Source organism: Primulina tabacum, chromosome 8 (genome assembly GCF_025594145.1).
Source record: "Primulina tabacum isolate GXHZ01 chromosome 8, ASM2559414v2, whole genome shotgun sequence".
NCBI lineage: Eukaryota > Viridiplantae > Streptophyta > Magnoliopsida > Lamiales > Gesneriaceae > Primulina > Primulina tabacum.
Window position 1 is genome coordinate 6,469,053 of NC_134557.1, and position 55,546 is coordinate 6,524,598.

Sequence of the window (55,546 nt, forward strand, 5' to 3'; positions counted from 1 at the left end):
CGGGGCGGGGATGGGTTGGGGATGGAATTCGGGGATGGGGATGGTAATGGCAAACCCGCCCCCGTCCCGGCCCATTGTCATCCCTATGTGTGTACACTTTTTTTTATCATTAGCGATGGACTAAAGTGAAATTTGACAAATTATGGAGGGATTAAATTGATATTTGAATTGTTGAAATAAAAAAAATAAAAATAAAAGTGTGTTGAAATTAAAAACAAAAACAAAAAATAAAAGTGTAATATTAGTATCATATAAGGATAAAATTGGAAGAAAAAGCTGGTGTCCATTAGATGGTTATTATCATGTCCTCGTTCTTAATAAAACAAATAGAATAGATAATATAATAATATAAATATATCCACTCTAATAATAATAATAATAATAATAATAATAATAAAAAAAAATTACACGCAATAACGTGTAAAATCAGCAAACGACGGCCCCTGGAGTTTTGGCACAAATCATTAATTAAAATCATAAAGTAAACGCTTACATAGAATACGCAAGTCTTAAATAAATTCATCGATTAAAAGACAGTTGTCAGTTGTCACGTGTAAATCCGACGTGTAAAGATTATTAGGAAAATATTTAAAGTTTTACTTAAATGGAAAATTTGATTTACGAAAAAAAAATTGATTTGGAGAAAGATTTAAAATATGTATTTGAAATAAAACACATTTTGAGAATCATTCTTTCCTAGTGCAAAATAATAGTATCATAAAAGTTTTCCAATTAGACCATATATGTTATCAAGAAATTCACCCTCAGAGATCCTACATTTGTACGGAGGTAGGCGAGTTAACTTTTCAGAGCTCCATCTGCCTATCAGAAATACTTGATTTTGTATTACTCAATCGCCACGAAAGCTCACTACATTTCATAAGTTTCTCGATACCCATATATATAATAAAGAGTATTTCTCCTGAGTATCTTCGAATTTGAACTTTTACGTATATTTTGCATGTATTAGCTCATGAGAAAAAAAGAATGTTGATAATATCTGGCTCCATTTTTTTCTTTGTAAAAATTTATGTGTGACGGTTTCACGGGTCGTATTTTGTGAGACAGATATCTTATTTGGATCATTCATGAAAAATTATTACTTTTTATGCTAAGAGTATTATTTTTATTGTCAATATCGGTAGAGTTGACCCGTCTCACAGATAAAGATTCGTGAAACCGTCTCACGAGATACATGCTCTTTTTCTTTTGTACTCCCAATATTTTAAAGTAATAGTTTGTTCTGTATTTCACTCATGCATAGAAGTCGTGCGTGATGAGTTGTGTGTTTCTGTCTTTCATCAATCCTAAAACTTTAAATCACCAAAACCCATTCCATTAAGTTTGTTTGTAACTTTACCATAAAGTTCAAAAACAACAATTTGGACCAAAAAGAACGACAAATCAAGGCCTATCCTACTTATTATTAGTTCAACTCACTCAAGAACCCTTACAAGCTTGACATCCACCGGCTATGTGCAATATAACTTAATTTACTTTTAAAGTTAAGGTTGTATTTGGATAATGAAATCCATAGATTTCGATTATATTTTATTGTTAGCTATGAAACAACTCAAGAAATATTAAATCTATATCATACTTATTTACACATAAGTTATACAAAGTATAATATAAGTCAAATACCTTTATTATGGGGTGAAACTTGAAATCTATCATAATTAACATGAAACAATATAAAACATCTAGGAGTTTGATTTGAAGTTTCTGGTCTTACTTCTCTAAAACTCTAAAAATACATTTGAAATCAATGAATTTGAAATCCATCGATCCAAACATAATCTAAAAAAATTTAGTTTTCGAAAGAAATGGTTGAAAATAACGAGTAGCATGCATGTTTTACCATATAGGGGTCATTTGGATAGCGCATCCAGGAGCATGTCCATTGTCGATCTCCGACTGATCAATGCTCCGGCAAGAAACCTTAAATGGGAAACCATTCATCTTGTTCCCATTCACCAAGAAGTCAATGTGTCCCTTAAGCACTATATCGATGACCATCAAGTGTCTCAATGAATTATCCCGCAAGTCGTCCGCCACCGCCTCTTCAGCGGTCGTTTTCCTCATCCACGTCCTCGCCTTCACGTCAGCCGATGAGCTTGGTTCTTGACTTATCGCCGGGATTTTCACCGTCCCGAGGTCGACCCCTTCCGAAGACAAAGAGACGGACATTTGGCTGTAAGATAGCTTGATTTTCGAGTTATTGTTTGTAAAATTTAGACGTACTTCGAAATCCGTGGTCACGAAAGTGTCCGTGTCCGTGTTGTTGACCCCGAGATAATAGACATCGAGCCGATGGAGACGGACCTCGGGTAGGTTGGATTGTAGGAAGGCGAAATATACCCCTCCTACAAGTATAGCTAAGAGTAGAACCACAGCAAGGATTAGGGAGGTCCAGGCACAGCACGAGTTGCAGCATGCTCTGCATCGGGGGCGACGGCTGACTTGAGTTTCGGTGTCTATCAACTCAGGCTCCGAGGGTGGTTTTGGGGGCTCTTGGGATTTTGCCAGGGTGGCCTCGTTGAAGGAGACACGGCGGCTGAGGTTCCTCTGCAGCGGTTTCGGGCCATTGTTCGAAAATTGGCCTGCCGCCATGGCAAGAAAACGGGTCTCAACACGTTAAAATCTCATGAGGGCAAAGTGAGTCTGAGATCATATGATTCAATGGGATATGTTTCATGTATTCTCGAACTCCGGAGGACCGTACAATTCTGGCTGACAGTAATCTGGGGCTGCCCTTAAATTGTGTGAAATTTTCTTTCGTTCTGAACCTGTCATTCAGATAATAAGATGCCCACAGAATAGGTTTTCAGAATTCAATAAATTTTGATGGGAGAATTAGAATAAACACAGTTGAGGTAAAGGAGACGTCATAACTACTAAAATGTTAAGAAAGCTTCTGAATATATATTTCAATGGTGTCGATAAACAAACAAAGCAAACCATAATAAATACTCATGTAAATATTGAATGGCTTTTTAGAATCAGATGAATTTTTCACAACACAAACAGATGAGAAAATTCAGAATTTAGAATGAGTGAGCATTCATTTCTAAAGAATACAGTGTCTGCACATTCAAGTCCTGGAGTTATTCTCGTCGGAAGAAGGCCGGTTCTCCGAGTCAGATAGTCGAACCTCTTCAATCATTCTAACTACCTCATCCATATTAGGTCGCGTTTCGGGCACCTTTGAAACACAGGCCATGGCGAGTTGCAACATTTGCACCATCTCTTCTTCAATGTTTTGGAATCTCATTAGCTCGACATCAAAAACCTCAGCTGTCCATTCTTCCCGAACAACAGATTGTACCCATCTTGGGAGATCAACAGTGTCTTCACGGCTTGGGGATTGAATGGGTTGTTTCCCGGTAAGAATCTCTAGTAATATGACCCCAAAACTATAAACGTCAGATTTGTGAGAGTGTTTCCGCGTCTCGATTACCTCTGGAGCACGGTATCCTGCAAGACGAGATGATGTTGGGGGATAATTCATTAGAGGGGATAAGCCGAAATCTGAGACACACCCCTCCAGATCTTGATTTAGGAGGACATTTGACGACTTTATGTTTCCATGAGCAAATTTTGTGCCTCCTATTGAATGCAAATGAGCGATGCCTCTTGCTGCCCCGAGAGATATTTTGACTCTTGAATCCCAGTCTAGTGCAGTTCTTCCAGCGGTCTTGTTTCCTGCTCAGTTGTAAGTGAGAAATAAAAATCAAACGAGAAGCATGAATAGAAAAAGTTTCCATCAGCGGAAGCTTGTTTCTTTGATAGAAAAACTATCAGATGCTGGGAAAAAAAGCGACCAATATAAAATCATATCATGGATTTACAGCAGCATGATGTCTTAGTATTCAACTGACCTCGTTCAGCAAGTAAAATTTGTCCAGAATCAACAAGTTAGGCAAATTTTATCACGCAAAAAACCTTTTTTAAAGTGAGTCAATACCATGCAAAATAGTCGCCAAACTGCCATTTGTATAGTAATCATAAACCAGGAGCTTTTCGTCTTTGGAGTAATAATATGCACGTAAAGGCACAACATTTCGATGTTGTCCAACTCTGCCGCTTATTTCCATTTGTTGTTCAAAATCCTTCTTCCCCACAATGACCTCTTTTAACCTTTTCACAACCACAGTAGTCGACTCCTCCAAAACTGCCTTGTATGCCGTTCCAAAACTACCCTTTCCAAGCACTTCTGCCGAAGCCCTCAACAAATCCTCGAGATCAAAGTTGTAAGAACAACCTTCAAAGAAAACCAACTTGTTTTTCTCGGGTTCTTGCACCCCACTTCCAAACTCTTCTCTTGGCTTGTCACCCCTCCCAGCGCTAGTAGACTTAACTTTTGGCACAGCACCACCGTCATTCTTCTTTTTCTTATAGCAGCACAAAAATAAAACTAGAGCAAGAAGAAGTAGAAGTACAGCACCTCCTGCTGCAATGGCGATTATAACTCCTAAAGAAAGTTTTTTCTTGGAGCTTTGCTTTTGAGGGCCTCCGGTGGGTGGTAGAGAATGACTCGGGGTAGGGGACGGTGGAAGAACGGGAAAACAAGGATTTAAAGGTGGACCACATAAAGAGTTTCCAGTGAATGATGAATTAGGAAACGTTTGTAAAGAAGATGGAATGGTGCCGCTGAGATGGTTGTAGCTCAGGTTAAAACGTTTGAGTGGTAGTAGGCCCAGATCGGGAATAGACCCAGAAAGAGAGTTGTTCTGAAGGTTCAATGCTTTAAGTTCAGTCAAATTCTGAATGGTTGTGGGAATGCTTCCAGTAAATGAATTAAATGAAAGGTCCAACACATTTAATCGAGGGGGAAGTAACGTAGGGATTGCACCTGAAAACCTGTTATGTTGGAGGAATAGGTAGCGAAGAGAAGGGAGCGAAAGAATGTCCGAAGGTAAATTTCCACTGAGGAGATTTGATCGAAGGCTGAGAACCCTTAACGAGTCCAGCTTTCCGAGAGTGTTGTTGGGAATTGGACCGGTAAGACCAATGCCAGGAAGGCGAACACCGATCACAGTTTTACCATCTTTAGCACAATTTATTCCAATCCAAGATGTGCACAAGGGAGAAGTAAGATTCCAGTTGAGCTTCCTGCCGTGTGGTATGGCAGTGGCAAATGCCAAGAGGGCTTGTCCATCCGTTTTCAAGTCACCAAGAGCTATAGGCAGAAACTTGATGGCTATGACAAGCAAAGAAAGCAGCACACGAGCCGTGCAGAGTTTCGGGAGGAGATGATGTGGCTTTTCTGAAGGTGAGAGAGAGATGATTAATTGACATTAGATTAGCAGAAGAGATTAAAAAACAAAAACAAAAATAAAACAATCTGCCTTTGAAGTCATTAGACAAAAAAGAGTGACTCTATGTAAATACAACCTGTTCATGATTACAGAACAATAAAATCAGGTCAAAGTAAAACAAATTTGTAATGAAGGATCCACAAACCAAGTCAGCTTATACTTAAATTGAATTTGGATATGGCCAAAAAAAGGCGCTAGGAAACTGATAATCAAGCTATAGATTCTCTCAAGATAGCCAAGATCAAACAAATGATTTGTTTTTATATGCCGAACCAGTCACAATTTTGAATAATCTGACAAAAAACGAACTTATAATTTTGAGATTTGGAACTAGATGTTCGAGAAAAGGATAGTCACAGCACAACACTTCTTACATAAAAAAGGTAAACGCATTGTTTACCCTCATCATCCATTATTTCAGAAAGTCATGGAACAGATGAAAATAAAACAAAATTAAAAGCAAAAAGGCATTTTGGAATGGAAAAGGCAAAATAATGCCACTTTTTTCCAAAACCTTGTAGCTGAGTAGATTAATATAATTTAATGTTTCGAAAGTGGATTAAAAGTTTATGGTAGAGAAGAATACTAAAGCAAACTTAATCATCAAGTACGCTTTGGATGAAGAAGGAATTTCCAAACCAAATTATCCAACAAAGTTTATTCATATCAAAGAGAGAGGAGGGAGGGCATGCTCGAAATAACATCAATTCTTAGCAAGTAACTTAACTCAAAAAAAATATCTTAGCCCCCATTAGTTTTTAGCTATTTAGATTAAATACTGCACATGAAAAGGCTCAGCTCCAACCCTACATCAAAGTTCTTTTTATGTCCCTATCTACCAACCATCTCGTAGGTTCAAGACTCGTCGTCTGAGGAAACAAAACACAGAGAAGGGTTCATTTCCGCTTTTTTAGGTGAAATTCACCAGGAAATTTTCTTCCCAATTAGAACTTAAAAGAAAGGGGAAAGAATGAAAAGGAATTCTATAGAACTTTTTCATGCGAATCCAGGAGCAAAAATGCGCCTTTGGGTAGTTGAGAAGATAAAAAAAGAATCCCAAAAGTGGATTGTTTCAACCGTATAACCAAGAATCCTAAGCTTAAAACACTATGACAAATCGGCATACAAAATTTTCTATAACCAATTTCAGATTGTCCTCAGGGGCAACAAATGCAGTTCATAAACGCACACATATTTTCCGCAACTGGTTTAACTCAGCACACCCAGATCTGCAGTTAAACTTAAAATTTCCCACTTCATCTACACCAAATAGAAAAAAACAAGTAAGAAACCACACATAAAAGAGAGAAAGAGATCAAAAGAGTAAAGGGTTTGCAAATATTACCTCGAAGCAGCAGCATTCCGATAATCCCGGAAATTTCTCGGCCAATTTCTTGATTTTAACAGGGGGTTTACCAGGAATGGTGAGTTCAAGACTCGAAATCAGAGCTTTTCTTTCCCATCTTGACGCTGAAGCTTACTGAACACACGCAACAAAGAAAGAATTTTTACATGGCTCAAATCTTGAGAATGCAGCAGCATTGGTAGCCACATTCTTCTTTCTAATCACTACAAATAGGAATTCGCAGATCAAAATGAAGCTGCAGTGAAGTAAGTCTTAGTTGAGCTGGAAAAGAAAGGACAAAAGATGAAGTGCGGGAGAAGGGAAGGGAAGAGTCCCTGACTGAAGTAACTCACTACTCAACCACTTCCAGGGTGTGATTTGCAATTAATAATCTGTTGATTCCTTTGTTTGTACCTAAAAAAACGTCTCTTTTTTAATGTACAATCGATCAAATTGTAATAAATAAATATATGTTGGAGATAATTAATATTGTAATTGGAATTTAATATATCATATTCAAACATTAAATATATAAACTTTGATTCAAAAAATATTTCATTTGGAGAGATGTATTTAAATTTATGTACTTCGATTATAATTAACAATAAAATTATATATGAATTTTAAATTTACTTTTTACTTTTTTTTACATATTAGTTATACAACATTTCAAATGTCTCTATTATTGAGTGAATTTGATATATCATCCTAATTAACATGAAACATTATATAAAATATATACGAGATGAATTTGAAGTTTATGGTTCCGATTCTCTAAAACTAAAAAAAAATTCATTTTATTATTTGAAATTTATCAATTTAAATGCAACGTCAGCCAATTTTTTTTAAAAATCAATTGGTTCTTCAACTCTTATAAGTTTCTTAAGAAAATGTACTCTTATAAGTCAAAAGGTTGTGTTTGGATTGATTAAATCTATTTGATTGTTTAAATGAATTTATATTTGATGAATACCAAATCCATACCATCCTTATATCATGTAAAATACAAATATGATTACGATGGATTTGAAATTCATCCAAAATACTCGTCATTTCAAATATATCTTTTAAATCCATCACTCCAAATCAGATCCTTCCATCTAACTGTCACAGGATGTTGCATTCGGATTAAGAGATTTGGATTTAATTGGTATTCGAATGATGTATTTGAAATAATTATATATTATGTGAATTTGAAATCAAATAATAACTAATTAAGATTTGAAATTCATTGATTAGTTATTATAAATTTAAAATCTCTCGCATCAAATTCATTGACTCATTCAAATGCAACATAATACTCTAAAATTATTGTTTTCTAGTTGTTCAAAAAAAAATTTTATCGTGCTATATTCTTTCTTTATAATTATAATATTTCTTTGTAAAAATATAAATGCAAAGATTAAAAATGTTATTGTTTTGTGTATTCATGTCAATTAATATATTCACATTAATTTAAATAATTGTAGATTAAAAAATTACCCCTAACTCGATTTTCTAGCTCCGTCCTTGTTGCAAAAGTATGTCTCTTGTGAGACAGTTTCACGAATCTTTATCTGTGAGATGAGTCAACACTATCGATATTCATAATAAAAAGTAATACTTTTAGCATAATTTTTCATGTATGACTCAAATAAGAGATATATCTCACAAAATACGACCCGTGAGACCGTCTCATACAAATTTTTGCTCTGTCGCAAAATATAACCATCCACCAACATGGTCATATAAAATCACTAACATGTTGTTTAGAAAATAAAATGGGATTCATAGATATCATGCATGTTCATGGTTCTATACATGGACCACCTTCATATATATTTATTGTCTTTCTTTTTTTGAGAAAATTTGTAATTATTTTTCTATTAAAAAACCCATTGATATTACAGGAGAGTGGACATGGGCTGCATTAATCTGCAGTGAAAGAGGTGACAAAGCTGGTGCCGTTAATTTCTTTCATTTCGTTTCCCTGTTATTATAGCATGTAAAGTAAAAATAAATAAATGCAAATATTGAATAGTCAATGCTTTGACTATAAAATGTTAGTTTGTTGAGAAATTTTGTACTATTTTACTTGGATCTACATATATAAATGCAAATATTGTAATCAAATAATTAAATCTAATTTGAATATTTTTTTAAAAAAAGTAAAAATAAATTAATACTTTTATAATAACAGTATATTTTTCCAAGAGTAGCTCTCTTGTGAGACGATCTCACGAATCTTTATCTGTGAGACGGGTCAACCTACCGATATTCACAATAAAAGTAATATTTTTATCATAAAAAGTAATATTTTTTCATGAATGACCCAAATAAGAGACCCGTCTCACAAATTACGACCTGTGAGACCGTTTCACACAAATTTTTACCTTTTTCCAATTGCAATTATATCCTGACACAAATAAAACATATTGCATACCTATATGAAAATGTAATGAATTTGAACTACACTCATTTTTGCAAGATTTTTTTTTAAAAAAAATATAAAAGGTAAGAAGATAAATTTTTTAAATTATTTTTTCTTGGATTATTACCGTACGTCATATTTTTAGAGTATATTTTAATTTCCGATGGCATGAAGCTTATTTGACACCAAATTTCTAAATTCAGAAGGATATCTTGAGTTCGAGATCCAATTATAACAATGATATCTCGACGTATAAACTTAAATTTACAACTATATATTATCAGATCCAGTACTACTGGTTGTAGTTTGAAGGTCTGAACAATCTAAAAATCAGTCAAATGATTATCATTATATTCAAAGTGAGCAAGTTGGTAGCTAGGGTTTCATTAATGTGGTGTGGATGACCACGCGGAATTTTAAATGCTAACCAATAAAGTTTCTAAAAGAATCGTGATTCATCATCCCTCGATTCCATTGCGCAATCACATGTCATTTACATATTCTTGTGAAGATTATTAATACATATTTTACATTTTTATTATTTTTTTTTAAAAAAATAATCGATCTCTGATCTCTATTACGTGGAGAAAAACACATTCTATGCAAATGATTTATTTTAGGATATATATACAAATTTAATATGAATACGGATATATTTTATCTCGTTTGGTTCCACGAATAAGATATAATTATTGATTATATGTATATTCTTATTTCATCATATGTATGACTCGAATCCATTCATATTAGTTTAGCATATCTAATATCATGCATCTTCGATCGTCTCATATCCAAAGAGAACAAACAAATAATGCATGCGCGCACACACACACAATTTAATGTTTAACTAATTATATATGTATATAGTGATAGAACGATTTTTATAATTATTTGGTTTGTTGATAACGAACAATGTTTACTGCTACGAAAATTACGGGGATCGAACGCTCCCAAGAGCTCTTCAGAAACCATACAATCATTCTCAAGGGGTAAGACAACTCTTTAGAAACAACACCTTGTTTCATGATTGGTTTTCATGAAAGAGTGCAATGTTTGATGAAGAGTCACGTCTGTTCTGAATCGAATTTTCGTTTCTATATATATGACGTCATTAGATCAAGAAATGAGGGATAAAACATTTATTAAAAGAAAACGTTGAAAACGTACCTTGAGATTCATTCACAAATTATTTATATTCGAAATATTTTCACAACATATATGTATGCATAGGTACATATTTGAAAGTCACATTTTCTTATGGCATTTAAAAAAAATATCAAAATTCAGTATGTGATACCAAATTTATTTTACGCAATAAAAAGAAAGATGAAGGACTATTCAAATATTATAATACATGCATGCTCTATTATTAATTGAGACATGGAATGTTCGATTCAACTAATTCTTATATATATTTTAAAATAAAAATTTCTCAAATTAATGTTTTTCTTCTGTTTCATGTTCGTGATGTCAATTCGAACCAAAAATTTCAAAATCAAAGAGCAACTAAAAAATTAAAATAAATGAAATAAAAGGCTAAAAAGTGTACTATGATGGCAGTAGAGACCACGCTACAAAAAGAAGAAAAATGGTCACAAAATCATGGGAGTACATTTTTGTTAGCTGTCAAAGGAAAAGTTAGAATTAGTTTACCGACATTTTGTCACAATCTTGTTGGCTTCAAGCATATTGAGTTTGAATAATCTGAGGGATATTTGGTTCTATTCTTGACTCAATTTGTGGAAGAAGAAAAGGGAATTCACAAAGGCCCTACCAAAGGCCCCCTTGCTTGGTTAACTAATATTTAAGTTACATCTGTTAGATCCATTTTATGTTGTATGAGCTTATACGTCCATAATTATGTATCGTGAGTTGTCTACTAAGATTAAGTCCAAAATTTTAATCAATCAAAGTTTTGGTTAATGAGCTTTAATATAAATTATAGGTTGTGAATATCTAATATATAGAGACAAAAATGTAATTTCTGTTTGTATTATCGACTAAAAGAGAAATATCAGAAGAAAATTGTAAAAATTATCTATATAATGATTATGGTCATCATATTGCGTGTATCATCCTCCTTATTCTAAATCTTATTAGATCTAGATCCAAGATGAAACTGACAGGCTGTCCAAAAAGAAGAACTCGTATATCTAGAAAATCAATCAAACGCTCTGAAGTCACGAGTGTTATGACTTCAAGTGCTTCCACTGTCAGTTTATGCTAAGAGTATTAATTTTTATTGTGAATATCGGTAGTGTTGATTCGTTTCACAGATAAATATTCATGAGACTGTCTCACAAGATACATACTCATTTTCTGGTAGGATTAATCGTTATGTAATAACCAGCCTAATTTATTGGCATACGAGTTTATGCAATTTCTTTTTTTGGGTAGTTCGGGTGTTATAAGTAAGACCTTATAAATTGAGTTTTTGTGACGTAACAAACCTGATCATTGACAATGTATCTCCTTAAGTTTAGTATGTGTTTATTATGAATATTTGCATCGCAATAGTAAAAAAATAAAGTTTTTCACAATTATATATTTATAATTAGTTAAAATTTAAATACAGTATTAACCCATTATTGATTGACTTCCGGCAGGCCAATTCATAATTAATAGTAATAAAATCCTGGATCTACGGCAATAATTCATAGAATTAATTAATGTTTTTATAACATATATTAGTAAATGCTTGTAATTACATGGTCAGCAGAATCTTTCGAGGCCCCATTCTTTGATCTCTGACTGCTTACTACATTTCGACTATTTCCACGTTTTCCTTTTTGCATTTTATATTCCAATCCCCGTCTGGATACCTTCCTGAATCCTCATAAAATTGTGTTGTAATATGATTAAGACTTGATTTACTCTCGCTAGCGTTGTTTATGGACAAAAGAAAATGTGTTAGCATAAAGATTTACTCTGCATGCAACGAAGGGCATTGGCTGCGGATTTCCACGTCATTGAAAGAAAAACACGATTTCGTAGACCTGAAAAAACGAATAATTAAAGTATAATTTACTGTATTTACATAAATTCTATATAAGCAAATGCATTTTAATGAAATTAATCAATCAAATATATCTAAAAAAAGAATGTTCTACACTTCTACTCTGTAAAATTAGGGGCAAAAACTTTTGTGAGACGGTCTCACATATCATATTTTATGAGACAGATATCTTATTTGAGTCATCCATGCAAAAATAAAAAAAAAAAAAGTTTGGACCAACAAGTATTGATAAATATCAGCTGTTAGATGCACTCCTATGACGTTACACAAAAGAGTAGGATCTCACTTCCCGGATCATGGAATTAATGGGTTGAACTAACCCTACTAAAAAAACCCTTTTCATTTTTTGGGTATTGTCTGTGATTTTGGTGTGTTGTGAGTTGGGATCGACATTTGTTTTCTTTTTCTTTTTAGTTTTAAACTCATAAACATATCATCCATTCTCGGACAATCTTAACATATATATATTTTGACGATAATCACGGATATATATTTAATTTATGCATTATTTTGAGGCCAACAAAGAACGATCTATTTTCTATTTTTTGAATTCATATTTGATTTGAATTTTATTATTTTTTGTTAATTTATAAAAATCAAATTTTAGTCCAATTGGAGTAATTTATTTTTTTTGGCCCATAGACATTAATAAGAAAACAAATTATTTATTTTCTTCTTTTTTGTTTTCTCTGTTCTTTTTGGGACAAAACGTTTACGAATAACGCATCCAATATATGCAAAGATGTAATTTGTGAATGGGCAACATCCTAAGGCTGTGTTTGGTTGGGGATGATTAGGTGGATTTGTTTTTTTTTAATCCATCAAATCACATGTTTGGTACATTTTTTATTTAACCAAGTCAATTCCTCGTATTAATGATTAGGTTATATTAAGTGTGATAAAATAATCACTCCTCACCCCCTAGAATTATTTATCCACTCTTAATCCAACCTATTTTTCTAATTTTACCCTTCTCCTAAATCCAAACTCACCATCACTTCCCTTCACCGACCGTCGGACGACCACCCCCGCCCCCGGCCGACCGCCGACGACCATTGCTTACCGCCCAGTTTTAGGCCTAAGAATAATAAGTATCATATTTCTAAACCCAAACAACGCTGTTCCTACATTTGATCCACCCCAGTTTTTTTAAAAAAAATATCGGCCCAAATGTTCAGGCCCAATATTTAACAACTGCCAGTGATTTTACATACCAAGACTATTGTAGACATTCATCAAATCGCTTAATTTCACTTTTGATGAGCGTAGACCAAATTGATGGATGGGTTGAAATCGGAGAAAGATATGCTTAATCAAATGAATTTCATGTTTTAGGTCATCTATATTTGATGGGTGTGGATCTACAAGTTCCACGAGATCCTTTCACATGTCTAAATATCATAGCGAAATTCATCCGATGTAGCATATAATCTATCGTTGAAATCAAATATAACATGAAAAGCTCATGCCTGGATGTTTTCATTTTTCAAACAAAGTTAAAAATTTACATAAAACTATACATAAAACTCAATATTAGTCTTGTCTTACATTTTAATAGCTGATATAACATTAAAAACACAATCTATACATATTATAAAAGTGTGAATCAATGTCGAAGTTTTTCTATTGTATATTGTCAACTTTGTCCTTAGTTTGTACATACAGGAAAAATTTAGTGAGGATGTTTTTGTCAAATCAGTTATTATGATAAGGACAAAATTGTCAAACTACATTTATGTTAGATAATGATCAAGTTGCCAAAAAAACTGAAACTTTAAAATTTTATGATTTTTATTTTCTTGTATATGAATTGAACAAACTTTTTTCACAAAAAATATTAATTTGAAAAGATTGAAATAACAAAATATATTGGTTTTATTTGCTTATAGATGAAGTGAAAAAGATTTTTTTCACAAAAAACTTAATTTGTAGATTTTTTCACAAAAAAGTTAATTTATAGAAGATTAAAATAACAAAATTCTTTTGTTTTATTTTCTTGTAAATAAAGTGAAAATATTTTTTCCACAAAAACTTAATTTGTATAATGATATGATGTTAAATATATTTTATTTTACGTTCATTAAGATTAATTATTTTAAAATGAAGAATTAAATTAATGAAACCAAATAATTAAACTAATTTTGTTTTAACAAGGTTGGTGTCATGAAGAAGGTTCGATATTTAATTACATTTACAAAATGATACAAGAATTATCAGATATAAATATAGATAATCCTAATAAATATTTTATTGATATTTATTTTATCTATATTTCTTTATCAAAAAGAAAGTCAACTAATATTGTTCAAAGCCTTGGTTTATTATGAAAATTTAACGATATAAGATTGAATAATATATTTGTATTAATTTTAACTATATTTTCCTCTTTTTAAAGGCAAGAAACTATAACAATTATTTTATGAGAGATTCTTGCAATTAACGAATGATTATTTTTATAAGAGATATATATTGACAAATCAGTTATAGTTTTTGTAATATTAAAAGATATATCTTTGAATGTAAATTTTTAAAATTATGATAAATAAATTTTTATAAAATTTATTCATTAGCAATACTCACTACTTCTCCATAGACAAAGTCAAAGCTAAGTTATTTGGTTTTTATTTACTTGTAGATGAAGTAAACAAATGTTTTTCACAAAAATATTTGTTTGAATGTGATTTATTTTATTTTGTAGATTTATAATCTTTTGAATGATTTTATATATATATGCAAGAAGTTTATCTTTAATTTGGTGAGTAAGTTTTTGTAAAATCAATTATTATGATGTCAAGATTATCAATTATTATGATGTCAAGATTATCAACCCAAGAAGATTGAATATATTTTTTCCCGCAAAATATTAATTTGAGAATATTGAAATACAAAAAATCATGGGTTTTATTTGTTTATAGATGAAGCGAAAATAATTTTTTCCCAAAAAATTAGTTTGTACAATATTGAAATACCAAAATTCTTTTGTTTTATTTGGTTGTAAATATAGTGAATTTTTTCCACAAAAAGCATAATTTGTGTAAGGACATGATATTAAATATCCTCTATTTTGAATTAATTGAGAATAATTAATTTAAAACGACGAATTAAAATAATGAAGCCAAATAATTAAATCATGTGGGTTGGTGTTATGAAGAAGGTTTGACGGTTAATTACATTTTACAAAAATGATACTAAGCATTATTGGATATAGAAGAAAGATGACCTTATAAATATTTCGTGAGTATTTATTCTATCTATTTTTCTTTATAAAAAAATCCAACTAATATTTTTCAAAGCCTTGGTTTATTATTAAAATTTAACAATATTTGATTGAATACAGACAGTTTTACTAACTTTAACTATTTTTCGTCTTTGTAAAGATCAGATGCCTATAATAATTACTTATTTGATGATCTTGCAATTGACGAAGATGTATTTTTATAAAGGATGATATAAGTAAATCAATTATAGATTTATATAATCTGAAATGACATATCTTTGAAGGTAAATTTTTAAAATTTTTATGAATAAATCTTTACAAAAATTATTCATTATTGCTAAATATTTCTCCTTATGAGTTAAGATTGATAATAGGAAAGGTCAAATTTATTTGTTTTTATTTGCTTGTAGATGAAGTGAACATATATTTTTCACAAAATATTAAATTGAATATGATTTGTTTTATTTTGTAAATCTATAATCTTTTGAATGAGTTATATATGCAAGAAGTTTCTCAGAAAAAAATTAATATATTCAAATTTAATACTTCCAATAATATAGTATGAAATATATAAAAAATATGTTATCGTAATTTTGTATTTTTGTATTTAAATAACATATTGCATAAATATGTTATATCATTAAGAGTTGAACACTTTTTGATAAATATAATAAAATGTTAATTAAATCATATTTTGTCAGTTGTCTAGAAGATAGAATAACCAAAATTCATTGATTTTATTTGCTTGTAGATTAAGTTAAAATATTTACAAAAAATAAATATAATTTGTAGAATACTGAAATAACAAAATTCTTTGGTTTTATTTGCTTGATGAAACAAATTTTTTTTCTACAAAACACTTAATTGTGTGGAGATTTGTAGAGGCATATATAGAGAAAAATATACATTTTTTCTCATAAGATTTGCTAATGAAGATGGCGAGAATATTGTTTTTTCACAGAGAAGAAAAAAATGATGACAAAAAAAATAGTGAAAGCAGTATAAATTGAAAATATAAAAGAAGAAAACATTTGACGCAATAATTTAATTTAAGATTTAGAATATATTATCTATATTATATTTTTATTTTTCATAAATCAATAACACGTGGTAAAATAAGTGGTCAACGTTATGTATTATACTTTTTTCTTCTCTCAAATTTAATTTTAATAACTATTGTGATATCAATTTTATATTATATTTTCTCCAATGTCTAATTTATACAAAATTATAATATTTATTATTAATATGTTTTTCAACAATTATTAATTTATTTAAATTGCGCTTGGATAAATTGATTTCAAATTTATGGATTAGAATTATAATTTTATTGTTAACAATGAAACAATATATCAAATTTTGAATCTACACATTACTTATTTACATATTATAATTTATATAAAGTAGAATAAATTTCAAACAACATTATTTTTGGGTGGACTTGAAAAATATCATAACTAACATGAAATACTACTATATAAACATGAAATGAGTGTATTTGAAGTTTATGATGTTATTTCTTTAAATAACAAAAATACATTTGAATGTATTGAAATCCTTCCATTCAAGAATAACCTTAGATTTATAACACATAAAATTTTTAAACAATAATACATGTAGTACAAATTATATTACGTTGAATTTCCTATGGATAATGCTAAAGGTACAACTAATATATCGTACTGCGATATTTACAACAATTATATCGTGAGATTTTGTTATTATCTAATGAAATTTTATATTTAATTTATCATGAGGTTTTGATAAATGAAATTTCTGTATTGATTTTTTTGTATTGTAAGAATTATTGTACAAATTTGGTTGCACATGTAGCATTACTCATTTTCTATCGACTAATATAGCATGAAATCATTAATATATAATTTTTTTGTAAATTAATCTCTTCTGATCTCATTTCTTTAACAACAATTATTGATAATAGAAATGTATTTTCACGTGCGTCGCACGTGTCTTTACCTAGTATCTATAAATATTGTACATAATTAGATGCTTCCCTTAATCCTTCGGCTCTCTTTTCCTTGAAATCTCCCCTAGTTTTTCTTTGATTTCTAGGGGTTTGCCCTCACTCGAGGATTCTTGATTTCTGATCGTTATCGTATAATGTGATTAAGAATTTTAGCAAGCATGGCACTCTATTCTCAGATGAAATTTTATTCACCAAATGAAGAAAAAGAGAGAAAATATATAAAGATTTTAGGAAAATATTCAAGAGAGAATAAAAAGAGGTGATCCACATTCCAGAAGGAAGGCCAGTTTGATAAGACCAGATAGTTTTTACATTGATGTCTCGTGCACATAAGCAAACAAACACGTCAAATTATAATTTCAACAAGCAAGCACAACAATCCGTAGCATTCCCAGAACTAAGAAATAGAGAACCTCCTCCTTCTAGGCTTGGTGAAATCAACTGTTCCATCTTCGATGTTCAAAGTATCCTTAGATCCATTCTTGAATGAGATCAACTTTCCAAGCGTCTTCGACATGGATGAGAAAAATGTAGGCTTCTTGGTACTCACTTTAGATGACGTCGTCCCTGTAGATGGTTTTTGCATATCCGCGATGTACATTTTCATCTTGAGCAACTCGGTTCTCAATGCTTCGTTCTCTTTGGCAAGTGATACATCTGCTTGTATTTGATTTCGTGTGGTTGCTGCATCAGGCATCTTATGATCATCTGCACCACTTCTTAACTTGAGTTGATCATAGTAGAGTGCATGTAGTACTATTTGGACGGGCAAGCGTTTGTTTTGTGATGCGTGGACTCGCGCTTCATAGGATAGTTTGAGTGGATCCATCACACTGCAAACTTTTTCGCGCTCGATTTCATCTAGATTTGGATGAGCCTAAAATCACCACTAGCAACAGTCAACAAAGAGCAGATGGATAAATCCTCTTACCTAGGATTATGCTAATAGTCAATTACACTGAAAAAAATATAGGATAAAACCCTCGAGTTTTTTAAAATGTTGAACAAGCCAATCTAAGCTTCAAATTGTACCGACCTTCAAGTAAATATCAACAGCCCGGTAAAGATCATCATCCACCTTTCTTGCTGCCTTAGGCACTAAATTCGCTATCCCGTTAAATTTGGAAATGCTCAGTTCACCATAAGTAGCAATCTCCCCAAGATAAGCATCAACAGTCTTGGCAACTCTCTGCATAGCTGTTGAACAAACTTCTCGAAGATCACCAGCATTAAAAACCGCAACACTCTTCTCTTTCTCCACGAATCCTGATATGATCTTCCTCACGCTCTCAAGATCGAAAAGCCTCTCGCCATCATATGTAAATGACACGATTAAAAGATCATCCACCGTCACGTGCTCTAAGATAACCGATATCCTCTTTTCTAGCTCGTTTTTGCAGCTATTTGCAGCTTTCAAGAAAATGGCAGTTCTCAAGAGACAGCACAAGAAATTTAAGGGGAATGCAGATTTATCCGAGGGCAAGATGGCGACTATAGATTCAAGGAGTTCTCGTTGGCGGGTTTTAGTATCAGAGTCTCCAGGATCGGATGATTTCACACCATTGCCAGAATGATCGCGAACAAGATCGCTAAGTGATCTCTCAGCATACGTGATTATAGCACTGGCCAAAGTAAGTCCCTTCGCTCCTCTAGACTTCATTGATGCTATGATCTTTTGAAAGAAACTTGTGTCTAGAATGGTTAGCTCCTCGGTCCACCAGTTTGGGGGCGAACGGCTAGGAAAATTTGCCTCAACGCAAGCCTATCAGACAAAAATCAGACCATATTTTAGTCAACTAGCACACCGGATCTAATAACCAGATCAAGCAATTAACCTCCTATTATTTGATCATACATGTCATAAAATCAAATTTCTAACACATAATTTTCTATAAAATACCTTGGCACTGGCGATTTCAACACATCTTTGAACAATTTTCAGGTCCTCAGCCATGGGTAGAAGATTTTGACAGGATTTTAACACCACAAGAGCACCAGACAAGCTCGTTAGCGCCACTTGAGACAAGAAATCCTCAGTCCGGCCAGCAAGATTACCGTCACAATACTTGTCCGTCATTTGAAGATATTCAGCTGCACATCGCAAGGCTGCCACGTTGTGCACGGTGATCTCAAAGTTCACACCGTAGCAAAATTTCGCTGCTTTCTCGAAGATTTCAGGTCCCCCCGGTATGTCGGAGAGGTTTATTCTTGTTAGATCTGCTTCTTTAGATTCGATTATCAGCTTCCTTATGTGATTGCTCTTAGCTACAAGCATGAACTGCCATAGCCGAAAAACTATATTACTTTCATCATCGTCACATTTGGAAGCCAGATTTTGTTAAAAACCATTTTTTCCCCAATCATAGGCTCAGAAGTAGATTTATACAATACTCAAAACAAAATTATTGATACATTAATGGGATCACATTCGTAGAGATTCATATATATGATCTCCAAGCGAATTTAATAGAATATCATATGCATATTATAAACCCGTGACCTCTGCTCTAACATACTTACAATTGAAAGCCTTTTTTCCATCGAGCTCGTATGAGTTGGGATGAACAGTTGTTTCATATTTTAAAAGAACTCGATACCGTTGTTAAAACTTTCATCTTGAATGGATATCCTAGAATATCCATAGAAAGTCTTGTTCTTGAAAAGTGGCTTAAAGATCTGAAACTGATAGTTTCCATTTCATTACAAAATCTGGGTTGTCTCAAGATCATTGAATGATTCCATAAAGCTACCACTTCAGCTAACATATTGATATTGCAAGTACAAATAAATGCGTTGCTCAACTTTTTATGCGATATCATACACTAAATGAAGCAAACTTTTAACTTGTATATTAAACTACGAGATCGAAGATCTTACATACAAAAAAAGTTTCCAAGAAACAGAAGCCATCACAGATCATAAAATGACAAAAAAACTTGTAAAAAAAAAGAAATTTTCGTACCTTGTGAAGAGAAAGTTTGGCTTCCCCAACCTCAACAACAACATCTGTAGGGATTTCTTGAGATAACACCCTTTATTCAGCACAGAAAAAAAAAAATAAGAACAGCAGCAAAAGTACCCAAAAGAACACACTACACAAAAGAATCCTAAAAGTTTCGAATAAGGAATCTTTGTATGTATAATTACCACTGCCCAGTTCTCTCCATAGCAAGCGAAACTCTATTATTGCTTTTGATGGGAGTAGCCATGTAAGGGAAATTCAAGAATTTCGGATGATTAAAAGAGCTTGCTGGTTATATATAAAGAAATTAATTTTATCTTCAAATATCGTTTTCCAATCACACACCAATTTGGCCATTTATCTATAAAGCTTTTTGGCTTCTTTGGGGACAGCTTTTGATAATTGTAGCGGCCTTGCTGGTGAATATATACAGGCTTGAATCCGTAACTTTTTACGTAGTTTTCGAGTGATAAAGATTTCAATCACTGTTGTACTCTCGCACGCTGTGATGTGTTTTTTCAATTATTTTCTGTGATTTTAATAAACTTTATTTTTTATGTTTTGTCACAATAAACTTTGTTTTTTGTTTTTTTTTATTCCAAAAAACTTTATTTTAAATTTTATAATCTTCCAATTATTTATTTTATATGGATTTTCAGATTTCGAGTTTTGCAAACATCTATTTCCTTGCATGCCATGTCCTCACGCAATTATGTAATAAAAAATTATTTTTATTTAAATATTTTCTATAAATATAAACATTTTTAAAGTCGAGTTTTTTTTTTATCTGCGGATCATCATATTAAAATTTCGATTCATATATTTGATAGCTTTATTATTTTGCAATATTGTGTGAATTTGACATATTTTCGTACAGCCACGCAGTGTAATATCCATCCAATCAACGTACATTTACTAAATTTACATATTTGAGTGAAGAATTTTTTAATTGAAATTTTCGTCAATCGTCCAAACAATCATCTATCAAATTTTCAGAAAAATTGATTTTTGTCGTTGAAGAGAATCAAAATCCTTGTTCGAATAAAAAAAATGAGCAAATAAGATAAGCCTATTATTTGAATCACGTAAGAGCGAGTTTCTTGTAATATAATCTAACAGATTTATATCTGTTTGATGGATTGATCTAATTCATATATGAAGTCAAAAGTAAAGTAATATTTTTGACATAAAATAATATATTTTCTGAGTCGTATTAAATCGATAAGAGATATATCTCGTAAAATTGACAGCTTAAGATGATTTTATAAGAGTTTTTTTTATGGCTTCAAAGTCCTTGCGTAAACTTCTAGGTAAATGACGTCCTCTGTTCCTAGGTAAATCACGTCTACGTACATCAATTGTATTTTACTTGCAGTCAATAAAATAAATAACGAGAAAAATATAATATGAAACTAATTTTTTTTATTTTTATTTTGAAATTATATTCAATGACAAAAATATATATTGTTTATAGCTTCTAACTTATTTTTATTTAATTATTAATATAATAATTTAAAATTTATTTATTTATGTGGATTACTCTATTGTAGTTTCATCGGTATCACGTGAGGATTTAGACTTCTTAAGTTCATTAATATTAGATATATAAAAGTGAAAGAGTATGACTAACTTGATCGGGGAAAAGAAAAATCACATAAAATTTCCCTCCAAAGATTAATTATGAAAGTTTATCGACGATGGCATAAGTATTGATTCGACCCTTGAAATGCGTTTCTATTTCAGTTTTTTTCGATTCCCGTTTGAGAATTTCGATGATTAATTCAGTTTTTGATGAACTAACTGATCACTTACAAAAAACAAACAAATAATGAATAAATGAAAATTATTGGATTTTATATTTTAAAAAAAAATTTGTAGGTTCCAATTAAAAAAAAACAAACAAGTAATGAATAAATGAAAATTATTGGATTTTATATTTCAAAAAAAATAAAATTGTAGGTTCCCTCAATAAATTGGTACCATATGATATAATAATAATTAAATAAATTTCGACTTTGTATCATAGTGGGTTAGAGTTGAACGCAGAGCCAACTGCCCACCAGGTGGAGAAGCGATTTTAGGTATAATTTTTTTTATACCTAAGAGTGTTGTATGCGTGTTCTGTCGTGGAAAAAATATTATTTATTAGATCTTGAAGTGATCTAGATCTAGTCACAGACACACAAATACGCACACACATATAGTTTTTTTTATGTTTTCTACTCATATTCGTGTCCATCAATGAAGTGTCTATCATCTATTGAATGTGACGAAACATATCTAAATTATAAATTCGATATATGAGTGTTATCTGATTGATGAATACAGAGATAAATACGACGAGTGAACAACATGATATCATATATAGAGTTTGGATACATTGCAAATCTACTGTGTATACTTTATATGAACGTTAATAATTTATTATTGGACGCTTAATTTTTCTCTGTTTCAACATCTAACAGAGGATGTAAATGGAAATTACTTAAATTTTACAAGACAATTGAGGAAATGTTGAAAAGCAATTGAGGAAAATAAACAAGCTTTGTGATTGGAGCAATGGTGTTGACCCGAAGTTAATGTGGGGAGTGGATCAGATTCAGCCACTCAAATAAGTGGTGTAGACTCCCTCACTACTCCACCACATAAAATCTTGGTCGTCCGCATCCCACGTCATCCCCCGTCTCCAATTTTCTTGCCACTTGGGCCCCATCCTTATCTTCCTCGAATTTCCAAGACAGAGATAATATATATTTATATTTCACGATGCAATGTCATGGATCCATGCAATAATCAACTATTATTTATATTTATATTTGGTTTAAAAATATATTACAATTTTTTCTGCAGTCTCGAAAAACATTTCAAATCATTATTTTTAGATAAAGATTAGCATTAACGCTGATTCAATTCCATAGTTACAAAACATGCAAACGTATATAATGGAAGAAAATAAACACAATTGCTATATTCAAGTGCTGATGAAATCTCATTGCTACCAACATAATATCTTATGGATGAGTCCAGTTAAGATCAAATCCAAACAGATTTTGGACTCCTGGCCCATCCCCAACCAAGGTAGAAGGTTCATCACAGGCCCATGTATTCTCCTATAAATACGAGATTTGGGTGTCTAATTTATTCATTCACTATTTTGTTTTTCAGCAGCACCCTTAGCTGCTCTCCACTTATATCCTCAGTCTATGACTTGAACGTCGGAGGGGCTACGTCAGGACACCCTGCCTGGCTCCCTTCTAACGGTCTTATTCGTGATTTCAGGGTCGGGACAATTTTGAAACCTGCATCTGGACTAGTGACACTTGCTAGAATCGGACCCTAAATTTCCCGTGAGTATCACAAACATATTAGCTAATTGATTGGATAATCCCATTCACTATATATACTTCACTGGGAGAGGCGCAATCCACAAGGCAAGAAGATAGGTTTGGAGGAAAGCTACAACAATTCCAAAATGATTGGATAATGCCATCTTAGTTTATCTAGTAAAACCAGAGATTTCCCTATCACTACTATGACTTATCAACAACGTGATGGTGAAATATGTCTACATCAAATACTAATTCACATGCCACTATGCAGAAACATTTTTATCTATATCCTAAATAATGATCATTACTGGCATCATTTAACCAAATAAGGATAGGGTTTTGATGACAGCAACATAGGAATTGTGAACTATTTAAGACTAAGGAAAAGTTCGAGCTGGAGTTGAAAGTGATATTTGAGCTAAAATTCGACGACCCTTTGGTCCCCTGCCCAAGTGGTCATACTCTAATTATCTTGTGGATATAACTTCACTGAAATTCCTTTTCTTGTCATATTACTTAATTGTTGGTGTCAAATCTGGTTTGTTTCAGGGCCCTACCATTTTATTCTCTTTTGGGTACTATTTTCAACATTACATATTTATAATTCAGTTTTCCAAGTAATTTGATATATTAGGTGCTAGAAATATAGAGTTTACATAGAAGTATTGAGATTCAATCCAATAATTAGTGATTTGTTTGCTGGAAATCTGGATTCGGATCAAGATTAGTAGCAAATCTAAGTTGTTTTCGGATAATCTCGACCAACTTTAGTACAATAACAAGTGAAAAATAGGTCGAGGTTTGATGTTTTATTAGTTGGGCTTTTAATGAAATGCACGATTGATAACGAGTGGGGAAGTCGTAGGTGTCGGTGTAATAATCGAAATGTCGACAGAATATTGTACGAGTCATATTTTGATCCATCCAATGTAATATTATTACAAGGCCCAGTCCAAGGCCCAAACATGAATAACTCCTTCAGATGAAAAATAAATAAATTTTATTTATAAAATTCAAATATTGCCCCCCTGCGTTAACTTTTCCTTGTATATCTATGTGCGTGTATATATTTACGCAGTGTGAATGAAAATATATTAATTGATTACATATCTTTGTTTTATCTTATGTTTGAATCGAGTACCAAAAAATTAGAGATATCAATAATTATATTATCTATATATATTATTCATCATACTTAATCTTGTATCATATATTCTTCACATTTCTTTTTATTTTTTGAGTATTTTTTTTAGTCCTCTCTTATTTTTAGGTATTTTTTTAGTTATGATGGGAAATTTGTTTAACTATCTGGAATTTTTTAAAATAACCTTCTATAAATATCTATAATCAACATATTACGCTCAAATGGTTGAAAGACATGATGTGAATTATATTTTAAAATTAGTTTTGAAGGATCGTTTTAACACATGTGATGGTGTTTCAAACACAATATTCCCTATGAGCTTCAATAGCTCATGTTCTAAGAATGTATACACCGATAAATTAGATCGAGTTTGGTTTTTGACCAAGCAGAATATATTCAAAATAATCATTCATTAAGAAAGCTGATTAATTTGAAATTGTCGTGTTCTGCAAACTGGTCGATTCCAAACTGAAGTTCTGAACTGGTCAGTTGAACTGATTTGGTGAAATTAGTTGGCTCGTCAGGTGAACTGATATCACTGCTTCAGTTGAACTGGTCGGCTTGGCTTTTCATCAGTTGAGCTCTTCATTAGCTGGCCGGGCTTTTGAAGGTCTTCTGTTGAACTACCTATCAGTTGGATAATCAGTTGAACTGGTTCAGTTTGAGCAATCAGTTAGCACTTTTAGTTTGTGTCTCGATAGCTTTAGTTTTGGTTTGATAGCTTTCTGCGCACTTAAGTAAATTTATTATAAATAAAACAACAAGTTTTGTTAACATCAAAATCAAGATTGCGAACATGAAATGTTCCAACAAGTTTTAAGCTTCAATTATAGTTTTTAGACTATTTTTATATTAACACAAAAAATATATTAAATTGAGCTAATATCATAATATATTTATGCAATTAATACATATTTTATTATATCTTTGTTTAATTAATTTATTAAATCTTTATTTAATTTATATAAATACTAAAAGTTTTAAAAATTATTTGAACTGGCGTTGACATTTGACATGAATGGTTCTCGGGGGTCAAAAAATAAAAAATTTGTTTTAGATTCAAGATAAAGGCAAACATTAATTCAATCAATATGTGAATAAAATATGGAGATTTTTTTAAATAGACTTCACACAATTACTATAATCAATTTTAGTCATCAGTTAAATTAATTTATCAAAATAGTCTTTTTATCATATCAAATTACTTAGATATCCCCTATCATTTAAACTCTATTCACAATCAATTTCTTTATCTCAAACTCTTTATTTGATTTTCGTAATTTCTCGAATAATCTTATGAATTCCATGCATTTGGACATAGAGTGGTGATAATTTGAGATAATTCTTTTGTCGAGTATCATTTTTATGCATTTTATTTTTTTGAAGGTTTGTTGTGCATACTCATAAACTGTTAGCATAAAATAAAGTAGAAACTTAATTGAGACCATCAGATTTTTTGTTTATATTTGTATAAACTCACATTGATGTAAGTATTATGTTTCATAACCATGGTGATTGGTGATTTTGTTATATTATTTTAGATGATCAACAATCGTAATTAAAATATTATAACCTTCGTGGTTTTGTATGCATTAATTCAAACTAACAATTCATAATTTTATTAAAATATGTTTATTGATATAAGTAAGTAGTATTAAAAAAAATTAATATATTATAAATTAAATTAAACAGAACAAATGTTAAATCAATTCTTAAAGAGAAATAATAGATAATTAAACAAATGAATAACGAAAATGGAACATGTGTGTTCATATAAAAAGGGTATTTTAGGATTTTTTTAATTAAATAAGGCATAATGCTAAATGTGTAATAAATAAGGTCATTTTTGAAATTATGACTTTGAAATAGACTAGAATAATCAATTTTCCATAAAATATTGGTTTCAATCAAAATAATCGATCAAATTGAATTAATAATTGATTTGGTTAGTTCAGTTCGGTTTTGGTTTTAATAAAAAACTTCTGTTAACCGAGCAAACCAAGCTTTTATAAAAAAAATTAATATATTATTAAAACTAATAACATTTATTAGGATATAAATATTATAAATTTATATTAAAATTTTATTGGATAATAGAGGTAGAGTTAAAAATAATTTTCTAATACATAAAATTTTTTAAAAAAACTAAAAGTTCGGTTAATTCGGTTATCAACAGAAATAACCAATTTTTTCGGATTGGGTAAAGTTCGATCGGTTTGTCGGAAAAAAAATCGATTTTAACCGAAATCTTTATTAGTGTCTAATCAAGACGGAATCCGTCTCTGATATTTTTGAATCATTGCTGACCGTCCCTTGTCATCAATTTTATTTAAAATTTAAATTGTGTTAAAAAAAATGCAAACATTCAAGCATGTATTTTTCATTCTTGCTATTGTTAATTCCAATGGTGGATAATATATTATATCGGAAGAATTTCACTCCTATTTTTGGACGAGCAGAAGGTCCTCATAAAACATGTGTTCCCCACACCAATAAAGGCTGAATGACTTACAACATGGAGTTGATTTGATGTGGCGTATCTTTCTACGATTTCATTTTGATAAATTTTGTTAATCCAAACATGACAAGGTGCTAACCTAAATATTTATGTTATTTCTTGTCGTCTGCTATACATTTAAAAATACACGTGTTTTGGCACAAAAATCCAACTTTTGTCCATATACACTACAAGCTTAATATAAAGACATATAATACATCAAAATTTGATTTTTAATTCTAAATTAGTGAAACACTTTGATTTCGTTTTTTTTAAAAAAATATAAGCATGGACCTAAAAGCAATTTCCAGCAAAAAAACATTTACGAACACTCAAATCAACAAGGGTGACTGTTTTCCAGAGTTCTAAGAAATATATAACTAGAAATCTCAACATGGTCACTAATCATCACTCCACGTTGCCATGCAAGTACGACTATAGACTCTCTTGATATCATATTCCACATATCGAATCTACAAAAAAACCAGTCAAAAACCATAATAAAAAAACCCTGACGAGCTAGGCATATACCCACCCGAAGAGAAGCCGTATGCAGTAGGTGGCAGCGGCCTCCGACTGTATCCAGGGTGGCGGCCACGCTGCTGCCATGGATCATCGGGGAAATGAAACGGCGCACCCGAGTTGTGGAATGGATCCCTGAAAATTCCTGTACTCGCACTAGCAGGCACTTTGGTGTGAAAAGTGGGTCTTTGTTTATGGTCTTTGCACCAAAAATCTCTGCAAATACGTTCACTTGAGGCACGTTGGCTTCGCATTTATGCTCTTCTTCGTCCTTTTCAAATCTGTGGTTGTTGCTGCAAGGATTTCCGTATGGTCTCGTGGGGGCATTTGCCAGTATGGTTTCGGTAGGGTTTGAATTCTTCGTAAGCATTTGATTTGCTGCTTGCAGAGTTCCGACTGAAGTGAAGAATTTCCGCATATTTCCCTGTTTTTTCAATGGTTTTCAGCAACAAATTTGAATCAACTCTGCCTCTGACCGAAACATGATTGTTTTCTAGATCTAAGGAGATTGAGCAAACCCCTGCATTTAGAAAATTATTATGAATAAAGATCAAATAATTGATAAAAAAAGATATGAAACTAAAATCTTTACCATCAAGTTTTGATAATTCTTTCTTCAGTTCCTTCTTATACGCTCTACAACACATGCTGTTCACTTTTTAGAACAATAATCTGCGAAGCAACAAGATTTAATCAAATCAAAATACGACTCAAATGCCCTCACGGAGTAACATATATATATCCGAGTTAGTGTATGAGGTGAACAAAAGGCCAAATATTTATAAATTCGATTATCTCTGCCAACATCTTTACAAAATAACCTGTTAAGACTTATCTAATATGGTTCACTTTTTGGAATTTTTTTGCATAATACTGCTTTAACCAAGAGTTTATCCAACGCACGCTTGAAGGGAAAGAGCTGTGGCTTCCCAATAAGAAAACCATGTCACAAATTCAGTGGAATAAAAACAACTTACCGGATCACTGGGGCTTTCCATTGGAATTTTGATGGCAAGTCTTCACTATATATGTTCCGCGTATGTTTCAAAAACCACTGACAACTTGGATCTGTTTCTCCATAGCCTAATGGAGCAAGGAGTGCCACACACCAGCGGTTTAGGGTTTCGTGGATTTGAGTTGTCGGTCAATTTACGGTATGGATATTTCATTAAACAATTTCCTTGTGAATATCAATTTAAATTTGTAAACAATGAATTACAATTGGAAAGTTAAAAGATTTTATTATATAAACTTTACATGTCGAAAATCGATATTGATGTTTTTAGCGTATCTGGGAGATTGTAACACGCAATTGCCAAAAAATTGATGGGTCCCGTAAATCGGTCAAAAATTAATGTGATCTACCATACGACAATTGATGTACTGGTGTTATACTGGTTAAATTATATAATAAACATGTTTTTTTAAAATAAAAAAATTATAAAACTAAGTTAACATATAACTTCACAATATCATAATAAAAGTATTTCACACTATACCATTTTATATCTTTTCTATTATTTTCTTTCATATTCCTACAATATAATGTCCCTCGTACAATAACGAAGGAGAAATTTAAGGGGAGAAAAAATGTAGAAAAATGAGAAAATTGCAGTTTTAGTCTTGTATACATGTTTCATTGAGATTTTTGTCAAATGTGCTTAAAATTCCAGTCTTTTTTGTTTTTGCAATTTTATTTTTTCCCACCTATGTAGCGTCGGTGCGAACGATATATTAGTACTTTCGTAGAAAAATGTCTACCATTGTGGTTTGCAAGTTGTATAATAGAATCCACTGTTACTATCATTCAGTGTATATTGAATTAAATATCGGGCTAATACAATAGCTTGCAAAATTAAACTAACTAGATAATCTGCATTGGGCAAATCAGGTATGACTTGCTCGCCCGATAAATTATTGGTAAAGCAAATCGAACTTATGATGGTTAGTCAAACACTCACATACTTTATTAACTCGGACATCCCCTGAATAGGGCAAATACATGTAACTGATGTAAGGGTTGACCTAGGCCAATCCCTTTCTTTTAACTTATATTATATATTATTTAATAAAAATTCTTAATTTTTCATGTTTTAATCATTAAATTTTTTTCATATTCTTTCAACAAACAAAATTTTTTTCTTATAAATACCAAAAAAAAAGTTTAAAAAAAGGTTTAAGATGCATGTGAACATGTCGCAAAGTAAAAAAAAAATAATAATTGTAACTTTCTATTGGTTCTACAATAAAATAAATAATGGTCAAACAAGTTCAGTATGTGTAATATTATGTATCTTATTTTTTTCCCAACAATCTTTCAATAAAAAAATTTATGATTTATATTTATTTTTACCATTCCTAATTAAGAATCGTGCAGGTTACGCCCATGCCTTTGAGGACATTCACATATTACTTTTTTTTTTTAAAAAAAAAGTAATATGTTTTTATCTTTTTTGTGCGTCAGAGATAAATCCGAAGAACAAATACAATAACATATAAATCACGTTGATCAGGTAAATGATGCACAATAAGCAAGCACTGTGTTACATACTCAAACTAGGAAGGCATAGATAAAGAGGAATTGAACAACTGAACTATTAATATACATGGATAATAAATAACTACATCTGCAATAAGTGATAAAAAACTAAAATTTGAAAAATAAACAAAGTTATTAAACTATAGTTAAATTTAACTAATTAGGGTTGAAAAATCAAAATTATGCTTATTTACAAAACCAAATTTATTATTTGACATTATTTAATCTAGATAATCCCATTTAATGTCATAGAGACCATTTCGAAGGAGTTACAATCTTCGTTCCACTGCTGTTTATATATATATATATATATATATATATATATATATAGTCAATGATTTGACAGTGTTGAACAATAAATTATATTGCAACTGACAAAAGTAAATTACTTTTTTATTTTTCCAAATATTATATCCATTTCAGTCAATGGAAATATAATCCAATTTTTTTTTTTTAAAAAAAAGAATAAGAAGAAGAAAAAATCAATATGGCTCAAGACCTAAAACGAATGATATAGCCATATGGCTAGGCATTGACCAGTTATGACAAATGGCCCCTCTAATAATAGGATATATATTTTATTATGAATCTTTCTAACAAAATTTCGATTTCAGACAGCAATATTTTAAGGAAAAAATTATTACTTTTGACTTTTAATTAATTAAAAGTAATTTTTTTTATAACGATTTCACATATCTTTATCCGTAAGATGAATCAATCATGCTTATATATATGATAATAGGTAATATTTTTTTATAAAAAATAATATTTTTTTATAAATGAACTAAATAAAATATCTATCTCACAAAATTATCTCGTGAGATCGTCTCATAATTTTGTTTTTTTATTAATTAATTATCATATAAAGCGTGACTTTGTCTTTCATATGATTTATTATATCAATTTCATATATTATTATAATATATAAAACAAGACCAACTATGTGTGTGTATCAAATTGTGTATTTAATGCATGAAAATTGAATTCAACAACTTTCCGGCCCTAAATAATTAGAGATGGAAACCCCCTAACTACAAGTTGTCGCGCACAATTAAATACCAAATTACAGCAGTTTCCAATCCTACCTTTTGTTTCAATAAATTCACGTGATAGCCATCTACAACTCAAAACTCTATTTTAAAATAGAACAATTTCTGCACCAAATACAATATACATCTCCAACCCATCTACTTCAAATCTTACTATAAAAAAATATTCTCGAAATATTTTTTTTTATTTGATTTATTTAATTTTTTTCTTATTAGTTATCAAATGTGTAATTTTTAAATTTAGTGATATAATTATAATTATATTTTATATTTGATACAGTTAATATTATATTTTATTAATAATTGCATCTGGGTCAAAATGAGTGGATCGAGCTCTTCTTTTTGTTTTTTTATTTAAATTTTAAAGTGAGTGGGTCAAGCTGTTCGTTTCGTTTTGTGGAGCTTCCTTTTATTTTTTCAATTTTTTTTATTTTTTATTTTTTATTTTTAAAAGAAAACTCCTCTGCATTTAGCGCAGAGCGAAGCTCTGTGCCAGGGAACGTTAGAGGAAACCCCGGAAATGCCCTAATATCATTAAAATTTTATCATAAAAATCTGGGTAAAAAAAACAATTTTATCAAATATGTTAGTGTTAAATTTAAGTTTTATATCTATATATTTGAATTTTAGCATTATTTTTGCATCGAAGTGCGAAAATGACCAAACTTGCAATAGAGAAAAATGACAAAATTGAAAATTTCCCCTAAGATTTTATGCATTGCTAACATTTATGCAGTTTTATGATTTTCTAAAGAAAATAAGATGAACTATATATAATGTATTATGATTGTCCATGTATCTATACTGGTAATTTGAAGAGGATTAATTTCTTTGATCAATAAATAATTTAATTTATATCTCAGAAAATAAGAATATTCCCCTTTTTTATTGTAAAAGAAAGCTTAAATGTCAGTACATTACGGAGCTTAAGTCAACGATGGCATCCACTGGACCACTACTACGTTAATTATATTTCTTGTATTTAGAAAAGGACCAATATCTGCTCGACTACCATTTACCGTTTGTATATTCATGTACAGTGTACACACACACACACACACATATATATATATATATATTTGAAGTATATAGTAAATATATATTTGGAACTATTCAAAGTTGAAAGTTGAAGCCTCCACAAATGAAAGAGATGGCTGCTGTTCTCATCATTGATCATCAGCGGAAATATATTCAATGTATGTTGTTTGTTACCCGCCCGAAGACAGACCAGTTACTTGGGTTTATTTCTTTATTTCATATTGCTTTTCTTTGTATCTTTTGTTTTCCGGTGCCACCAAAAATAATGCTCATTCAGCAAACAAACCACCTTCTCGTGTAAGCATTTCGCAATTATTTTTACTTGATATATTTTCTTTGCTTCGCAATTTGTTGATTTGTGGTTATTGTTTGAATTCGTGGGATTCTATTAGATACCTTTGGTTTTCTTTTGAAGGGTTGTTCTGGTTTGACTTTTTCGTAGTGATTTGGAGCTTGACTGCTGCTTCTTTTTGGTTATAGAGTGTGCGTGGTTTTGATTACCTTACTGGGGGTTGTGTTAATTTGTGTGCAAACTTTGATCTTTTATTGATTGCTATTTCAGGTGGGTGATATATGTTGTAGAAAATATTGATAATCTCGGATAAATGGCAATTCTTGGGATGTCCCAGTTAACTTCTGCGAAGATTGGATTGAGTGTAGCTTTGTGTCTGTCTTTGTTTCTTATTGCTGAGAGCCAATTAACGGATCCAAAAGAAGGTAACTTTTCCGTTTGATATAATCCATCTTGTTATATTCTTGTGATGTATTCTAGTTATACGTCCTGTGGTGGCGACGGAAACCTTCATCCTATTCAATTTATGTAATGGTTTTGCGTGATGTTAACTTTTTGGTTAAAGAGCCGGAGATGCCTGCAATTGTACACGTTTCGAAGTCTGGCTCCGCACTGTAGTAAATGCTTTACGAATGTAGAGAAATTGGTTTGGGGATCGACACTGTGTAATTTATATTGATGGGTGGTAGTTTGATGTAGAACCATTTAAAGTCCAAGTATTAAAGGCATTTGTCAATCTCATTTTTGCTGTTTTCTATTGTCCTGATTGTGATTTCTATGTATAGTATCATTGTCTCTAATTTCGGCACTGAAACTGGGATGATTCGTACTTTGAGTCAGCAGGCATCAGTGAATGTCGAAACACGAAAGGATTTAATATTTGATGAAATGGTATAATTTCATGTTTCGTGTAGTGAATGCGTTGCGAGCCATCAAGAATAGTTTGATTGATCACGGAAAACTTGACGACTGGGAAAGTGGGGATCCATGTACTTCTAATTGGACTGGGATCACCTGTTATAATACACCACTGGATGATGCTTATCTACATGTCAAAGAACTGTACGTCCAATAATTTTCCAGACCTTGCATTACAAATTCATGGCATCAAATGTTGCCTTGCAGTTCAAAGAATGTGTTACATGTTTTTGTTATACTGAACAGGTTCTTATTAAATTTGAATCTATCAGGAAGTTTAGCACCAGAACTTGGTCTTTTATCTAATTTGACGATACTGTGAGTAAAATATTCTTACCCCGTTACATTTTACAGCACATTAGAAATTTGGATCACTAAAGTTGGCATTACCTTATGGTTCGTCAAACTTGTAGGAACTTAATGTTATTTCTATTACAGAGATTTTATGTGGAACAACTTAACTGGATCCATACCAAAGGAGATAGGCAAAATATCAACATTACAACTTTTGTAAGTCGTAATTGTTCTTTTTTCAAAGTTTCTTTTTCCCAGATGCTCTTGTTCTTCTTTGTCCATGGTTTGATAGAGGGACATGTAGACGAGTCCGTTTAAGTTTAGGACGTGCCGTAAATAAATAGAATGTCAAACTCATATAAAAAAGCACAACAAAATTCAAATAATTGAAGTTGTTCCTTGGTATTTTTAAAACCGTCCTCCTTTATAAGATGTGCGGATCAAATTTCATGCCTTCACTGGTGTTTCCACATCATTTTTTGCAGGCTTCTGAATGGAAATCAACTAACAGGTTCCTTACCAGAGGAGCTCGGTAACCTTTCAAATTTGGATAGGATACAAATTGACCAAAATCACATATCGGGAGAGATACCACTTTCGTTTGCTAACTTGAGAAAAGCAAAACACTTGTAAGGATTTTTTTCTTTTTTAACTCTAATAGATGCATCATCGTGAAAGTTTATCTTCTCAGACTATGAAACCTTTTCGAGCGATTGAAAGTGATAGGTGTTTTGGCTATGTTTTTACTCCATGTAATTCTTACTCTGCATTCTGAGCAGCCATATGAATAATAATTCTCTCAGCGGACAAATTCCCCCAGATTTGTATCGACTTCCGATTCTTGTTCACTTGTGAGTCAAAGATCTATTTATTAGATCAATTTTGTGGCATTTTGAAGATTATTTACACATGTGCATGAATTTTTCTACAGGTTGCTCGATAATAACAACTTATCAGGATATCTTCCTCCGCAATTGTCTGAAACACCAAGTCTGAAAATATTGTATGCATCTTTTCCTTGTAAAATGTTAATCCTCATGCAAAATTGCAACAAATTTTTTGATCCAGCTGTCACTTGTCATTATGTCTAGAACTGTGTGGCTTAACTAGAATAACTTGGGGATGCCTTTTAACTATGCCTCATCGATTTTCAAATCAAGGCGAATAACTTAATGTAATCGTTCCATCAACATAATGGCGTCATCCAGATATTTTAACAGGAATGCGAGTGAAATCATTTTTACATTCAGACAAGTTTGAAAGAACTGGTACTGATTCTTTCCGCAAAACTTTTCTATGCTATATAAAGTACAGTCTTGTTCTATGTTGTTTCTCTACGCCACACAGCAAATGATGCGCACACATTATCGCATGTGTGAAACTGATGATGCATGGTGTATATTGCTTATATTATCAGTAATAAACCTGTATGGTTATCAACTATTGTTTGTTTCCTAATTGAGTATCGTTGAAGGACATAGAGACTGCCTTCCTCAACTCCCTTTTGTTTTTAATTCCTTTGCATTTTAATGTTTCAGTGGTTAAAGAAAAGAAGTTGACTCTATTTCTGGATCTTTATTTTATGAAAAAAAATTAGAGTATATGCACTGAGGTGCATCATTTTCTATTTCTATGTTTACTTCAGTCCACTTTATTTTTTCTTTCTTTTGTTTTTCAGTCAGCTCGATAATAACAATTTTGAAGGAAGTACAATACCTGCTACATACGGCAACATGTCTAGTCTATTGAAGTTGTAAGTGAGTGAATGTATTGTTAAACTTTTCCTGTGCTACACAGATTTTTACCGCAGTTGTGCATGGTACATGATCTTCCATGAAGTGTACATTTTTCTGTAATTCTAAAAAAGAAGCATCTCAATTCAACTTCTCCAGCAGAGTCCAATATCCACAATTTCCAATATGTAGACTTGGTTGGTGCATAAAATTTAATTGCTTTGTCTTCCTTTTCAAAAGATTTGATGTTTCTGACGAGGATAGGTGTATTGAGAATTAGTGCAAGGTAATGTGGATAAAATTTGGTTTTGTTGGATATATCAGGAGTCTAAGGAACTGCAGTTTGAAAGGACCTATTCCTGATTGGAGCAATATGCCTAAGATTGCTTACATGTAAGTAGATACTCATTAGACTTGATTCCTACTCTGGACTTGGCTACTTTTATCTCGTGGTTTTGACCTGTTATTGAGTTTTGGAGTCCTGTTGCAAATGGCTCTCATATTGCTACAGGTAGGATTCTGCAGAAGGTGCTAGCGTGGTTTTTAAAATATCTATTTGTTGGCTAATCCGCAAATATATGAATGATTCACCTGTAAGAAAAAATCGACTCATTTACTTATCATAAATAATTTGGTCCTAAGCCTATTTAAACATCGATACCCTGTGTGGCTTATGGAGTTGATAGTGAGCATGGAACAGTGCCTAAAATTATGGCTGGAAAATTAAATAAATGTTCATCTCTTTCTCTAATTGGGTGTGCTGAATTGCAGAGATTTGAGCTGGAACCAGCTTAATGGTTCCATACCACCAGGTGCTGTATCTGAAAATATCACAACCATGTAAGTGTCGTTCACATTTTTTGTTTTTTAATAACACACAAATACCTTTGCTGTTGGACTTTTTTTCTACTCTGCAGTGATCTATCAAACAATAAGCTGAATGGAACCATTCCTGACAGCTTTTCAAGGCTGCCTCTTCTACAGAAATTGTGAGGCTTCATCGACTTTCCATCAATTTCATGTTCTTTACTTGATGGAGTTTATTCTCTTGTTTTCTAGTCTAGTTATTTTAAAAGTCCCCTATGTACCTTAGAGTTATCATTCATGTTTTACATCCTAAAATAATTTGACTTTTTGGCTGCAGGTCACTCGCAAATAATTCCCTGAGTGGTTCTGTACCATCAACCATCTGGCAAAATCGAATTTTAAACGAGACTGAGAGGCTTCTTCTGTAAGGCCTCTCCTTCATATGATGATCTCTCTATTATCATTAGACTGAATGGTATTCTTAATTTTAGTATATTAATGTGTACTTGCTGGCATTGCAGGGATTTTGCGTCCAACAAGTTTTCAAATATTTCGGGCACTCTTTTCATCCCTCAAAATGTTTCCATTGGGTTTGTCGTTTGTATAGCTTTCAAATGTTGCATTTATTTACCTTCTTAACTGATGTTTTTCTTGAATAAATACAAGTTTAGAAATATTAAGGTTCCTTTTCCATTTATACTGCGTTACTATTTCAGGCTTCAAGGAAATCCTGCATGCTCAAATAGCAACCTGATTCAATTTTGTGGTGGTCGTGAAGTAGATTTCAGCAATACCTCAGGCTTTGTAAATGTCAAAACTTGTGATCCTCTAACATGCCCACCTCCATATGATTATGCCCCTGTATCTCCTAGCGGACGTTGCTTTTGTGCTGCTCCACTTTATGTTGGATATCGCTTGAAGAGTCCTGGGTTCTCAGATTTTCTTCCATATGCCAAAGCATTTGAGGTCTACCTAAGTTCCGGGCTTAGGTTGGATCTGGATCAGCTTGATGTTGATTCCGTTGCATGGCAAAAGGGTCCTCGTCTCAAAATGTCCCTAAAGATTTTTCCGTCATATATCAACAATAGTGTTAGGTTATTTAACTGGACCGAAATTCTACGTATTCGTGGATTGTTTAGTGGATGGAGGATTCCTGATAGTGAAGTGTTTGGTCCTTTTGAGCTTCTCAATTTCACTCTTTCTGAACTTTATCCAAATGGTACGTCTGTTTTTCCAGCTGGGATATGTTTATAGACATTTGAATTATACAAAGCATGGAGTCGAACAAATTTGCCTCTAGTTTGAGATATGGTTTGATTGTCTTCTGAAGCACTACAACATTGTTTTTATGAAGTTAATAAAGCAGTCATAATTTTAATATAATTAAGAACACTCATCTTCGCTTTCGTAATTTTTGAGAGTGGCTTCTTTTTTCCTTTTTTGGTTTTCTTTCTCAGAGATGCCCCGATCATCATCTGGTGTTAGCCAGGGTGCATTAGTAGGCATTATATTAGGGACAATAGCTGGTACAGTTACTCTAACAGCACTTGTGGCACTCCTTCTCGTAAAGCTGTACTTAAGGAGAAATCACATATCTTCAAAGAGACGCTTACGTGAGTGTTCCCTCTTTTCTACCTTTTTGGCTGCGATAACGGGTGCAATGGTACCCTCTGTTGAAGTCCAGGAGAGAAGTTCTTGTGCTTGATTAATTGCTAATATTATTTGACAACTTCAATCAGACTAATCAATCATTGCAAACATTTCAGTATCTAGGATCTACAAAAAAATTGATGGCGTTAAAGATTTCACTTATGCGGAAATGGCACTGGCAACAAATAATTTTAATAGCTCGAGCCAGGTCGGAGAGGGAGGTTATGGAAAGGTTTATAGAGGTGTTCTTGCTGATAAAACAGTTGTGGCAATAAAGCGTGCCCAGCAGGGATCGCTACAGGGTGAAAAGGAGTTTCTGACAGAAATAGACCTGTTGTCCAGGTTGCATCATAGGAACCTGGTATCATTGGTTGGATATTGCGATGAAGAAGGTGAACAGGTACCAACTTCACGTTTTCGTACGTACCAAACCCAGCTAATGGGTGAAAGTCCAGTGTCTGTTCGAATGTCCTATGAAAATTTGGATTTTTTATGGCAAAATATAATTTAAATGGGGAAGGCTTCTCCAGCCATAAGTTGATTTCTTAAGGTTCAATCTGCTAATTAGCTAACATATCATTTTAAACTTAGAATCCGAACATGTAAACAGCAGGATTCAAGATCTTTATTTATGTTCCCCGAGCTTTGTGATTCTCCTAGTTCTTTTGATTCATATCACAAGCTGCTAAATCTTTCTATATGAGTGGAATTCTCATATTTGTGGTGCATTTCATGGTGCAGATGTTGGTTTATGAGTTCATGAGTAATGGCACCTTGAGGGACCACCTATCTGGTAATTTATGAAAGTAGAGTTATTGCTACTTTTGTGTTGGTCAACAATAATCTATGGTTCATTTTGCAAAAACGTTATATGGTGCCTTGATATGACAGGTAAGTTTAAAGTGCCTCTGAATTTTGCTACGAGAGTAAGAATCGCGTTAGCTTCGGCCAGAGGCATCCTTTACCTTCATGCAGAAGCCAACCCTCCAATATTTCATCGGGATATCAAGTCGAGCAACATATTATTAGACTCTAAGTTAATTGCCAAGGTTGCTGATTTTGGATTATCGCGGCTAGCTCCAGTACCAGAGCTTGAAGGAGCCGTGCCTGCTCATGTATCTACAGTAGTCAAAGGGACTCCAGTAAGAACAATTAAAAGAGCTAGCGAGAATATATAAACACACGCTCTCACACACATGTATATATATTATTCGATCATGTTCCTCATATATGTTTCGCCGTTGCCTGATTACTGCAGGGATACCTTGATCCAGAATATTTTCTTACTCAAAAATTGACTGACAAAAGCGATGTTTATAGCCTCGGGGTTGTCTTTTTTGAGCTCTTAACTGGGATGCATCCAATATTTCATGGCAAAAACATCGTCAGGGAGGTAAGATACCATTTCGCAGAGTACAGTTCAAGGCATGTAATGAAGAGCATCGTTTATGTTGCTTAAGTGTTCTCCAGCATAATTGCGACTGCGACATCTCGCTGATTTGCTATTCATCCACTATTTTCTTAAACAAGTGGTTGCCTGAACCTCCTTCTCTTACAAAACATACAAACAACGGATTGTTTGTCTCACTTTCATGATGAATTTTTCCGCCTTTGTGAAATTATAATTTTCAGCCATGATAGAACTTAAATCTTCAACACAGCATCGTTTCCACTTTTCAAAATTTTCAACAGCCAAAAATTATGTACAACAAGAATCTCAATTGTATACACACATGCTAAGCGTATGCTCGTCTGCATCAGGTCAATGTTGCATATAGTTCAGGCATCATATTCTCTGTCATTGATGAACACATGGGATCTTATCCTTCTGAGTGCGTGGAGAAGTTCTTAAATCTGGCTCTGAATTGTTGCCGAGATGACCCTGATGACCGGCCCTCAATGGCGAAAGTGGTCAGAGAACTTGAGAACATATGGTATATGATACCCGAATCTGACCCCAAGATAACAGAATCTTTAGTCACTGATCCTGGAAAGTTTGTGACTCCGCCATCTTCGGCTTCTTCCTCAAGAGTTCCTTACTTTTCACAAGATGTCTCAGGTAACGATCTTGTCAGTGGCGTCTTTCCCACCGTTATACCGAGGTAACGACTATGTTTCCCCATGCCTTCTCCAAGGATGGATTTTTACAGTGTAACGTAAACATTCCGATCATATAGATTCATGTAGATCAATCATCAAAAAATTTGTGTTGCATTTGTACATAATCGATCTGGAGCTTAGCTGTTTTAGATTGTTCTGAAGCTAGGAGATGATATTGATTTCTGTACTTAGTTTTGTGTTTCTCAAGCATTTTACACGGTCATCATGTTCGAACTCGGATTAAGTTGAATTCAGAAATGCGATTTCATCTCCAATACAATTTCTAAACTTAACAAATTTAAATGTTATTTCATAATAATTTTAATTCAAATAAATGATTTTATCATTCAGTTGCAAGTGGCAGCTTACAGGTACCTAATCATAATAAAAAGTATTACTTAATATCAAAGAGTGATATAATTAAATATATGTTGGAGTGTTAGGTTTAGTTTATTTCCGTTTTTTCGGTTTTAAAAATATGTGATCCAATATATGAAATATTTTCCTTATGTTCACGTTACGACTGAAATATAGTTAAGAGAAGGTGAATAAAATTTATATAATTTTCTAAACTTTGAGTCATTATTAATAGTTTTGAGGCTATTAAGAAAATATTCTCGAACTGAGAGTTTTGTTGGACCATTTAAAAGTGAGTAATTACGGAAACAGCCTAGCTTGACTAGTGGTAGAAGTATATAATACAATTGATAGTTAACAAGTAACAACTTGAAAATAATATGCAAAAATGTAAGATGTGCAATAAAATGAGACATATATTTTTATGGATATTTGAAGATAACACTCCTACATCGTCATTTCTTCTATTTAGGAAAGATTCCACAAAAAACTTTGATTTTACAACATCATGTAATAACTCAATTCAGCTAGGACTCATTACTACTTAAGCTGAAAAACACTTAGTTTTCACATTACAAGATATGGATCTTTACGAACCCTCGGTTCGCCGAAAAACAATACAAAATAAGCCAACGTTCAGCTTGACGACTTGAGTTAGTAATGTATCACAGAGTGATCCTTGGAGATCTGATATATTCTGATAGACGTTTGCTGAGTGAGCATCTTAAAATTGAAAGCTTGAGTGTCCTCAGATTTATTGGAAATATGAATGCTTTTAGAAAATAATCGAACAATTTAAATGGTTTCAATCTATCTTCATATCTTGAAATCTAAACATGTATATAGTTGAAAATCTCCAACTTTCGGTCCTTTTCACAATAATTTGTATTGTTATCCGACAAAATAGACATGTCGCTTATAGTTGTCGCACCTATAATTAAATGTTCATTTAATATTTCTCGTGCTTTTGCGACCGCAGGCTCTTAATTTTTCAAAAAGCTGACAGACCATGGAAAAAATAAGCAGCACTATGTAATCATCCAAAATATGAAATTTTTGAACGGTTTGACTTGCAATATCTTTTTTGAAATACTCAAGTCTGACCGGTTGCAATACGATTAGAGTTTCAACAATCTGAACATGTGCACTACAAAAATAACTTTGATCCGGTCAGTTTGACGAATGCTATCTTGCAAATAGGTTTCAAATAATATGCGGCTTGACTTTCTTTGCGAAAATGACTTGATCTTCTGATGTTCTGACTGAATAGTTTGATATGATCTAGCGGTCTGAAAACTTGAAACTATAATTAAAGAGCGGCTGAATCCAAAATATTTTGATGTTGCTTTTTGTCAATAACGAAAACTCAAGGTAAAAAAATATTATATCAATTTGGTTCGCTTTTCTATCAAAACGGTTTGATTATTTCAATTTATTCGATATTAACAATTATTTAATTAGCAATTAAAATATATGTTAAAATATAATATATTTTATTTTTGTTAATTTTTCTTTAAAACAGTTAAATATGAAATCTAAATAAATTAAATAATTAACAATTAAATAAAAATTAGCAAAAATATTATTAATTTATTAAATATCATTTCATAAAATATATAATCTAAATAAACATAAAAATAAATTTATTGATCTAATTGAATTTTGGGTTTTTCATATGGTTCTTTTCTACATATATAAACAAAATCGAATCATATAAAATTTCGGCTTTAAAATTTATATCCGAATTGAAAATATGCTTTTCTGTTCGGATAGGTTCCGTTCGAATTTTGGTTTTCTCGATTTGGATTTAAAAATTTTTCCGTTTAAAATAAAATTTGAATACCCCTAAATATATGGCAACAAAGATGCAAAATTGAGTATAAAATGGATTGAGTAAGCATAGTATGAAGTTAAAAAGAGAAAAATGAAATGGTAAATACTTTGAGAAGTTGAAAGGATATTGTCATTGTTCAACGTGGTAAATGAAATCGATCCGTTATTTTATTTTAACACCATAATTTTGGGGAAAAAATAAAAATAAAAATTGTATAGCGATATTTATCTATAAATTTCTCATTTTAAAAAATAATTAAAATACTAAAAAAATATGACCCATTTGAAGCCCATAATAAGAAGCTTCTGGATGGCCCATTTATTGGGCAGGCCCACCAATCCTAATTCATATGACGCAAGCCCATACGTATGACAGAGCCCTAAAATTTTCCCTCATTTGCTATAATATATATATAGCAATAACATCCGGCTTAGGGTTTCCGTTCAACTTTGTCTTCCCTCAACGACCAGGACCCTCGCCATGGGACGAAGTAAGTTTCTTTCAATAGATTTTCGTTCATTAATTTGGTATCGTCCATATGAAATATAGCTGGAGAAATTATTCATTTTATGATGTTTGGTTGATAGTATGATTATTAGCTTCTGATGTCTGGATCTATTGTTATCTTTCTGTTTTTTTTTTTCTATTTGTTAGAACATGGTTTTATTATGGAGATTGTTGTTTTGGTAATATCGGAAAATGGGGGGACTTTAATGGGATCTGATTTTATCATGTCTCTTTTTTAACCTTTGGCTTGTTTCTCTTTTTTATTTAATTATTGTTTGGGATAATAAGGATTTAGATGGTCGGTTCCTTTCTAAGTATCTGGATGTTTTTTCCTTCAATTTAGCATTTTGGGGAGTGTTGTATTGGTTCACCGGAGTAGCCGGGTTTATCTACAGGCTAAGCATGATCGATTGTTTTTTAAGTTCTTTTAATTAAAAACCTGGTTGGATGAGTGTTGGTTATGGTTATGGAAAGAAGAATTTAGACAGGGACTGTGTTATTTATTTGTGGGAGTTCTCTCTTACTTTTGTCATCAGTATGCTATCGAACTCGTGTGTGAAATTAATTATTTTTGGACATGGTAACTGCTTACTTAGCATGAGCAATGTTCTAAATTTCGGCCCAGGCGACCACCTAGGCTGTAGTCTGAGGAAGTAAACTGGGGAGAATGATTGTACCTGGACTCCGACTTCTGAAACTACAACTCATGGGAAGAATGATGCGTGGTTAGGATTCGTGCTCGGTCTCCGGCTGTATTTTTCATTTGCTGTGAGGAGGCTTTCTAATTAAAAGAAGGGAATGAATGGGGATGGCAGTAGCGACTAGGGCATAGAAAAAGAAAGCCTATCAATTTTCTTAGCTACGGGCCATTTAATGGACAAGCCTATTTAAAATAAATGGGCTAATACCCCAATAGCTAAATATTCTAAAACATTTTTGTATCTTGACACATTTCCTATTTTTTATCATGAATAACATATTTCCTATTTTTTATCCTATCTAGGCGGCCTAGGCTCTGGATGTTGGTCTAGCACCCGACGAGTGCTTAGCAAATTTTAGAACCTTGGCCATGAGTGTAACCATGCTTGCTGTTGTTGCAACTCTGAGTTTCTGATGGGTTGAATCTTGCTTGCATGTAGGGCCTGCAAGGTGCTACCGCCAAATCAAGAACAAGCCATATCCAAAATCACGGTACTGCCGTGGTGTACCAGATCCCAAGATCAGGATATATGACTGTGGGCATGAAGAAAAAGGGAGTGGATGAATTCCCATTCTGTGTGCACTTGGTTAGCTGGGAAAAGGAGAATGTGTCAAGTGAGGCACTTGAGGCTGCTCGCATTGCGTGCAACAAGTATATGACCAAGTTTGCAGGAAAAGATGCTTTCCATTTGAGAGTCAGGGTGCATCCATTCCATGTGTTGCGCATCAACAAAATGTTATCGTGTGCTGGAGCTGATAGGCTTCAAACTGGTATGAGGGGTGCTTTTGGCAAGCCTCAGGGTGTATGTGCTCGTGTGGCTATTGGTCAAGTTCTTCTGTCTGTCCGTTGCAAAGACGGTAACAGCCCCCATGCTCAGGAGGCTTTGCGTCGTGCTAAGTTCAAGTTCCCTGGCCGGCAAAAGATTATTGTCAGCAGGAAGTGGTAAGCTAATTTGTTGGTTCATATTGGTCTTATTTGGATTACTGGACCCACTGGATTTTTCCTATTGACGGATCTTCACTGAAGGATGTTATTTTTTAATTGTCATTATAAATGTTTGCAGTTTATACTTTATATTTTCCACCTTGAATTGCAGGGGGTTCACTAAATTCAGCCGCACTGATTATATCAAATGGAAATCGGAGAATAAGATTTTACCTGATGGTGTCAATGCAAAAGTATGGTGATGGCATTGAGATGCTTGCATAATTTCTATATTTACAATTTCTTTTAGTTATTTTATTATAATTTCTTGGTGGTATTGCTGGTTGGTATTTGTACTCATAGCATTTGTGTGATGTATTAGAAATTTCATATTTTGCAGCTTCTGGGATGTCACGGGCCATTGGCAAACCGTAAACCAGGAAGAGCTTTCTTGTCTGAGGATTTAACTGCGTGATGAAGGATGTGTGACATTGCAGCTACATTAAGCAGAAGGTTTTTGAACATTGTTTCTTGTTTGTCGTCCCTTGTGTTCTCTGTAGAACCAAATTATAAATTTGACAGGGTGATGGTTGTTTCCATATTGGATCTTGATCCATTTGTTTTATTTGCACTTTTAGCGTTTTAATGGCAACTTTTGACCTGTTTACTTTGGTTCCGTCTCAAATTTTTTCAATCTAATCATATTTTTGTTACCATAGGTGTTAGCTTTGATGTATTCTTCCGAACTTCAGCACCGTCACATTTTTTAAATTCTGTACCATCACATTGACGATGCAGCAACGTCGCACATGCAATTTAGGCCAACTGACATTATTTATGTTTTTTGAGTGACAAACTTGTATTTTTAAAGGTGACGCGCGTGCATGTGCGAGATAACTTAAGCTTTCTTATTCCGTTGGGTGTGATCGAATTTGGATTTTATTATACAAAATAATTGATTGAGTTATTTCTGATGCATTGGAGGATATTCAAGCGTATTTAAATTCTTAGGATTATATTAATCGTATTGGGCCGCTGATTTTTATTTTTGTACGTTCTTTTTTATATTATAATTGTTGTTTTTATATTATAATAATTGAGAAGTTTATAAAAACGGTTTGAAAAGACATTAAAAGTTTTTATTTTTTTATCCTCCTTTTTAAAAGCACGTATAATAATTCAAACCAACGTCTGAAATCTTCTCCCAAAATTTGAAGTCCTAATCGCATCAATATATTTGAAAATTTCTCAATTTAAAAAGATAGTTTTTCAAATTATAACAAACAAGTAAAAATATAAGAAGGAAATGTCGTTTGTTTACGAAATTGAAAATAAAATACGAACATAAAAGATTATGAAAAATATTAACAATGCATGTGTCAGTACACTAATGATAATAATGTTTTTTTGGTTGTATTAGGATGCGTGGCTAAACCCATATTCTTTTGTTTTTTTTTTTGCAAGCAGATAATCACATAAATATGCAATGAGCCAATGGTTCTCATTTTTCCACCAATGTTGCATCGTTGGAGGAATGTGAGAAATTGATGCTACTGATTTCTTTCAAACACACAAATATCATATCAATATGATATATATATTATATTGTATGTTCTAAATTTTGTGATCGATAAAAAATCTTAAGTTGATAAAAATATTACGATGCATGGTCTTTGAATTAAACAGTCTATTATGTAAATTTTCAACTCCTAATATATTTAAATAGGATGACAACTTGAGCAACGTTTTCAAACGAGTAATCAATAATTATACGTCATTTAATCGTGGTAAAAATGTAAACTGTCGGCTGCAAGCGTCGGTGTCCTATGGAGGAAGACAGACAGACGGACAGACCGAATGATTAATAAGCGCCCACTTATTGTATGTCCTAGTAAACTTGTAATGATATCTTGAGACGTCAAAGAGATCCAAATGGTTAAGTATATTATCCTTGTTATACAAAAAAGCATCTCAAAAACTGAAGCTTGAGACTAGATTCCAACCTTCAAGCTTCTGTCGTATGCCAACTTAATAATGAACTGTGCAGGGAAAGAATATAAAAACATGAAGACTATCGGTCTGCATCACGACCCCCAATCCCTCTCTGTGGAACCATGACCCCGAATCCCTCTGGCGGAACCATGAAACGCGGTATCGATAAGGAAACATGGTGAAAATGAGAACAAGACAAAATGGAGAGTTTTGAAGATGCAATCGAAAATTCAATCTTATAGGCAAAATGCTATATATATGTAGCATCAAATACAGAATTATGCTTGCTAACAAACATCACCACCATCGGTTTGGCAAAAAAACATGGAAAAATACAGATCAACAACAAATAAATCCAATAACCATCCTACTAGTCTACTTTTAACAACAATAAACAGCCACAGAGAAAGGCGTTGTTACTTCTAACCATTGTTTCTATATTCTCATGTGATTCTTGCGTCTGAAGTCTGTTGCCTGGTCGTTGAGCTCCGTTCAATGGCCAAAGGCATGCATCATTGTAAAATGCATTAGGAGATCGCCAGCTTCTGAAGAAAAGTATAGCATGATGTTATTACCAGCCAGTTTTGGGACGCTTCAGTCCACCAGAATTGAAGGGAGATACACTCCCCCTTGGTTGGGGGCTCTCTTCTCTGATGTTGTTCAGCATGGCAAGTTCTCTAAGCTGTTGTCTCTTGTACATATCCTGAGACTCATCCTGTTTTCAATCCAAAGGACGATAGTTCTATCAACCAAAACACTAAATAGCTTTCCTAAATATTCTAAAGATTTTTGAATGTTATACAGAGAAGTTTAAGTTCTAACTTGAAAACAAGGCATGGATGTGACAAAACACATTAATTATTTTTGTCGAGGTTCCCACTAATATACTTCCATAAATTACTAGTGATTAAAAATGTAAAAGAGTATGAGGAAAGTACAAATAGTTTACAGTGATCACTACGCCTTGTGTGCAGTAACATAACATGGAGTTACAACCTTAATTGATATGAGAAACATGAGCCGAGAACTCAAGAAGGAACGTTCTTGTAATACATTCCAAATGAAGAAAAAAAATCATAGAATATATATATTAAGTATTCCTAGTTATTACATGCCATTCAACCAAACGAAGATCTATGTCATGGTATTCAATTTCCTTGAAAGTTCAGATATAGAATTTCCAAGTCCTGAGACATGACCAATTTCGGTGGGCAGCCCCGAGAGACTATGGGTTTCACATATCTAGAAACTTATGATATCGCAGATCATTTAATCCTCAAACAATGATTATAAATGAATGAATATTGGACATACCACAGGTTTGAGCAGCTCTTCAATAATCTCCTTTGCTTGTTTCAACCGTATATCGACAATATTGGCAGGCAATTCTGCCTCAATTAAAATATGTAATGGATCGTTCAAGTGTTCATAGCCCGGCCTCCCCCTGAGACTCTCCTCCTTCAGTTAAAGCATAAATAATGAATTAATGACCATAAAAAATATCACAAACAAACTGATGATGAACGGGACCATACGCGGAAATAAAATTATATGAGATAAAAATGCCATGATTTTTTTTCCTTTACCCCAGACAGATTGACAAAAATACCAAACAGTTTCTACCTGAACATAAACAGTGAAATTATTTACCTTGTCAGGATCCTTTATCGAACCCTTTCCCCTGATAAATACGCGGCAACCAGTAGAAGCTTCTACACGCTTAAGAGAATTGCCTCGAGGACCTAAAAGCCTTCCAACAAAGTTGAACTGTTGTCCAAGGAGAATATTACAATCCTTAGTTCTTAGCAATAAGTTCAAGAAAGCGGAACTTAAGTTTTAGTATGGAATTCTCTTAGCTTACATTTGGATATCTTTCAACTGGTATGTCCAAGCGTAATACCCTCTTCACAGTGAAAGAACTCGGACTTCCAGGTGCCGATTGCCAGTCTATGGTCATACCCTGCGGTCTACTTAATCTCTGCTGCACAAAGAACACAATGACAGTGTATAAGTATCATCTACCATGAAGAGACATACATTTTGATAAATTTGGAAGTTTGATCAATAAAGAATAAAAGTTAAGAAAATTTTATCAAGTACGAGCATGGGTTTAAATTGCTGCGTAGATGAGCTAGTATTCTTCTTCACTAGGTAACTTTGCTTCCTAAAGCACGCACAGGGCGATACAATGAAAGAAAAAATCGGTTAATATGTCAGCTTCTGGCAAATCAGACTCAAGATTCCACTTGAAACAGATCAAGTAAACATCATTTATACTTCATAGAGCTTATACATATTGGGAAACCAAGTTAATATTCAGAAACTTCAATTGTATAATATAAATACAATATAAAGAGGCAGAAAGGAACCGAGAACACTGCTTCATTTTCTTATCACTATCATTTAGTGATTGTTGAATCGCACAAATCGAATCACAAATAAACAGCAAATTGGTGGGTGTCAAATAGTTCTGACATTAAGCTAGACTATTAATTAGCAAACTGCTTTTCGATAGAGGTAATTAACATGCATAAGTCAGCACAATTTGATGCTTCTTGGCCTGACAAGGTGTCAATTTGATTAGTGAACACGGATTCTCCGAAATGATGTCAGATTTATTTTAGATGTAGATTGGTAGAAGATTAAAAATTATAGTACCAACGTCGGTCAATCGACTTATAAAATATGTCAAAAATATGGATGGAAGAGAACAACCAAATAACCTTCATATCTGTATCAACCTAGTATCTATTTACACAGAATATTCAGTCGAGAGACCTATGAAAGTAATCCATGTGCTATGCCACATATCTGTGCCAAAATACTTGACATATCAACATCTATTGGTCCGTCTATGACATAGATTAAGCAAGAAAGAAACCTTAGAGTAACCATCAATGTATGCCAACTTTGTATTGCCAAAATCCCAGCATCATATTTTAGTTTATAAATTAAATTTCCTTCGGTAATTTGTTTACGGAAATATTAAATAGGTGATCGTGGAATGTGTACAAGGCGACTAATAAAACGATAATGTTTAGGATTAAGCAAGAGACTCTAGGAGGTTATACTTTTACAATTGTAAGACTTCTATAATTAAATTCAAGTTTGTCAATTAGTTTGTTTACATAAAAAAATTTATAATAATGTTGAATCTGTGGACGCACAAGCGAGTGCCAAGTATTTGTGAGACAACTGAATAACTTGTCATCAAGATGATAAACTCTAACCATCTATATACCCTACCTCTTTGATAGTATATATTTTGCCAGAAATGGTGATCATTCTGTCAGCATTATGTTACTGATTAAGGTAGAAGCAATAAACAGTTTTAAGTTTTAACTACGCTTGTCTGGCTGTCAGAGTTTTGATCTTTCGAAGTTCAAAGATACATGCACCAACGATAATGATCCAACGGCACACCATCTCTATTGGTGTCTATAATGTGACATAAGCTCCAGAACTAATGTGAATACTTTACATCAACTTCTTCAAATCATATAAAAGTAACACCAAATGAAATAAGGAGCTACCCACATAATTAGTGGGAAGAGCCAAATATTTCGTAACGATGAAAAATAATTTTCCATAAGAGGAAAAATTGCAAGTAATTTTCCGTACGAGGAAAAAAATGCAAGTATTTAATTTCCGTACGAGGAAAATCTTAGCTCACCTCATGTTGAATGCCGCTCCAGCCATTTCCATTCCAACTACCAATACCTTTTCCTCCAATATCCGGCATCAAATCCAAAGAGGTTACCTGACTTGGACTACCGCGCTGTAGATTTTCATAGTCACTAAACCCTTGGTTGGAGAATCTTCCAGAGACTTTTAAAATTTCTGTCATCAAAATGATACTTAAATATAATACATACCATATATGAGAATTAAACTAAAGACTTGTCAACATTTCAGCAATCTTAAACTCGAAGCAAAAATCTCATTGGCAATCAAATAAAGATCCTATCTGAATGAGGAATGAACCCACCAATAAGGACATCGTATATTTAAGCAATGAGGAGTATCAGACAATATTAAGGTCTACACTTTGAGACTTACTTGGCTCTACACAATACAGGAACTTCTTGTACTGAATGTTTGATCTCCATATGTGTCAGACCATCGTGAAACTCGAAATTGAACCCTAACCATCAAATCATAAATCTCAATCACACTCGTTACAAGCTCGTTTTGAGCTCGACTCATTCACACCCGTAAGCTCACCCCAAGGTTCTGAATATCACACCTATCATTCTCAGTGAGGAGAGAGAAAAGAAAAACATGATACCTCGTGAAACATGCCACCTCCATTTTCTACAACTTCAGGCCATCAACTATGTGTCACTCAACCTACCATTCTCACAAAATGATAGAATAGCTCATGCATTGCTCTATCGCGTGAAGGGTGTGCATTCGTAACACGTATCACTTTATTCTGTGAAGTGCATCTTTCGATAAATGCTTTCCTCGAATTTCGATCACACGTAGCAAATGAAAACAAATCACAAATCCCAACACCAAAACGCCAGCTACCACCGCCACCAACCCTTTCCATGCTAGTAACAGTAAGGTGTAAGATTTTAAACAGCTAAGCAAATTAATGAATTGATTTGGCCAGCAATTTAAGATATAAATGTATCTTGAAACATCATTAGAAAAAATTCATCACATAACAAACTTCAGCAGGCGTAGAAGAAATTAATAGCCCGTGATTAGTCACAGTCAATGCCACGATCCAGTTCCAAAAATCGAAAACAGGGGACCCCAGTATGATCATGCATACACATTAAAACACGAGAAATCTTAATAATTAGCCAAAATGAAATTCTTAAAACTAAAAAACCAGATCCAATAGTCGATCAAGAGGCAAAACCTTGATCAAGGAGTCGACTACAGATAGGAACTACTTGCATAAAAGGTCCAAGCTTCTGCCTTTCTGCAAGCAGCTCTGTCAAATATTGGCTGCAGTCAATCGACAACACAAACAAAACAAAGAATTAATAAATTCCCATCAAGAATCAAGATTCGAGAATCTTTGAGCAATTGAGCATAAACAGGGAAGAAAAAAGAAATACTTGTCAACATCAGAATTGGTCCTTAGAAGTGGAGAAGGGATTCTTCTAGCAGGTGAAAAGTTCAAGTTTTGATGGTACAAACTGGACATGACTGTAAACAAAAAATGAACTGGTAGAGGGAGAGGCAAGAAGTGGTGTGTTGTGAATGGAAATGAGTGTAGTTTTGAACAGGAAAAACAAAAACCCTAGGGGGAAATACAGCAAATTGAGTGGCTCTTTTTTCTAGTTTTTGAGAAATTGTGAGTTGGAGGCTTAAATAGGTGTGGGGTACTCGTATTTACACGTCTGGCTGGCTTTTGTTTATTTTTGGAGACTGTAAATACATTATCTGCAACTACTCCAGTCTTTTACTTTTACAGCTGAAGAAGATGTGGCGGCATCATCATCTGTTGGAAGATTCCTTAGGTTTAAGCCATGACTATGATCTACATTTAAACCTTGTACATTACAAAGTTTTATACACACACACACACACACAAAGATGTGCATATTTATGTATTCTTCTTGCATAATACGCCATATCTCTATATAAGTCCACACAAACATGGTATTTACCAAACATTGTGTATAAAAATATACATGACACATGGTGCAGAAACTCATTGTGTGTATTATAATCAACACAAAAACAACATCATATATCTGTCACTTGTATTATGATACCATATGATGGGATGACCAATCACAGAGTCTAAAAGTTGGAAGTATTGGTCTATTTTAAAAATAGCACAACAATATTCAAATATAAATCTTCCATAGAAAAATGAATCATACACGCATTTCACGCATCTTGAGTTCTAGTCTGTATATAAAACAGTATGACATATTTTAATGTAGGTCATACACAAATTAAGAACATGTCGGAAATGTGTAACTTACAACAAATTGAGGTTCCAAAAATATCATAAAAATTCGTTTAAGACGTCATATATGTTAATTTTTATGAGAATGATATCTAACTTTACCCATCTCATGAAAAATATTACTTTTTGCGTCCAAATATTTTTTGTATATATGGATTGGGTTGATTCATCTCACATATCTGTTACACGAGGTGTTTACTATTTGATCATTATATATGTTAATATAAATAATTTTTATCATAATAATAATGAGTAGGTCTCTAATGAGACGGTATCACGAATCTTTATCTGTGAGACATGTCATCCTTATCGATATCCACAATAAAAAGTAATACTATTGGCATAAAAAGTAATATTTTTCATGGATGACCCAAATAAGAGATCCGTCTCACAAAATGCGATCCATGAGACCGTCTCACACAAGTTTTTGTCAATAATAATATATTAAATGAGGTCATATTTTCATTATGGAATTAACGAGGATAAACACAGTTTAGAGGTTTAAAAAATATTCCATGTTTTATACTATCTGAATAACATATGTAATTTTTCTCCCTAGTAATTATTATTTTTAATCTAAGTTTAAATGGTAGATAATTGGAGGGGTTAAATTCAATGTCCCAATTTTCTTGAAGGGGCCCTGTTTTTATTATTATTATTATTATTATTATTATTCAACTATTTACCCTGTTGATTGCATTTACGTGTATTTTACATTTTATTCTTTATGAAACAATTAATACTTGCAAATAATTATTAAAAATGTACAGAAATTCAAGTTTTAATGGAGAAAATTTAATATCGGTACAATAACTTGGCATATTTGACCAAGTTGTAAATGGCTGAAGTTAATTTCAACAAATAACTTTAAATTTATATAGTTTAGCTAGCCCCTATGAAAAAAAAAATTTTAAAAAATTTATCTTCTATGAAATTATTGATTTTTTAAAATCTTATTTTTATATAAATCAGACGTAATAGCCTATGCAGGGATTTTAAAATATAAGGTGAAGAAATATTTACTTTGGAGTTTTATGCATTTTCGATATTTTAAAAGTGCAATAGATATGATTTGCCCAATTTGACATAAATGATACTTCTGAATTCGTAAGTGCAAGTATTTGGTATTTAATAGAAATAAATGAATTGAAAATTCAACCAATAAATAGCAATTTTAATAATTTTACGAAGCTTGAGTACTGAAAATTTAAGTACAAAAATAAAGGAATTCGACGTTGAGTAAGTCTTTTGTGAGATGCTCTCGATCCAACAAATAGCAACTTGATGTGCAAATAGAACAAAGATTTTGATAATTTAAAAAATATATATTAAATTATTCTCCAGTAATATAATTACTCGCAGAAATACTTAAAAGTCCACATACCAATTTTAAAAAAAAAATCCAAAAAATCATTTTGAATGTGGCAATGTTTGATTATTCCACGGAGGACCACGAATATGGAATATCCCACCCCATTTCTTTTAATTTTTTTAAATATCCCACCCCATTTCTTTTAATTTTTTTATTTTTTATTATCCTGCCCGGTTTTCAAAATATTTCCAAGCATGGACCCATTTTAATCACGAATTTTTTTCCTTCAAAAAATTAGTTTAAATATTAGAAACAGAATGTTCAAATCTCGTGAAACTTTAATTCTAGACTCCTAGTATGTAAAATAACACAAAAACTCAAGTGAAATCATCACAGATTAATTTTGTGAGACATATATTATATTTGAGTCGACTATAAAAAATATTACTTTTTATGTCAAAATATTTTTTTTTAAATACGAGCATTATTGATCAACCTCACGAATAAATATAGTCTCACGAGAGATCTACTCGTAAAATAAATTGTAAACTCACACCAACATATACTAATAATTACCAAACAGTTCAATTATAACAAAACTCCGGTCATTTATTTAAATTCGAAATTGAAAATCCATTGACAAGCCAACCTGCTATTTACAACATTTTGTATACACCAACTCTTGAACAAACACAGAGAGGCTGGGTGGCTGCACACATTGTATAAATAAAATCGGATATTTCGGCTTTTATCGCAATTTTTTCGCTTCGAAATTTAAGATACGGTGTCACGTATTCGCAGGAATATACGAAATTTTATTGCACTGTCGAATGTTGAAAATCGACTCGACGGCTTCATGAGAAAAATATGCAGCATAGGATTCCCTGTGCGAGTGAGTTGTGCTTGAAAAGTAGATGGGCAAGGCACGCTGAGGGCAGAGACAAGAATATGTGGATCGCAATAAAAACTCCCAATTATTAAATGTCACATAAATCTTAGCAAACCATATTCCAAAGCTCATAAAATCAAACACTATCAAACCATGTTACATGTACAAAAAGCATCTTTATGTCACAAATATATGCAAATATATGAATATATTTGTTATACATTTGTACCAATTTAAATGTAGAATGCACGCTCTGGTCGCTTCTACATTAACATTTTTCGTGGTATTCTTTGTTATATTAACAATTAATTGTCACACATTCACGAGAACCAGTGATTTTAGATGGATAAAGAAAAGACGAGCTATTTTTTTTCTTCGAACATTGGAACAATCGCAAAATGGTACTCTACTACTCTATATATTTACCAGATCATCTGTATCATAATGGAGTTTGATGTTGTATTTAATTCATATGTACAAATATATGATATTAGCTGTTTAAATTAAATAAAAATGAATTCAATATCCATCTGTCATTCTTACACATAATTACAATTTACAAATACATACTACAAAAAACGAATTCAACATATTAGGTTTTACTTTGTTTTTTTTTTTAATTAAAAAAAATTAGGTTCTTTATTATATTCAAAAACAAAATAATTTATATTTATATTTTTTTAAAGCAGATTGTATTATATGTCCAACCAGTCCAAAGTTTAAAAGGTTTTATATCTTTATGGACAAACGAAAACTAAAAAAAGCTTTTGGGCCCTTTGTGATCCAATCGACAACCCAATATTAATTTTATTGGGCCTGATTGGAGACTTCTGGTGTAACATCCTCCGACACAAATAATAATAATTGACCATGATTCGCGTGCACATATTTCTCGACAATTAAAACAATTAAGGGTTATTTTG

General features: G+C 32.4%; 6 protein-coding genes across 9 annotated transcripts; 2 read left to right on the plus strand and 4 right to left on the minus strand.

Annotated features, from left to right (window-relative positions):
• Nucleotides 1-1,632: 1,632 nt before the first annotated feature.
• Nucleotides 1,633-7,049, minus strand: LOC142553400 (putative inactive receptor kinase At5g58300). Its single transcript, XM_075663618.1, is given in 4 exon segments — nucleotides 1,633-3,106; nucleotides 3,109-3,705; nucleotides 3,968-5,269; nucleotides 6,667-7,049. Coding segments are annotated over 4 exon segments (1,974 nt in total). The 5' UTR covers nucleotides 6,683-7,049; the 3' UTR covers nucleotides 1,633-3,047.
• Nucleotides 1,858-2,613, minus strand: LOC142554344 (uncharacterized). Its single transcript, XM_075665020.1, has one exon. It carries the CDS (start codon nucleotides 2,611-2,613, stop codon nucleotides 1,858-1,860), a length of 756 nt encoding a protein of 251 aa, XP_075521135.1.
• A 10,494-nt stretch (nucleotides 7,050-17,543) lies between the features above and the next one.
• On the minus strand, nucleotides 17,544-20,659 carry LOC142553401 (root phototropism protein 2). Its single transcript, XM_075663619.1, has 5 exons — nucleotides 20,444-20,659; nucleotides 20,259-20,328; nucleotides 19,197-19,574; nucleotides 18,333-19,058; nucleotides 17,544-18,173 (listed from the first exon to the last, which is right to left on the minus strand). The coding sequence occupies exons 1-5, from the start codon at nucleotides 20,503-20,505 to the stop codon at nucleotides 17,694-17,696; spliced, it is 1,716 nt and encodes a 571-aa protein (XP_075519734.1). The 5' UTR covers nucleotides 20,506-20,659; the 3' UTR covers nucleotides 17,544-17,693.
• An 11,740-nt stretch (nucleotides 20,660-32,399) lies between these two features.
• LOC142553402 (putative LRR receptor-like serine/threonine-protein kinase At1g06840) lies at nucleotides 32,400-40,439 on the plus strand. 3 transcript variants are annotated; one of them, XM_075663621.1, is made up of 21 exons: nucleotides 32,400-32,534; nucleotides 32,939-33,093; nucleotides 33,583-33,730; nucleotides 33,833-33,904; nucleotides 34,025-34,096; nucleotides 34,366-34,509; nucleotides 34,660-34,731; nucleotides 34,812-34,883; nucleotides 35,559-35,633; nucleotides 35,938-36,006; nucleotides 36,385-36,453; nucleotides 36,531-36,602; nucleotides 36,758-36,844; nucleotides 36,942-37,010; nucleotides 37,137-37,639; nucleotides 37,878-38,033; nucleotides 38,187-38,470; nucleotides 38,812-38,863; nucleotides 38,962-39,212; nucleotides 39,329-39,463; nucleotides 39,832-40,439. In XM_075663621.1, the coding sequence occupies exons 2-21, from the start codon at nucleotides 32,982-32,984 to the stop codon at nucleotides 40,174-40,176; spliced, it is 2,859 nt and encodes a 952-aa protein (XP_075519736.1). In that variant the 5' UTR covers nucleotides 32,400-32,534; nucleotides 32,939-32,981; the 3' UTR covers nucleotides 40,177-40,439. The 3 variants fall into 3 exon arrangements, with proteins under 3 accessions (XP_075519736.1, XP_075519735.1, XP_075519737.1); XM_075663620.1 differs by having other exon boundaries at nucleotides 32,446-32,673; XM_075663622.1 differs by lacking the exons at nucleotides 32,400-32,534; nucleotides 32,939-33,093 and having other exon boundaries at nucleotides 33,859-33,904.
• Nucleotides 40,440-42,826: 2,387 nt separating this feature from the next.
• Nucleotides 42,827-45,159, plus strand: LOC142553404 (large ribosomal subunit protein uL16-like). Its single transcript, XM_075663623.1, is given in 5 exon segments — nucleotides 42,827-42,851; nucleotides 44,008-44,102; nucleotides 44,104-44,510; nucleotides 44,665-44,746; nucleotides 44,893-45,159. Coding segments are annotated over 5 exon segments (669 nt in total). The 5' UTR covers nucleotides 42,827-42,841; the 3' UTR covers nucleotides 44,968-45,159.
• Nucleotides 45,160-46,701: 1,542 nt separating this feature from the next.
• Nucleotides 46,702-51,802, minus strand: LOC142553406 (KH domain-containing protein At2g38610-like). 2 transcript variants are annotated; one of them, XM_075663627.1, is made up of 7 exons: nucleotides 51,560-51,802; nucleotides 51,358-51,446; nucleotides 50,158-50,324; nucleotides 48,346-48,462; nucleotides 48,135-48,251; nucleotides 47,799-47,942; nucleotides 46,702-47,199 (listed from the first exon to the last, which is right to left on the minus strand). In XM_075663627.1, the coding sequence occupies exons 1-7, from the start codon at nucleotides 51,646-51,648 to the stop codon at nucleotides 47,056-47,058; spliced, it is 867 nt and encodes a 288-aa protein (XP_075519742.1). In that variant the 5' UTR covers nucleotides 51,649-51,802; the 3' UTR covers nucleotides 46,702-47,055. The 2 variants fall into 2 exon arrangements, with proteins under 2 accessions (XP_075519742.1, XP_075519740.1); XM_075663625.1 differs by having other exon boundaries at nucleotides 48,346-48,465.
• Between the last annotated feature and the right edge of the window lie 3,744 nt (nucleotides 51,803-55,546).

Bases quoted from the DNA above. Each gene is read 5' to 3' on its own strand.
- LOC142554344 (XM_075665020.1), bottom strand. From the start codon at position 2,613: ATGGCGGCAGGCCAATTTTCGAACAATGGCCCGAAACCGCTGCAGAGG.
- LOC142553401 (XM_075663619.1), bottom strand. From the start codon at position 20,505: ATGGCTACTCCCATCAAAAGCAATAATAGAGTTTCGCTTGCTATGGAG. The intron at 19,575-20,258 runs GTACGAAAATTT...CGGCTATGGCAG, and splicing joins CCAAACTTTCTCTTCACAAG to TTCATGCTTGTAGCTAAGAG. The intron at 18,174-18,332 runs GTCGGTACAATT...TGGTGATTTTAG, and splicing joins CTGTTGATATTTACTTGAAG to GCTCATCCAAATCTAGATGA.
- LOC142553402 (XM_075663621.1), top strand. From the start codon at position 32,982: ATGGCAATTCTTGGGATGTCCCAGTTAACTTCTGCGAAGATTGGATTG. The intron at 33,094-33,582 runs GTAACTTTTCCG...TGTTTCGTGTAG, and splicing joins ATTAACGGATCCAAAAGAAG to TGAATGCGTTGCGAGCCATC. The intron at 38,034-38,186 runs GTGAGTGTTCCC...CAAACATTTCAG, and splicing joins ATCTTCAAAGAGACGCTTAC to TATCTAGGATCTACAAAAAA.
- LOC142553406 (XM_075663625.1), bottom strand. From the start codon at position 51,648: ATGTCCAGTTTGTACCATCAAAACTTGAACTTTTCACCTGCTAGAAGA. The intron at 51,447-51,559 runs GTATTTCTTTTT...GATTGACTGCAG, and splicing joins ACCAATTCTGATGTTGACAA to CCAATATTTGACAGAGCTGC. The intron at 47,200-47,798 runs GTATGTCCAATA...GATTGAAAACAG, and splicing joins AAGAGCTGCTCAAACCTGTG to GATGAGTCTCAGGATATGTA.